The sequence below is a fragment of the Cornus florida genome, unplaced genomic scaffold (genome assembly GCF_030987335.1).
Source record: "Cornus florida cultivar Cherokee Brave unplaced genomic scaffold, ASM3098733v1 CherokeeBrave_3.0.0_Hap2_Chr08, whole genome shotgun sequence".
Taxonomy (NCBI): Eukaryota; Viridiplantae; Streptophyta; class Magnoliopsida; order Cornales; family Cornaceae; genus Cornus; species Cornus florida.
The window spans coordinates 83,214,245-83,286,333 of record NW_026775578.1 but is presented as its reverse complement, the minus strand read 5'-3'; the positions used below and the strand labels follow the sequence as shown (position 1 = coordinate 83,286,333).

The following is a 72,089-nucleotide window of genomic DNA, read 5'->3' as shown; positions in this document are numbered from 1 at the left end:
TTAGCTCCATTTTGGCCCCAGGCTAGTTGGTTTGCTTCTTCATCTTTGAGAACGTCATCAAAGGCCTGAGATTGACCGCTTTTGAAGAATAAACACACTATACGAGTAATGGGCTGCAGCCTCTTTTTGCCATTTTCTGAACTTATTCTGAATATCTTTGCTTAACTCCAAAAAGGCTTTAGTGAACCAAAATTAGTCCGTTTGAACCTCATTGACCTGAAATTGACAAAAATATAAATTAGAACTAAAACATGAAAATAAGATAGATGTAATGACTAAAATACCCTAGTTTAGGTGCTGAAATGTGCAACATTTAAGCACTTATCACGCCCCCAAACTTAGATATTACTAGTCCCTAGCAATGAACTACAGTATGAAAATGAAACAAACATATATACAACTATGAACTAATAAAGCAAATAAGATAACACCACTTTCGTAGGGATTACGGTTACATTTAGCATATGCAATAAGCCTTTTAAACCTCTAGGTTACCCCTAGTGGACGAGTGAAGTCTTACGAGGGTTTTCAGAAATGGTACCCACAAATATCAACAGCTCTTTCTTACTTGAGAAGCAACGGCACATATCAAACAAGTGTTGAAAGTAGACTATTTCAAGTATGCAAATTTCTGCCATTTCTAAACTATTCTCAACATTTCAATATCATGTAAGCAAAAATGGTCCTCCACACATCAAGCAAGTTAATTATGCAAATTGAATCAATTCTATCATCTTTTTTAAGTGAACCGGTATCAAAATGTGTTGCTAGCATAGCAAATCAAAGTAATGGCATAGCCTTACCCTCAAATTAGCATACAGATATAGTACCAGACATCAAGACATTGAATGAACCTTGTTATTCAATCAAACATTCTTTTTTTTATTGATTTTTTATTTTATTTTTTTATTTATTTTTTATGTATGACTGTGTAATGTTCAAGTTCCTTAAGCTCTCTAATCACCCCATGTAACAAACGTTGAGCCAAAGACTCCCAAACCAAATGGTCTTAAGGCGATAAGTGTAAAGACACTGCTAAGGGCGTAATGACTCGGAATGGCTAGGCTACGAACTCAAAGTAATCATACATCTTACATTCTTTTCTTGTCTTCCTTTTTAATCAGTTGACATGTTGAAAGAATGCAGTTTTTTTTTTTTTTTTTTTTTCCCCTCACCTTTGGTGATTGCTTTTATTTCCTTTCTTTACAAGGTTATTTTATCAAGAATGAAAGTTTTCAAAGCATACTAGCTGAATTGGGATAAACCAAGATAATAATCAATTAAGCATGTACCACACAAATTGAATGCTAGTGTGCGTAAGTGCAAGTGTAGAATTCTAGAATCAACTCTCAAAGCATTTTCAACCAACAAGATGATATGTACCACAAGAGCAAACATGATATCAAAAATAAAAAATTTACCCCTAAATGGCATCCTAGAGCATATAGGAAGTATTAAACTCTAACAACTTGCTTTTCAAAGGCACTATGCTTCAAAAGTTTGAAATCATTGCGAAATACATCTCAAATCTCATCATGCATTTGAAGGTCAACTTAAAATAGAATGAATCATGATGACCTTACCCCCAAACTTAAACTGTACATTGTCCTCAATGTGCAATGAGAACAATGAAAAATAATGGAAAGAGTATACCGTGATGGCAAAGACTATGAAGTCCGGCAATGATCCAGTAGGAAAGTTGTCTCCCCCAAACTTGGATGCAAAAACCTAGCTGTATAACCATACTAGCTGTTGAGGCTGAAATTCGCGCAGTCCGATACGATACCGTTTTCCTGCAAGGAAGAGAGGAGAAGATCGATGAACCTTAACGGCACCGGTGTGGTGCTTGCCAAGAGCTCTCCGACGATCAAATTAGTCACGGAGGTCTAAAAAGAAGGCAGGGATTAATAATAGTTTTTACGTCGTACCTTCTTTAATGGCTTGATGCCCTATTTATGGCTGTCGATTGGAATCAAAATCGTTCCGCTGATGTCGATGGTTGACCTTATCTTCCGTTTGTGCGAAATCATAGGAGATTTATTACTAGATTTGTCGGGATATGATTTAATCATTTTGACCTCCTCCAGTTATAGTAGGATTATTCTTACTTGTTGAATCACGTCAGATTTGATTTCATTATCATTGATAATGAAATCTAATCAATCTTATTGAGGGTAAGGTAGGTTTATATTTTCCACTATCACTAGCAAACTCAGATCAAATATCACATGGGATAAGCAATTCATATACTTCAAAATAATATATAACACAATGTAAAGAAATATGAGATGAAACCCGTTATAAAATATTAAAACATGCATAACCAAGATTAAGGGCATACCGGTAACATATATGTTTTTTTTTATTTTATTTTTGTTATTTTTTATTTATTTATCGGTTTATTTATTATTATTTTTTTTAAAAACAAAGAAAATAAAAATGTATATACAACCAAAAAAATAAAATAAAAAAAATGGGCTAAGTTTGACGTCTCTAGTAAAACAAAATGTTACTGGAAATTTTTTTTTTTGTTATAATTTTTTTTTTTTTATGTTTTTTTTATTAGTATTTAATTTTTTTTGTTATTATTTATTTATTATTATTATTATTATTATTATTATTTTCTTCTGTATTTTTTTATTAGTATATATTTTTTTTTGTTTAATTTATTATTTAATTTCTTTTATTACATTTTTTTTTGTTATGTATTTATTTATTTTTATTTAATTTATTTTTATTATATTTTTGTTATTTAATTTTTTTTATTATTATTTATTTTCTATCTTCTTCCTTTTTTTTTTTTTTTTATTTATATATATATATACAAGCAAAGGAGAACGGCGAAGCCAAAATCGCCGGAGAAGAATCCAGTTAAAAGCGCCGGAGAACGGCGAATCACGAAGCGCGACAGAGAAGAACCCAACCGGAATTGCCGGCGAGACACAGCCGCGATGCCGTAGAAGAAGCAGCCAAAATCGTTGGAGAAGCCCAGTCAAAATCGCCGGCGAACCCAGTCAAAATCACCAGCGAGATCCAGATGCGACGCCGGAATATGACCCAAGAAACGGCGCTTGAAAAGGAACAGCCGCGATCAGAGGATAACGAGCCGGAAGAAAACCCAGCCGGAATCGCTGAAGAAACCGGCGATTCAAAAGCTCGCCGGAAGAAAACGGCGATTCAGACATTCGCCGGAAGGAAACGGAACGACGCCACTTTTCCAATCGCACCACTTCGGCAACCAAACTCGGCGACCAAACTCGGCGACCCAAACTCGGCGGCGACCCTCAAACTCGGCAACCCAAAAACTCGCCGGAAGAAAATCGACCCAGAACCATGGCGCCGGAAATCACGAAGCGAAGAACCCAGATGCGACGCCGGAAAGACGAACAGCCGCGATCGCTGTTTTTCAGACCTGAAACCTACCAAATCTGCAACCCCACCCAGCTTGTAATCGCACCCAACTCAGCCAAAATCGCCGGAAAATAACCCAAAGAGGCGACGCAAAGGGCGAACCTCAAACTGCAATTACCGGCGAGAAAAGCGACCCAAGAAACGGCGCTTGAAAAGAAACAGCCGCCACGATTGCCGTTGAAGAGAACAAGAGAACAGCGGGAGATTGTGAGTTCGTGTTACACCGTGAACGCCAGGAAGAAATCTGGAGTGAACGCCAGGAAGAGATTCGTGGGGAGGAGAAGAGTGATGAAGAACGGATGAAAAGATTGTGAGGGAAGAAATTCAGAGGGAGAAGAAGAATGATTTAGTTGGGGTTGAAAGGTTGAGGGGCGCTTGATCCCTTTTACTGAGGGATCGATGATGTTAGACCAAAAAAATTGCTCCTTCTGTGTTACGATGAAGTGGAAACACAAGTTACTCTGCCAAATAATGGGATTGATCTTCTTTTTTTTTTTTTTTTTTTTTTTTTTTTTTTTTTTTTACACAAAGAAAAATATACTAAATTAGAAAGAAAAATATATACTAAATTAAAAATATATATATATACTAAAATTAAATTAAATATATACAATGAGAGATCAATTATTTTTATTTTTTATTTTTATTTTTTTTTACACAAAATTAGAAAGAAAAATATATTCTAAAATTATATATATATATATATATATATATATATATATATAAATAATAAATAAAAAAATTGAAATAAAATCAAATATCAACCTACACTACCAATTTAATTAATCAATTAATTTATTTATTTATTTGTTAATATATATATTTTTAATAAAGCAAAACTACAAAGAAATATATATACACTAAAATGAAATATATAATAATAATAATAATAATAATAATAATAATAAATTGAAATAAAATCAAACACCAACTTACACTACACATTACAAAAAATAATAATAATAATAATAATAATAATAATTTTTTTTTGTTAGTTATTTATTTTTTTCTTTTTGAATTTAAAAATGCATAAATGTACAAAAGGAAAAGAAAATAAAAGAAGAAAATAAAATAATAATAAAATACAAACAATTATTTATTATTTATTTATTTTATTATTATTATTTTTTTTTTTTTGAAAACTCTACGGAAAAACTAGTGTTTAATGTCTCTAGCAAGACGTTGGGGCGACTCACTAGTCGAAAGAATAAAAAAACCGAATATAAGACATCCCCATTGATCCGTTTATCTATTTTCCCTAATGGATCTTATCTAACAAAAATGAATACATCTCCCAAAAGAATGATTTAGAAAGAAATGATGGAAGATGCAATTTGTTTCCTTTCATCCACAGTCTTGAAAATGAAGTTCATAATAAGTGGCCTTGCACTTGGCAAGGTAATGCATTTCGACGACTCGATTGGATTATTAGGAAACTTAATCTCTTCATCCTTTTTGTCAACTTCTACATTGATCACTTTCTCCTCATTCACTAAGGTCGCCTCAATGACTTCATGCTCAATATTACAAGGAATGTCCTCATAAATTGGATTGGCCATTGGCGTACTTGCCACTTCTTCCTCTTCTTGATAAAAAAGAATACTTGCGATTAGAGGAAGAGGTTCTTTTGAGTTTTTCCATGGCGAGAAGTCTAAGATGGCCACAAAGTCCATTAGAGAATTCACTTCATGTATGGAGCTTTCAATGTCAAATGCGTCCATATTAAAGTGATATAGGCATGCCTCAAGAGGATCTTCAGAAGGAATGGAAGGAATGGCTTCTTCAACAATTTCATCTAAGACATTCACCATGAAACACTCGCCTTCATTGATAGGATGTTGGCTCGTGTTGAACACATCAAGCTTAACCATCATATTGCCAAAAGATATGTCCATAATGCCACACCTACAATTGATTGTCGTATTAGTAGTGGTAAGGAATGGTATTCCTAAGATTATTGGAATGTAAGTGGTAGGATTGGGAACCGGCTCAGTGTCAAGCACAACAAAATCAACCGGGAAATAGAATTTGTCAACTTTGATGAGGATGTCCTCAACAATTCCCCTTGGTTGTTTTGTAGACCTATTGGCGAGTTGAATAACTACCGAAGTTGGCTTAAGGTTTCCCAAACCTAATTGAAGATACATGGAGTAAGGAATAAAGTTAACACTAGCCCCTAAGTCAAGAAGAGCCCTTTTGACCTCATGGTTCCCTATGGTACAAGAGATGGTTGGCGTGCCAAGGTCTTTAAACTTAGGTGGGGTGTTAAGCTTAATGATAGAGCTCACTTGCTTTGTAAGAAGAACTTTCTTAGGGCTTGGTCCTTTGTTCTTCCTTTTTTGAGTACACAAGTCCTTTAAGAACTTGGCATATGGTGGAATTTGTCGAATAGCGTCAAGAAGAGGAAGGTTGATTTTAACTTGTTTAAAAACTTCCATCATGTCATGGATTTTTCCTTCTTGCCTCGAAAATGGAGTAGAGTTTAAAGCTTGAGGAAATGGAGCTTTTGGCTAATCAGGCTTCTCTGCATGGGAAGAAGATGATGATAATAGAATTGGCTCATTAATGTAACCATTTGTCCCTAATGAAGTAGGAATGGAATTGGGAATGGTAAATGGGCTAACACTTGGTTGCACCGGAACACTAACTTCACTAGGTCTCTTAACTTTGTTATCAACTTTTCTCCCACTCCTCAAGGTGGAAATGGAGTTTGCCTTTTGATTAAGCTTGGGTTGCATAGGCCTTTTCCCTTTTATTGATTGAACCATTCGCCCAATTTAGGTTTTGCAATTGATTGAGAATGTGAATGAAACACTTGATTTTCCTTTCGAAGATCACCCAAAGCTTCTAAAACCTTATCCTCAAAAGTGGGATTCCTAAGAGGCTCTTGAGGTGGATGAGAGTAAGATTGATGATTTGAAGATTGAGAATTTGAGAGCTGATTCACATTTAGAGGAGGATAAGATGCAGAGTGGAATGCTTAAGATTTGCAATTCAGAGGTGGGGAGGTACATACTTTTCTTGATAATTTTTATGAAGAGAAGGAATGATACCACCTCCTTGATTTCTCCAAGAGAAGTGAGGATCACTCCATCCGGAATTGTAGGAGTTAGAATTTGGATTACTTTCCGGATGAATGAAAATAGCATTGACTTGTTCTTGATACTTACCCGGAAAAACTTGTCCAAGAGGACAATTGAAAGTATTGTGAGTATAACTAGAGCAAGTCATGCACATCACACTTTGAGAATGGAAAGAGTTGGATAATTGAATTGCCGGGTTTTGGCTCGAAAGAAATTTATCAAACCTTTGAGTAAGATTTTTGACTTCGGCGGAAATTTCCATGGAACTCCCACTTAAGAAAGACTGGAGGTTTTCTTCACTCCTTCATTCAAATTTTGGCCAAATCGGGACGATGAAGAACAATGCATTGAATTTTCGCTCATTCAATCAAAAAGATGCCACACATCGTCTTCATTTTTGTCCAAATAGTCTCCTCCACATGAAGCATCAACCATACCTTTTTGGGTATCAGATAAGCTTTCATAGAAGCAGCGAACTAATTGCCACTTTGGAATGTCGTGATGTGGACACTTCCGTAGCAAATCGTTCAAAAGCTCCCATGCTTCATGCAAAAGTTCTCCCTCATTTTGGGAGAATTCACGAATAGAAGCTCTCATAGCATCGGTTCTACTTGCGGGGTAAAAGTTTTTTACGAATTCATATTGTAGTTGAGCCCAAGATGTGATTGAATTTGCCCTCAAGTTATTGAACCAATATTTAGCCTTTTCCAGAAGAGTGAAAGGGAAAAGCTTCATTTTTAAGACTTCTTTCGGAAGATCCATGATTTTTACGGTTGAACAAACTTCCAAAAACTCATCCACATGTTTATGTGGCTCTTCATTGCTCAACCCATAGAAAAGGGGGCACATTTGGATGGTTGTGGGCTTGATTTTATATTGTTGTGCCCGGAAGTTTGGTAACTGGATGCATGTTGATGCATTGTATCCATTAGGAATGTAGTGATCCCGAAGAGATAATTGAGGATTTGGGGGATACACTACATGATCTTGAGGATGGATTGGTATTATTGGAGGTTGTTGCATTTGATTGGGTTGTGGAAACACATTAGAATGGGGAATTCTCAAGGGTGGATGCATACCTTGAGGTGGATGCCCATTAAGAGGGTGATACTCACCTAGATTATCCATATGCCTTAGATCTTAGAATTGGTTTTCCATTAAGTGTGGGATAATCAAGAATGGGAATAATTCTCCTAGAACTACCTCCTAAATCTGAATGGATGATTCAAGATTAGACCACAACAACAATCAACAACAATTCACCACCTCCACATACGATGTTCCCATACTCCCATGTTATATCAATGCACAAAATTAAATTGCCTCCACACGGGCCGATACTTTCGATCAAAAAAGTAATAGCCTCCTTTTGGGCTTGTGCTTGGACAAGAATTTAAACAATGTGATAGCCTCGACAAAGGCTATCTTGCAAGCATGTAGAGAATTGAACAATTATAGTAAAAGAAATTTAAGGAAGCTCACGAAAGTCCGTAACAACAATGTCACAATGGTGCCAAGATCCAATGCTTGCTCCTCTTCTTTTCAAGTACCTAAATGAACAAGAGGGATTTGTAAGAAAATAGTAATTTAAAGAAAATAATCAAATTAACCCTAATGCCTAATTCAATTCCAACTAAACCGTCAATTCCCGTCAGCGGCGCCAAAATTATGATGCCACCTGAGCGTGTGCACAAAATAATGCACAACACTTTGGTTTTGGAAATGGTATCAAACGGGTATCTACTTTTAATTTATATAAAAGCCGCTTAACACTTATACCACCAAGTATGAAATGAGAAGGGATCGTTCCTAATGGATTGAACACGTGATATGATCAAACTTGATTTTAGTGCTAATGAGATTGCACAAGAGAGAGAGAGAGAGAGAGAGAGATTTTTGGTGAAGTGATTATACTAGAGTTCAATTAAAAGCATGGAAATAGAAATGACAATGCAAGTAAATTAAACTAAGAATTAAAGAGATAGTAAGAGAGTCTTAGGGTTAGGATTCACCACTAAGCTCATGCAATTAACTATATGCTTTCAATTAATGGGGAAACCATTAGTGTAATTTTAGATGTAGCCACATTATCATCACAAATCACAATTGTAAGCGTAGATTATCAACATCAAGAATAAATTGTCTACCTAATGACAATTAAACTAAAGTATAGAACCATTCAAAACTACGTCATAACCCACCATACTCATTCACAAATGTATCCAATAAGAGCACACATCAATCAAAAGAATAATACTAATTGTAATTAGAAGCATGGATTATCACCACATATCTTGTATTTTTATTAAATTAATTGATTATTTGTTTGTTTTGATTAATTAATTATTTACTTATTTTATTTATTTTATTTTTAATTCAATTAATTGTGTTTTTCTTTCATTAATCGTTTTAAATTGTGTTTTCTTTAATCAATTGCTTAAATTGTATTTTGGTTTGTTTCATTAATTTAAATGTATTTCTCAAGTTTAATTAATTACGTGCTTATGTGAATTCACTGTTTTGGTAATTAGGGTTTCATGTTTTACATCGTGTCTAGGATTGGAGCCGACATATAATTGGTTTAGGCTTTACTTTAGGGTTTGGTTTAGGATTTAAATTAAGGTTTCAATTAAAACCTATAAATACATAAGTATGGGTTGCCAAGGGTTTTGTTAACCCTATTCACGTAAAAAAGAGTTGTGAGAGACAGAAAACCAAGAGTGAGTCTGACTAATATATAGAGAGGCTCAAGGACGAAGGAGTGGAGTGCTTTTGGGTTGAACCAAGAGCACTGGAGGTGGTGAACGGCAGCCTAGGATGTTGACAGGAAATCCAGAGACGTTGGTTTACAGTTTCAAAATCTGAAACTGCAGGCAAGTTTTGTTCTTCTCTTTCCTCTGTAATTTGTGTTCTATGCATGCATAGGTAGTCTCCAGGGATTTAATAAGGTTTAAAATGGATTGAATAGATGTTGTAACACGTCTTTCATGCATGAGCATACAGTATTTAATTTCATTGTAATAATTGGGTTTGAGTTTGCTTAAAGCTACTAGTCGAATTTCTGCTGCCGTTATGTTTAAAAGATTCTATTAAATCCATGTTGTGGATGTATAACCATGGTTTAGGATTTTATTTGGGTCTAAGATTTAATCCTAGAACAAGTATTAAAATAGGGTTGGAGTTTACAGAATTAATCTATTTTGAAATTGGTTAAATTTTCTAACTGAAAATTCTGTTGTCGTAGTTTTCAAACGGTGTGTTCAATTCATGTCGTGGTTGTATACCATGGATTTAGGGTTAATCTAGAACATTTAATGGAACCCTAGAACATGTATTAAATTATTTACAGAGGCTTGGGTATCGCCGGATGCGAGGAAGATGAAGTGGAAAAATGCAGAACGCGCCGGAAAGAGAGAGAGCCAGCCCCCTCACACAAAGAGCCGGCTCCAAGGAGCATGGAGCTGGCTCCATGCTGAAAAGCGCAGGCTCCCTAAGTTAGGGAGCCGGCTCCAACATTTAAAAGAGCAGGCTCAAATTTTATGGAGCCTGCTCTCACCTAAATGCACACAAATTGGACTTTGGGCACTGTATGGACTGTTGAGATGATTACCATTTCGTATAAATTGATGTTTTGGGACTATAATAGGCTTAATATATTATGGGAAACATTAATCCATGATTAAGCATAAGAATGGAGCAAAATAAATCTAAGGAAAGCGGTAGATTGCAAACTGAATTTCTATTGTCATTGGTTTCAAATATTGTGTTCAATACATGTTATGGTTGGATGTTAGAGGTTTAAGATGTATCTAGGATTAAGATTGAACCTAGAACAAGGATTAAAAACATCACAGAGGGTGTAGGAAAACACCGGAGTTAAAGAAGATGAAGCCGGAACGGACAACGGCATGCAAGGGAGCAAGAGCAGGCTCCAAAAATGGAAAGAGCCAGCTCTAATATTCTTAGAGCAGGCTCTTGGCTGTTTAGAGCAGGCTCTTAGATCCATAGAGCCAGCTCAATCCATAAAAGAGCAGGCTCAATTTTTCTAGAGCCTGCTCTTGCCCAGAAATCTCAAACAGTATGATTTTTATGCGTTAATTGGACTGTACAGTGCATTAGGACTTCGTCTAACTTATTTTAAGTGTTGTATGGGCTATTATAAACCTATAATAACATGGGAAAATAATAACTCAAAAATGGATTAAAGGATGGACTGTATAAGTAAATAAGACTTACGGGTTGCACACTGTTGGACAAGTTTTATTGGCACTGAAACTTAACAAGGATTGTGTATATGATTTAATTATAAAAATATATCATATTTCCATAGTATTATAAGTATAGTGAATTAACTAAAAATTCCCTATGCTTACCTTGGGTTTAATTGATACTCAAATTTCTATTAACGGTATCAATTCGTGAACTATATTGGAAGATTTGCTAGGTTTATATACCTGAGCTTGGCAAGGTTGTTGTGTATGATTTAAAAATATATATAAATCATAATTCTATAGTATTTGAAGTATAGGGAATTAACTGAATTTTCCTATGCTTAGCTTGGGTGTAGTGGATACTTAAATTTCTATTAACTGTATCAATTCTTGGACTATGATGGAGAATGTGAATGCTTAAATTTACTATAGCACTTTACATAATTGGAATTGGATTTTAGGCCCGTACTGAATGCCATTATTTATGTCTATGCATTAAATTTATCTTGTGCATATTGTGGAATGTGGTTGATAACTATTTAATAATGGTATGGTCAACTGTGTTAACTGGAGAATTGTATGTACCAGTATGGGACGGTGACATACTAGGTATGGATTAGTTAAAACACTAATCCTACCTAATTAGGAATGAGTTGGATTAACCATAAAAAGGTTAAGTCTTACTTATATGGATATATATATATATGCACCGGTATAGGACGGTGTCATATTAGGGATGGCTTAGTTCAAAATACTAAGACCTACCTATATTGGGAATGGATTAGTTCAAAACACTAAGTCTTACCCAAATTGGATTAAGGTATGGATTAACCATAAAGGTTAAGTCCATCACCTACATGTGTCATAGCAATTGTGAATTGAAAGACTTACTACGGTTTCAGGATGGAGTGTTTACATATATCAGACCACTACATAGATGACTGATATTTTGTATAGGGAGTACGGACTTTATATATTTATTTTATGTGCCATGGTATGAGCTTGAGTCTCAGGACCACGGTTAGGGTGCGTATATTGCCTAGGATGGATAACTAGACATAGGTGTTGTTCCCTGGTAGGTCTAGGTACTCATGCTTACCTTAGGGTGCGTATTTACATGTTGCCTTCTATTCAGGCTGAGACAGACCTACTGGACTAGCGAACGTCCTATAGTGTGTACTATATACATATATGGACTACTCTAGATATTATTGAGTCTTCCTAGGATATATCTGCGTATCGGATTACTGTTTGGATTGTAGTAGATCAGGACTTGCATGTGCGCCTGACCCACTCCTTTATTTTTCTGGTGTTCGTTAGTTCCAAGGTTAGAGCTTGGACGTGCAGAGCAGATACAGATATTCATTCCTCCGACTACGTAGGAATCTTCTCTATATTAGCTTTAGACTTTATTTCAGTCATTTCAGTTTTGGATTGAGAATATTAATAAGGGGTCCACTGGATGGATTCTCGAGTTGTAAACTTATGGAGTTTTGGATTATCAGATTTGAATAATTTTATTTCAAGGTTTATTAATTTAGTTTCTTCTAGCTATTTAATTTTATTTCTTATTTCACTTTGTATTCCGTGTTCGATTTAAAATACTTTAATTGTTTGATATCCCTCGGGTTTAGGCTCGGACCTGATCAACCCGCGTCTCGGATCCGAGGGGTATCACAGAACCTGACTCTGAAAAACCAGATGACATCGAGAAAGCTCCACCAACACTAGAAGACGCGGGCAGGCTACTGTTGATTTACTCAAAGAAATTAACTTAAAGACTGATGATCAACCCAAACCAGTTTTCATTAGTGCATTCTTAAACCCCTCAGAAGAAAATGATTACTTTCAATTATTGTCTGAGTACAAAGATGTTTTTGCTTGGACATACAAAGAGATGCCCGGTCTTGGCCCTAAAATTACAGTACACAATCTTGCTGTCAAACATGGGACATGTCCGATTATGCAATCTCAACGTTTCTTCCGTCTAGAGCTAATTCCGAGGATAGAGGAAGAACTTAACAAATTAATTGAAGTAAGGTTCATCCGTGAGTCAAATATCTGACATGGATTTCGAGCATTGTTCTAGTAAAGAGTAAAAATGGACAGATTCGAATCTATATGGACTTTTGGGATTTGAATGAGGCATGCCCGAAAGATGATTTTCCTCTTCCCATCCCCAAGCTCACTGTAGATGCAAACGCGAGGCATGAAGCTCTCTTGTTCATGGATTGTTAATCCAGGTACAATTAGATAAGAATGACTCCGAAAGATGAGGAACTAGCTATCTTTCGCACTCTTAAAGGCATATATTGCTACAAAGTTATGCACTTCGGACTCAAAAATGCGGGAGCAACATACCAGCACGCCATTTAAAGGATCTTCAACGACATACTCCACAAGATTATTGAATGTTATGCTGATGACTTGGTGGTTAAGACGAAAGAACGAAGAAATCATTTACAAGATCTACGTATAGTTTTTAATTGTCTCTGAAAATATTAGCTCAACATGAATCCCCTTAAATGTGCATTTGGTGTGACTTCAAGGAAATTCCTGGGATATGTCATACGTCATCGTGGTATTGAGATTGATCCTAATAAAGTGAGGCCATTCAAAAGATGCCTCCACCAAAGAATTTACGTGAGCTTCGAAGTTTACAAGGTCAACTTGCGTTCATTCATCGGTTCATTTCAAATTTAGCTAGTCGTTGTCAGCCTTTTAACCAACTCATGAAGAAAGATGCCCCATTCAATTGGGACCAATCTTGCCAAAATGCTTTTGATAGCATCAAAAAGTACCTTCTTAATTCTCCGGCATTAGGAGCACCTGTACCTGGAAAACCACTCATACTTTACATTGCTGCTCAAGAAGAATCGCTGGGTACCCTGCTTGCTCAGAATAATGAAGAACATAAAGAGAAAGCCTTGTATTACTTAAGTCATAGGCTTACCCTAACGGAGCAAAATTATCCTCTAATTGAAAAAACATGCCTCGTGCTTGTCTTCGCCTCTAAGAAATTGAGACATTATTTCTTGGCTCATACAATACATCTTATTGCAAGAGTTGATCCTCTCAAATATGTCATGTCTAAACCGGTCCTCTCCGGACGCTTGGCGAGGTGGTCAATTTTATTCAATGATTTTGAAATTGTTTATGTACCACGAAAAGTAGTAAAAGGACAAGTCCTAGCAGATTTCTTAGCTGACCATCCTATTCCAGCCGATTGGGAAATTTCTGAAGATTTTTCTGATGAAGAAGTCTTCCTTGTGGACATCCTCCTTCTATGGATGATGTTTTTAGATGGGGCAGCATGATCAGACGGGGTTGGAGCAGGTGTTGTTTTTGTCTTTCCAAAAAGACATGTTATTCCATACTCTTTTACACTCGCTGAAAACTACTTAAATAATGTAGCTGAATATCAAGCCTTGATTATCGGCCTTCAAATGGCGAATGAGATAAAGATTACGGATCTCGAAATATATGGAGACTTTAAGTTGGTGATCAACCAACTTCTTAAAGAATTTGAGGTTAAAAAAGATGATCTAATGCCATACCATCGTTATATCTCTCATTTGTTGGAACAGTTTGATAGTGTCATGTTAGAGCACATTCTAAGGAAAGAAAATTGGATAGCTGATGCTTTGACAAATTTAGCTACAACATTGGCTTTAACTGATGAGGACCTAGTTGATGTTCATGTATGTCAACAATGGGTCTTGCCACAAGTCCTAGAAGATAAGTTTGAAGAAAGTAATTTGGTTTCTTGTTGGACACAAGAGGAAAAAGACTGGAGACTCCCTATCATTGATTATCTGGAACATGGAAAACTTCCCGAAGACCTACGCTACAAGACTGAAATACGAAGACGAGCACCTCATTTCATCTATTACAATGATACGTTGTATAGGCGTTCATATGAAGGCCTTTTCCTTCGCTGCCTTGGAAATGACGAAGCAACCCACGCAATGAAGGAGGCACATTCTCAGATTTATAAAGCCCATCAATCTGGTCCAAAACTTCACTTTCGCGTCAAAAGAATGGGTTATTATTGGCCCACCATGGTCAAAGATTGCTTAGAGTATGCGAAAAGGTGTCAAGCCTGTCAATTCTATGCTAACTTCATACATCAACCACCGGAGCCGTTACACCCTACTATGACGTCATGGCCATTCGATGCATGGGGATTAGATGTAGTTGGTCCTCTAGAAAAGTCTTCAAAAGGCCACTTGTATATCTTGGCTGCTACTGATTATTTTTCTAAATGGGCAGAAGCTGTACCCTATAAACATGTGAAAAAGGAAACAGTTGTTGATTTCATCAAGTCTAACCTTATTTATCGATATAGTGTCCCTCGATACATCATCACTGATAATGGGACAAATTTCAAAAATAGTTGGGTAACTGACCTTTGTGAGATGTTTGGGTTCAAACAACGTAAATCCTCCATGTATAATGCCCCTGTAAATGGTCTCGCCGAAGCATTCAATAAAACTCTTTGTGAGCTATTGAAGAAAGTAGTCAACGAGACAAAGAGAGATTGGCATGAGCGAATGAAAGAAGCATTGTGGGCATACCGCACTACGCATCATACACCTACTTAAGCAACTCCGTATTCTCTTGTCTATAGCGTAGAAGCGGTTATTCCATTGGAACAATAGATCTTTTTGTTAAGGATTGCCATACAAGAAGGCCTTACAAGTAAAGAAAATGTCATCTTACGTCTTCAAGAACTGGAAGCATTGGATGGGAAGAGATTAGAAGCTCAACAACAGTTAGAGTGTTATCAAGCTCGACTTTCTAAAGCGTTCAATAAGAAAGTTCGACCTCGGTCATTTCAAGTTCGAGACTTAGTATTAGCTATTCGTAGACCAATTATCATGAATCATCGTAAGGGAAATAAATTTGTATCTAAATGGGATGGACCATATGTTGTTCGCGAAGTTTATACTAACGGCGCATATCTCATTATGGATGAAGACAGAGTAAGAATAGGGCCCATTCATGGCAAGTTCCCGAAGCACTACTACCCATGAAGGCTATGCTCTTGATCATATGAGGTTAAACTACACTATGCTCCTGGCCCATATAAGTTAAAACTGTGATCGTAAATAAATAAATAAATAAAGAGTCTCTATTGAACTACGTGATAACTTAATCCCTCTTTTAAGGGTACATAGGCAGCTTAGAATTTTATTATAAGTTCAGTACGATGAAAAAATATGCTCATCTCCTGGCCTGCAAGAGTATAAACTGTAAACGGCTAAACAGATAAACAATGATAACATCTTTGTTAAAAAAAATGGAGATAATAAATCATTTATTTTATTGTTGGGATTCAGAGTTACAACTTTTGGGGTTGCATAAAAAAGAAAAGAAGGATGATGATCAATATTAAAATTCCATAACTATGATTTCGTCACGTTTTTGCCGTAATATCTCTTCTAGTTGCTTCACTACTTTAAGATCATGATTAAAGATGATGTTAGCTTCTTCTACTGATTTTTTATCTTCCTAAAGTTTGGTGACGGCTTCTTTCTTCTGAGATAACTGTGCATCCGTCATTGTTATGAGGACTTTAAGTCCCTGAGTCTCTTTCTTGGCTTGGTGCAACTCTTTCACTAACATGGCTTCTTTAACTTCGGCTTCACTCAAACTAGACCGAAGTGATTATATACGCCTAGCACCATCATCCTCTATAGCCCTAGCATTAGTGAGCTGTGTATCAATACTGGCCAGTCGTTGGGATTAAGAGTCTGAAGTCATCATACAAGCATAGGAAGAAAATGTAGCAACATAATTGGCCGCATTATTCGTATACGAGTCAATTCGCCTCTTCAAAACCGAATGATCTCCAGGGAGTTTTTCAAGTCCCTCATAAAGTGTTTGATGCTTAGGTGCTTGAGACGACATTTTATCTGTAGGAGTATCACGTATGATACCCTTTATGAAATCAATAAAGAATAAAGCAGCACGAAGATGAACATCAAGAATGATCTCTTCCGCATTGAAAATTGACATTTTAGAGGGGGCAACATGATGCAAGGGTGGACCCTGTTCTCTTATAGGCAAGTCAGGGATAGCCATACGATCTATACCAACATTTTCAACCGGCTCCATAGTTTAACTAGTCACTTCAGCAATTCCCAAAACATCCGAGTGTTAAATAGCTCTGCTTCTTTATAAGGAAATCTCTGTACCTTTCCCCATCGTAGTTGTCAACGCTAAGGCAGACGGTTCATAAATAGATTCTTCACTACATGTCGGGTTAACAACAAAGATGACATCTTCCCCGAGAAATCCCTTATTGCCTTTTTTCTATTAAAAAAAAAAAAAAAAAATTGATGGTAACTCGCGAAAATAAATAAATAAATAAATAAAGATACCTGTATAAGTTGTGAACTGCTAGGTACTCTATAAAAAAATTAATCAAGAGAAGTGGCAACACATTCTTGTACTGGATCAAGTCTCACTTTATCAGTAACGTGCTTCCAGTTATGGTCCACATCGTAAGCTCTCGCATCCTCATCTGAATCCATTGCTAACTGACAACGGCAACGGTTATTGATTAGTGATAGGACATCTTTTGCTATCTCGGGATGACTACTAGACCCCCCAACAACATCACAATTATTATAAGATTTTGGGGATGACCCTGGCACTGGCTTAGATGGGAGGCTTGACTTTAGCCCCTTAATTAAAACCTTCCTGATTTTAGTTGGTTTCTTTGGTAGGGAAATCGTGCATTTAGGTTGCTTTGAGGTAGTTTCTTCCTATGTAAATAGGTCAACATAGACTTTGGCCCACCATTCAGCATATGCTTTCGTGACCCCGAAATTCTGAAGATTGGAGCTTGAGGGAAGCGATACCTTACACCCAGTGTGGAAACAGGTGACCAATCTCCACAGTTTCATAACTTCTTCTAATTTGCCAGTACGAATGTCCTTCTTCAACCTCCCTAGGACAACTTGAGGAAAATGAAATTATCTGCTAAACATGTGCGAACTGTAAGGCTCAATGATGAAATGGTTACCTTGGCACAATGTTAAATAACTCGACCGAAGGTTAGCAAAATATTCAAAGTTTGAAAAATTTTGCTGGCCATCATCCACAAATAGTCGCTCTGGCTTGAATATTTTAGACAAATGAGATAATTCGACACCTTCACAAAATCTGAATAAATTTTGGGCTTTTGATTCATCGAAGTGCTTCGCTGACCCTTCCCCTTCGAACTGTATCATTTGAGGAACATAGTTGTGCTCTGGAGAAATAAAGTGTGTGTTGAAATATTCGGCTAACCATCCATACACATAGCGTATGGGAAATGTCACTACAGAATTCCCTAGGGTAGAGGAAGAAACAATATCGTTTAAACCCTTGTAAATGCTGGCCAGGACTAGAATGGAAAGACAAAACCCGTCACCATCTGCAATCATGCTAGCAACTTTGAAAACTCCAGGGCGAATTATATTTTCAAGGCTAGAAGGCAGAACAAATTTGCATAGCCAACAAGCTACAAAGGCAGCTAAATAAGTTTCCCTTTTTGTCCCCTGTTCTATTCCAAGGCCGGTGAATACCTCATCTGCTTGCAAAGTCCAATTATGAATGGTGGTGATCACTCCAGAAAGATACTTATGAGTCTGTTTGGGGCATTAGGTTTTGTTCTTTGACGGTTTTCTTTTAGATTTTTCATACTTTATTGGGCCTCTAAACCAAAACTTTACCCAATCAAAAATTTTCACAGTCTGCTCCTTTGTGTGCAGTTTACAAAGATGGTGGAAGGCAGAAAATAAGTACTGACAGCAAGGAGGAAGGAAAAGTTTACCGTCTTTGTCTGAATCTAATAACTCTTTCATGAAAAGGATAACTTCTTCATATTGTTTACCAAAAAAAGGAAGGCATCCTATCACATACAAGTCACGAAGAGAAATTGACAGTTCGCCTATTGAACAATGGAGGGTGTTGGTAGAGGAGCACCAAGATTCAAGGAAAGCTCTAAGAACAGGCCTAAGGCAATCATATGTGAATAAAGAAGCAAATATTGCACCATATAGCTTTTTGTCTTTAAGGAATTTATCATGGCAACCCATGACGTCCTCTGACCATTCCCAATATCCATCGGTATAGGATAAATTAGGGATCTTGAAGGAAATGCCCCATTTAGCTTCTTTAGCACGTATCCTATGACCCAAAAGTGAAAAATGTTCTGGCGCCTTTATTGGTTCATAAAGTGCAGAGCGTAAAATCAAAACATCTAAAATCGAGCTTATCTCCTTCTTCTAATTACAACCAAGGTTGGAGAGTTCACAGGAAGATATGTGGGACTACTCTAGCAAATAATGGTATGGAGGATCAGAGTGAAGCAGTTTCAGTGCAAAGCGGCCAACAAGAGAAGTTCTAATATCTAGAGTAGTTTTTTTCTCTATGGTGTCGTTCTCTCGCTCCAAAATAGTGATAGTATGGGGTTTGAAACTTTTGAAAAACACAATGGTTAACTAGCACCCCTTAAAAAAAAAAACAAAAAAACAAAAAACAAAAAAAAAAAAGATTTTTGTTCTAACGGAACAATGGGTCCTGAATGAACTAGTAAAGATGTGTTCTAACGGAACAATAGGTCCTGAACAGACTAGTAAAGATGTGTTCCAACGGAACAATGAGTCTTAATAGGACAAATAAAGATGTGTTCTAACAGAATAATGAGTCCTTACGAACTAAATACGTTCCAAAGGAACAATGGATCCTTATGGACTAGATGTGTTCCAATAGAACAATGGGTCCTGACGGACTAGATGCATTCCAAAGGAACAATGGGTCCTTACAGACTAGATGCATTCCAAAGGAATAATGGGTCTTTACGGACTAGATACGTTCCAAAGGAACAATGGGTCCTGACGGACTAGTAAAGATGTGTTCCAACGGAACAATGGGTCCTAACGGACTAGATGCGTTCCAACAGAACAATAGGTCCTAACGAACTAGATGTGTTCCAAAGGAACAATGGGTCCTTACGGTCTAGATGTGTTCCAATAGAACAATGGGCCCTGACAGACAAGATGCATTCCAAAAGAATAATGGGTCCTTACGGATTAGATGCGTTCCAAAGGAACAATGGGTCCTTATAAACTAAATGCATTCCAAATGAACAATAGGTCCTTAAGGACTAAATGCGTTCCAACAGAACAATGGGTCCTGACGTACAAGTAAAGATGTGTTTCAACGGAACAATGGGTCCTAACGAACTAGATGCTTTCCAATGAAATAATGGGTCCTGACGGACTAGTAAAGATGTGTTTCAACGAAACAATGGATCCTGACAGACTAGATGCATTCCAAAGGAACAATGGATCCTTACAGACTAAATGTGTTCCAACTGAACAATGGGTCCTAACGAACTAGATGCGTTTCAAAGGAACAATGGGTCCCAAAGGGACTAGTAAAAATGCATTCCAGTGGATCCGAGGAAAAAAAAAAAAAAAGCAAAAAATAAAAGGGAAAAAAAATGAGGGAAAAAAAAGAGAGAAAAAAAAAAAAAAAAGAAAAAGAAAAAAGAGAGAGAAAAAAAAAATCGTAAAAGAAAAAAGTGTGAAAAAGAAGAAGAAGAAGAAGAAGAAAATAAAATATAGGAACGGTGGAGTTATTCGTTTGTTGGTGGATGTCTGTTCATTATATATGGCATATAAAGTGAATGGAGACCATATAAGACCATATATTATGAGAGCAATAAAGTGAATGGAGACAATATAAGGGAAATAACAGTTATCAATTTCAAGAAGGAAAGTTGCTAAACTTTTGTTTTCTCCTTTTGCATGCATAGTGATATGCATTATACATGGTGTATATGTATATATGAATCTGGAAGTGGCCATGTGATTGAAGTGAATAAATAAAAATAAAAATAAAAAGTTGTTTTCTTGTTTTGCGTGCATAGTGATTATGCATTATACATGGTGTGTATATATATATGAATTTGGAAGTGGCCATGTGATTGAAGTGAATAAAAAACAAAAAGAAGGCAAAAGGCTATAAGAAAAACAAAAGTTGGTGGAAATTTCTTCGTTTTGCAAGATACATGTTAATTGAATGAAAAATAGTGCCGGGACGAAACAAGAATTGGAGAAGAATGCATGGCAGTAAAGAAACAAAAGGAAGGAGCTTACTGACAAGTATTGCTGAAAACCAGTTCGCCCTGTAGATTAAAGTCCGGAGGAATTGATGTTAAACCCTATAACATTGGTAGCATATATAGGCAATAAAATACCTCCTATTTGTACTGAGATTTGTATAATTCAATTCAAATTGGAAAGAAAAATCTTACAATCCAAAGTTGGATAGAAAAGTGAAAAAGGAAACTTTACAAATTCAAAGACCAAGTTGGATACTTCAAGTCCTACTTGAAAAATGAGACAAGTCATGTCAAACCTAGGACTCGAAGTGGGGCAATTTGTAGACACTAAAATTTAGCGGGCTTTCGTTTTGACAAATTGACCTATCAAATATGGGTTTAATGTTTAAGTAAGTTATTAACTGGCACAATCTTAGTCCACTTAAATTATTTAATTAGCCTAGCCCAAATGATTAAATGAAAAGATAATTATTCCTAATAAGATATATTTGGAATAATTATTTTTAAGGATAATTATCATAATATAACCGGTCCGGCCCAGTTATGATTTTATCCTTTTCAGGAGAGGATATGTGTCATCATCATATTAATCGAAGAAGGAAGCCTGGATGTCTGGATGAAGGAGGAAGGGACAAAAATTCAGAATTCAAAAATCCAGAATTCCAAAGAGAAATACAAAAACTCTGCCCAAAAGTGAAGAACACCAAGCACATCAAATCGTGCCGTTATTCATCAAATTTCACGGTGATCAACAACAAGCACATCAAATCATGTCGTTCTTCATCCAAATTTCATAGTGATTCAAGATCAAGCTCGTGCAGCCCTTGGATTCAACCAACAAAATGAAGATCGAATAAGATGACCTTATTCTTTGTAAAAAATACTACAGAGGATTGTACTCTAAATTTTTCTAATTTAATAAAATATTATTTTTGCTTCATATTTTGTTCTTATTTGCAGACTACAAAATTTGTGTGTACACCCCCTGACATCATCAGCAAGTACGACACTAGGCCTGATCACGGTTCGGATCGATTTGGTTTGGGGATAAAGATCAAGCCGAACCGGTCCCCATGGATTGGCAAAAATTGAAACCGAACCGATCCGTGGGGGCCTTCAATCTGAACCAAATCGATCCATGAAGTAACGGATCGGATCGAATCAGTTTCTGCGGATTGGGCTTTGTCAATCTTGTTTATTTTTTTTATTAAAAAAATATGAAAACAAAATAAATGATATTTACAGAGAGAAAGAAGGGTCCATGGCAGCAAGGAATCCCTAAAAGAAAAAAAAAACACATGGAAACAAAATTTCAGAAAAAACAAAACACCTCCTCAATCCGAGACAGAGTTTCATATGGGTCTTTTTTCCAATGAATAACTTTAACTTTACATCTTGGGAAGGGTTAGGGCAATGGATTCCCTGTCTTGACAAAGGAAAATAAACTAAAAGTCTACTAGCACTAGGCTGAATCGCACTCCAGCGACCTGAGAGATCGGCGGCGTTCACCGAAAAGATACGAGAACCCTCTGTGATGGCGAACACAGTGGAGCCCGAAGCCACACAGTTACAGTTCAGCCACGAGATGGCCGTCGGCGGCTTCGTCTTCCAGAATAAGAAGATCCATCACTGTGTTATGGTGATTAACAAAAAATATTGATTTTATTTACAAAAAATGTTCAGAGAAGAGGAGAATAAGAAGATCCATACAAAAATTTTGTAAACTCTCCGGAAAAGAGGTAGATCCACTCGAAGAGGTCGCCGTTACTTCGAATCTGGTGAACGATGGATTGAGAGGTGATTGATTGAGAGGCGAGAGATTGGGAGGCAAAGAGTGAAGAAAAACAGAGATAAAGAGTGAAGAGATTGGGTGAAGAAAGAAGAGGCGAGGAAGGCGCGGCTGAACTAATGAAATGAGATGCCAGATGAGATTAATGATATTTGGGAGCTAGGATATATATATATATATATATATATATATATATAAAATATTATTCAATAACGGTTCGGTTCGGATTCACTAATAGTTCGGATTGGCAACGGTTCGATTCGGATCAATTAACGGTTCGAATCGGTTTTTCCAGGGTCCAATCTGTTAACCGAACTGCGAATATTAGATTAAAAAATTTTCAAACCATCACCGAGCCATGATATCTAAAAATCGAACCGAACAACACAAATCGAATTGGTTCGAATTAAATTGACGAATTATTTGCTCATCCCTGTACGGCACCACTCACCTCCTTGACACGAGTCACACCACTAACAAGACAACAATACCTCCTCTCTAATGCCCAAGTGCCAAGTCCAGATAGTAAACAAGTCCTACCCACATCATAGTCATTAATCAAAGCATAATTTGTTCACAGAGGAGAAGAGAGGAAAGCGTAAAGGGAGGAAGATTTGACCATGGACGATTCTTCGAAATTTGACCAAATCGAGCAGTTTGAACATATGAACATATGCTACTAATGCAAATTTGGGCAATTCGATATCCGGAAGAGAAGTTTGCAGAACTTCCAACTGTCTTACAACAAATTGACGGGTCTGGCAACATTCGGGTCATGGAGATGTTTTAGAGAGATAATGTACTCCTTTGAGATCCTTGTGCCCAAGATTCAATGGAATCGGAGAAAGCTCTTGCGGCGAAGAAATTTTCTGATGATCGTTTGAACGGGAAGTTAAAGGTGCGAACGGAGCTGGAGACCGAACCAGATAGTATTGGATCGCAGGAAGAGAGCGAGTCTGGTCATCATCAAGTGGCTATATGGATCTCTTGCTTTTCTCAAGGCCTATCTTGCCTTCACCGCCTCCCAATGGCAAGACGATTCCCCATGAAGCTTGATATCTGTGTCCGTAAAAGAAATCAAAACGGTGTAGTTTTGAGCTTGTCCTTTTTGGTAATTTTGTCTTTTAGGTTTATTTTATTATTTTTGTTGTGCAGAGTGGAGGACATTTTGATCTTTTTGCCTATCCATAATCACTTACTTGATAAATGGTGAAATTTGAACAGGACGAATGTTAAACTGTTTTGCACATTTTTTACACTAAGAAGGGGTTTTTTTTTTTTTGGCACTTGACCCCTTGTAAATAGTTCATACATATTTATATATCACTAGAATCACCAGAATTTTCAGAGGAAATAATAATAATAATAATAAAGAAAAAACAGCTAGCAGAAACCGAACAAGAGGAGTTGAGAAAGCTTAGATATATCACCAGAAACTCCGCCAACTTTGAAGCATCTATGCAGGCGATAATATTTGGGTGATGCAAAGAACCAGAGCTCTCTGCAACAAACTCTTGTCAGCCAACAGTTCAACTAACGCTCCAAAACCAAAAGACCACCTGGTTTCTTACTACTTCTCTCTCCTACACTCTTCCCTAAACCCTTCACATCTCCGTCACCTCCACGCTCGCCTTCTTCGTATCTCTCTCTACGACAATGTAATTCTCAGTTCTAAGCTTGTTCTGATGTATTCCCAACACAGCAAACTCACTCCAGACTCTCTGTCTGTCTTCTCTCACATGCCCCAAAAGAACATTTACTCATGGAACATAATCATTGGAGAGTTCTCACGATCTCATTCCCCTGAAAAAGCAATTGATTTGTTCCGCCAAATGCAAAAAAGCTCCCATTGTCATCCCGATGCCTTCACGCTTCCTCTTGTTCTGAGGGCGTGTGCCGATTCAGGGGCGATAAAGTGTGGCGTTTCGGTTCATGGGTCCTGTGTGAAGATGGGTGTGGAAAGGAATTTGTTTGTTGCTTCTGCTCTGGTCTTCGTGTATGTAACTTTTGGGAAGGTTTTTGATGCCCGAATGGTGTTTGATGGAATGCCTCAGAGGGATGCAGTGTTGTGGACTGCAATGTTGGCTGGGTATGCTCAGCATGAGGAACCTATGCTGGGATTATCTGTTTTTCGAGAGATGGTTGTTACCGGGGTTGAGCTTGATGGGGTGGTTATGGTGAGCTTGCTTTTGTTATGTGGGCAGTCAGGGTGGTTGAAGCATGGAAAGAGTGTTCATGGGTGGTGCTTCAGAAGGTGTTTATGGTTAGGGTTGAGTTTGGGAAATGCTCTCGTCGACATGTATGTAAAATGTGCTGCTTTGGGTTATGCACATAAAGTCTTTGATAGAATGCCTGACAAAGATGTCATTTCGTGGAGTACTTTGATCTCAGGATACGGATTGGGTGGCCGTGTCAACGTTGCTTTCGGGCTTTTTGATGAGATGCATAAGCAGGGAGTAAAACCGAATGATGTAACGTTTCTGGGTGTCTTGTCTGCCTGTGTTCATGGTGGAACGGTGGAAAAGGCGCGTTCTTGCTTCAAAATGATGAGGGATTATGGTGTGATCGCGGAGTTGAAACATTATGCTTGTATGGTCGATTGTTTGGGGCGAGCAGGGCTTCTCGAAGAGGCAGAAAGGTTTATTGAAGAAATGCCTGTGGAACCTGATGGGGCTGTACTGGGTGCTCTATTAGGGGGATGCCGGGTTCATGGTAATGTTGAGGTGGGAGAACGGATTGCAAAGAGACTAATTGTGTTGGAACCAGAGAGGGCGGGGTATTATGTACTTTTAGCCAACATGTATGCAGATGCAGGTAGGTTTGATGATGCAGAGAGAGTGAGGGATTTCATGAAACAAAGGAATGTGGCTAAAGTAACTGGATGTAGTTTGATAGAGTCCAAGAACTGTCCATCAGCTTTGGCGTCATCAGAATAAGGTAAATTTGGTTATGAAATTTGATTGAAATGGGGGAGGCATATTCACGGTTGCTCCATCACTTTGTTGGGAAATGAAATTAAGGAGAAAATTCAATTCCATTAGACGAGGTGTGTAAGATTTTGATTGATTATTGAATTTTTGCATAACGAAAGACGAATGTGAGCTGTTACACATTGTGCTGAGATATTGAAAAGCTGCATACCAAAATTTATAAGACGAATTGTTGGAGAACAATTGAAATTGATCTAGAGGGTGTAATTTTAGTTTACAAAAACGACCGATTAGAAAAAAAGAAGGATCATTGTCGTTTTAAATACTTCTTTGGTATGTGAATTATCAAAGGGATAATTGTTTTTTTGTTGCGTATATTCACATTTTCCATACATCTTTTACCCCGTTTTCTTCTTTCTTGTTTTCTTTTTCCAGAAATGATATTTAGTTTTACAAGTCATTTTATCCCTTTGTCTGCTAAGGCTAATTGAAGATCATTTCAAAGAGCATTTAGTAGCCTGAAGAATTCTTGTAATGCCTTGTATATTTTCTAATCCCAGGATGCAAGCTTGAAGAAGAAATAGAATGTTGGGGGTAACAATAGGTCCATCGTGAATACTGTAACATGGGTCATTTGTCTAATATCGGATCCAGATGAAAAAATAATTGGGTATAAATGGGTGGATATGCAGCACTACCCAACAACTTGAGCTTTTGGGTAAATGGGCAAGCGTCCACCCGTTACAGATGCCTACCTTAACTTCGCAAACGAATGAACTGTTCCATTTGATTTTGGGCTTGAAGTTAGCAACATTGTTCCTTTGGAATTACCTATAGAGGGCCATTGGTAGAAAATTTGCTAGTGGATCAAAATCCATAATAATAATAATGGGGCTAAGAAGAATCATTAAGTGTTGTAACCAAAGCGAACAACGTCATAATAAGAAGCGTCGTAATCGAGTGTTGATACAACATTCTAACCAAAGTAAAGAACATCATGCTTGAAGTGTTCTAACCAAAGTGAAATGTAGTTGGAGGCCACAGTGATGGAAGAATTTTAATCAAAGTGACAAGTGTACATAGCTGGGAACATCATGTGAAGTGTACAAGTGTTCCAACCAGAGTGAAGAACATCATGTGAAATGGTCTAATCCGATACAATGTACAACCTGAAGTGTTCTAACCAGAGTAAAGAACATCATTATATGAAGTGGTATAGATCAGAGTGAAGAACATCATGTTCAAGTGTTTTAACCATAGTGAAGAACATCATGTGAAGTGGTCTAAATCAGAGCGAAGAACATCATGTTCTAACCCAGAAATACAAAGTTACAAGTGTCCGGAGCTAGAGACCCCGGCCATTACTGATACAACATGTAAGTGTTGTTTTTAACCGTAGTGAAGTGTAAACCACGTCTGGACAACGCACTGTGATAAATTGCAACCATAGCTTTAGTCCCAAAATACTCCCTCCGTCCCAAAATAATTGGACACTTTATAATCATCTGTACTTTATTTTTACCCTTTACCGGCCCTGAGAAAAACCAGCAGTTTCTATTAGCGCGTGTAATTTTACTTGCTCCGTTTTTTTTTTTCTCCCGTGAATACCTTCCTCATTTTCTTTTCATTCCCTTATTATACTTGCCTTTTTAAGATGAATCAAAATTAACTAATTTAATCCAGCCAAAAACGTACAGTATTTGGAAAAAACCCATCAAATTTCTCAAACACCCAACAATTCTTCAAGCTAATACCATGTATATTGAGCACACCTATAGCAATAAAATTCAATGTCAAACCATGCAAATGCACATTGAATCTGCGTATCCAAAACCATTGAATACTTATCTACTCATGACACATTTTTCCTTAATTCAAATTGAAGAACTGGTCCTACAGTGAATACCTAGACTAACTACTAGGTCACTAGCAAAGGAAACAAAACAAAAACGATGCATTTCAGTTGAGGTAAGATGTCATGAATAAGCCTTCCCGCCATAATCTTGTAAGCCTCGTGTATGTAAGCATTTTCTTTTCTCGTTCTCTCTCTAGTCAACCGTTGCTAACCAACCATGGAAACCTCTTGCCATTGTGTAAGCCTTTTCATACAGTTGGTTGATAAACCAAAAATCTCTGGCTGAGACAAGGTTGGAAAAAAATAGCCAGCAAAGAAGCTGGAAAAGTTATGCATATGGAATTCCATCAGCCTTAACAGCTCTGCAGATTTGAGACTTTATTCCGATTGCTCTTTATTCTGGCTCAACCGCATCTACATGGTCCACATCATTTCCAAACTCCGAGGGGAAGAATCTCTTAATAATATAAAGCATTTTAATTACAAGCCATAGTATTCTTAAAGTCAGCTAGTAATTGTATCCACTCAGTGAACCAAATAAAGCATAAACTTCAACATAGCTGGGGCTGTCATAATAATAGTACAAGAGAATCTTTTAGTTATAAACAATATTAGTACAGGGAATTGAATTTTAACCATTCAACAAAGAAGAAGAAGAAGAAGAAGAAGAAGAAGAAGAAAAAATCTAAAATCTTGCGAAATCTCGGAACGCTTCAGTTTGTTTATAAGCTATTGAACTGGCCACATTTATGGCACCATGTTGAATACTTAGGAAAAGGAGATAGCAGCAAGAATCATCAGTAAAAGTCTGAGCACAAAGTAGAACAACCAACTTTGAGAAAGGAAAGGTTCCTTATCAAACAGTTTAACTTTCTTTACTAGTAGATTGGCAAAAGCTTCTCAGAAGTTCTATTCTTAAAGTTGGTCATCCCCATCAGGCATGAAACTTAACATGCATAGCCATTCTGATGATTCTTAGGGTTGATGAATTGCCTTGAGTAGAACAAGTTTGCCAAGAGTTGTTGGGAACACTAGAAGAATCAGCAACCTGTAATGAAAAAAAGAGTACAAATTGACATTAGTGTCGTATAAAGATCAAAATGCATAAAATATGTCCACCCAAAATCTTAATGAACCTAAATATTAGTAATAAACTGATCAAATGTGATAACAGCTGAAGCTTCAATTGCAAAAAATTAGATTCCCAAAATTGCAGGATATTGTATCATAGGCTAACTACCTTCAAAGATAACCCTTGCAAATTTAAATCAGTAAACCACCTCCGCAAAGATGTCACAAATGCTCAAGCCCTCTACCATAACATGATCAATCTCACCATTCTATACCTAATTATTGAAAAATACACCCATCAGGAGTCTATAAAATAAATGAAATTCAAAACAGGGCTAGGATTGTCAGTTTACACTTAATGCAGGCCAAAATTGTTACTGTCACAAAAAATTGTTCATGTGATTTTTTCAGTAAAGTTACAATAGAAGTAGGCATGATTTGTGGTAAGGTTACAATTGAAGTAGGCATGATTTGTGGCTATATTTTATGAATCCACACAAGCTTTATTCTTGGATGGATTTGTATGATAGCAGTATTCACACATGATGGAAGAACCAATCAATAATTCTTACTAAATATGATATGGCCAAATCATCATTAATTCCGGTACATTAAGACCTAAATCTCAATCAGTCCAATGCACCATAGTAAAATTGTAAAAATTAAATGCATGAATTGCATAGAATTTTAAAATATGCACATTATATAAGTCTTTACTGCCGACAGAAAAGGAAAACTTTTATATCGTGTTAAAATTAAGAAAAGATGACTTTATAATTATCCAGAATAACCCAGGAGCTTCCACAACAATACTTCCAGTTTTTGTTACTGTCCCACATTATCACAGATTCAATGGTTTGGCCCACTGAAACTACTCCACACTACCTGATTTGCCTTCACCTATCATACCAATTTGTTCTTTTCATTCCCTGTTAACACCTAATTCGTATGTGTGTATATATATCGAAAGAGATCGAATGGCCAGAATTCATCTAACATCAATTAAGCCAATGTAACTCAATTGAGATCCAGAATCAGCATTATGGAAACAAAAATAGAAAGCAAATAAATAAATAAATAAGAGCATGATCACTCTTCAGCAGAATTTAAGCACAGATTGGAAACATTTGATAATAGAGATTTTTTTATTGTTCCAACCAACACAATCTGATTACAAGTTGAAATCCATAAATGAAGATCAAATAAAGCAATAATTACCACCGAAAGACCAAGTTATGATAAGTTAGGAGCTGAAAAGTTTCAATGTAATCAGACTAGATGGTGAACTCCAAGCAACTTCAAAGTACCTTAAAATGTTATGTTCTTGAGCATATTTTTTTTGTAGCATCATAGATTCATAGGTGGAAATATGTCTTTATATATCATAGAAATAATATTGCCACAAAATATATATATATATAATAAATAACCAATTAGCAATTGCCATCTTAGTCGCTTCAAAGATATGATAAATATTTGCTAATCTTCTCCTTTAATTTCAAATTTCAAATTTCAACCACATAGTTTAAGAGACGCAGTTTGTGCAAATCTACACCATACATCTTACAACATTGGCAGTCATATTCTCCCTATGCATGCATATAGGAAAATTGATTTAAAGGCAGAAGCTTCAAGATATCAGTAAAAGAGAGGGATGGCTGAGAAATGGAACCTGTGAAACTCAATGTAGCGTGTGAAACAGTGTCTGGTTTGGTTTGTTGTGGGAAAATGAAAATCAGTTGCTCCTCAGTTCAATATGAAAGGCAAAATCAGCAAAAAAGCATAAAAAATGTTGATAATAAAATTAATCAATTAAAATTGTCAAGGAACAAGTTAATAGTATATCTTAGGCAAACATGAAGTATACATTAAAGCACAAAAAAAGAAATTAATACAAAAAAATAATCAATTAAAAAACAAGTTCACTCCCTGTTCAGAGAAAAAGCAAACACAATTTAAACCTAATCTATACAAATAAACGAAGAATAGTCCTAAATCTATTGAAATATACTATAATAGAGAGAGAGAGAGTCCTAATGATTCGAACAGAGGAAATGCACGTGATTGATGAGAATTTCTCGTCAATGGTAAAACTAAAATCAGTCCAAAGACGTCATGATTTCTAGAAGATTTCACAGATTTCTAAATATTAGCAGAGATATGACAGCCACAAATTATGGAATGACTTGCCATATTAGGAGAGATTTGATAGCCACGAATCATGAAGTTTGACTTTATTATTTACACATATGTCTAGCGATAGAATATATTGTAATTTGATTTAATTTCCTTTCTTGTGATATAAGCATGAGCTCTTTTTTATCTATAAGTACTAGAGCTATGAATGAGTGATTTATCTCATTCAAGCTTTTACACATTTGTCATCTCTTTCTTCTATATTGTATTTCTTCCATCTTGTATTTCTTCTTGGTCCGATTGCAATGAAAGCATTGCGAATTCAACACCACTCATTCGGAAATAGTCTAAGGAGACATTGTTGATCATTTGTGGTCTGAGGAGACATTGGTGATTCTTCCATCTAAATATTTTAAACATGTGTAAGAAGGAGAATGGTCTGAAGAGACATTATTTGTAACAACCCTCACCCTAGCCAGACACAATATTGTCCGTTTTTGCCTCCCCCGAACCAGAGACTTACCAGGGAGTCACCCATCCTGGTAGTACTCCAGGTAAAGCACGTTTAACACTGGCGTTCTAGTGAGTTCACGGCCATCACGGCTTTAAAAATGCATTGTGTCATAGAAGGGTGTTAAATCTACATATAGCACTTACCCCTTCCATATCCAGGCGATGTAGGATTGTCACCTGTAGCTCGCCCAATGTGGTAGCCTACTAGTGCCACCTGCACATGCTCACACACACCTGCCCACAAGGTCGCCACAATCTCCCCCCCTTCCCTTTTTGGAGCCCAACGTCCTCATTGGCTACATTTCCGGCTAGGTCAAGCTCTGATACCGTTTGCAACAACCCTTACCCTAACCAGACAAAATATTATCCGCTTTTGGCTCCCCTAAACCAAAGATTTCCCAGGGGGTCACCCATCCTGATACTACTCTAGGTTAAGCACACTTAATTCTGGAATTTTAGTGGGTTCACGGCCATCACGGCTTTAAAATGCGTTGTGTTATAGAAGAGTATTGAATCTACATATAGCACTTGCCCATTCCACACCCAGGCGATGTGGGATTGTGCACCTGTAACTAGCCCAGTGTGGCAGCTTACTGGTGCCACCTGCACACGCTCACACACACCCGCCCACAAGGTCGCCACATTGTTGATTCTTCCATCTACATATTTTATATATGTGTACAAAAGAAAATGGTCTGAGAAGATATTCTTGTTTTTTTATGGTCTGAGGAGACATGGTTGGTTGTTTATGGTCTAAGGAGACACTTTGATTAGTTGATCGACACTTAAATTGTGTTTGAGGATGCATTGTCCAAGTTGGGCGTCTCAAATTTCCACGCACTAACTTGAGGGGGAGTGTTAACAGAGATTTTTTTTTTTTTTATAAGTAAAATAATTTAATTAAATAGTTATTTACTAATACTGACTGATGGAGTGGGGATAAAATAAACAATTTTATTTAAAATAGTTATTTTACTAATACATATTGATGGAGTGGGGATTCGAACCTGGGCTTTGGCCACAAGTAACACATGCCCTACCACTGGGCCATCACACCACATCCGAGTGTTAGCAGAGATATAATAGCCACAAATTATGGAATGACTTGCCATATTAGCAAAAATTTGACAGCCACGAATTATGGCGTTTGACTTTATTTACACATATGTCTAGCCATAGAATATGTTGTGATTTAATTTAATTTCTTTTCTTGTGATATGAGTATGTGCTCTTTTTTATCTATAAATACTAGAAATGTGCTCTTTTTTATCTATAAATACTAGAGTTGTGAGTAATTGATTTATCTCATTCAAACTTTTTACACATATCTCTTCTCTTTCTTCTATCTTGTATTTCTTCTATCTTGTATTTCTTCTCTAAATGATTTCAAAGATTTCCATAGGTAATATATGTATGTGTATATAAATATTAAGAGAGAGGGAGGAGAAACATAATCCAAGGAAATGCATGCAATTGAAGACGAATTTGTTGAAGCTACAACTAAAATTATTCCAAAATACCTAATTGAACCAAGAATGAATAAGTTGTGGTTGATTGAAGTGACAATGAGCTAGAGATCTCCGTTGCGAACTAGAGCGAGAGAGATGTATACCTCTGGTAATTGATCGAATAGAAAGATGTAGTTGATCGAAGAGAGAGGGTGTGGATTCTGTATTAACACAGAAATTGGGAAAAACTGGAATATATTTCATGACTTTCTAATACAAAGCAGCCCGACCTTTATAGGCTGAATACAATCAGATCAGAATCCAGAAAATTAAGGAATATACAACCAAATCCCTAAGATCAGGAAATAAAATAAGTCCACCTAAACTTTAATACACCAGCTATATTAGCCTATAATTAATACAAAATCAGACAATTAATACTTTCCAAATTTATCTAACAATTACATAAATTACATAATTCTCCAACACTCCCCCTCAAGCTGGGGGAATAAATATCTTCCATCCCCAGCTTGCAGACAATTCTTTGAAACGCAGGACTGGCTAACCCTTTGGTTAGTACATCAGCTAGTTGTCCTCTTGTTGAGACATACGGAGTGCAAATTAGTCCATTATCGAGCTTTTCCTTTATGAAGTGGCGATCAACTTCCACATGCTTGGTGCGGTCATGTTGCACTGGATTATGTGCAATATTGATGGCTAACTTGTTATCACAATATAACTTCATCGACCTCTCAACTGAAACACCAAGATCCTTTAGGACTATTTTCAACCATAATAATTCACATATTCCTAAAGCCATGGCACGAAATTCAGCTTCTGCACTTGACCTTGCAACTACTGGCTGCTTTTTGCTCCTCCATGTAACAAGATTCCCACCTAGGAAGGCACAATAACCCGAAGTTGATCTTCTATCTGACACTGAACTTGCATAGTCCGAGTCTGTGTAAACTTCTAAGTTCAAGCACAATCCTCTCTTGAACAATAAGCCTCGACCTGGACTAGATTTTAGATATTGCAGGATTCTGTATACTGCTTGGAGATGTACTTCCTTTAGGTTGTGCATAAATTGGCTCACTACACTAACTGCATAGGCGATGTCAAGCCTGGTGTGAGACAAGTAGATTAATCTTCCAACAAGTCTTTGATACATTCCTTTGTCAACTGGCTCATCATCAACAGCTTCTCCAAGCTTATGATTCGGTTCAATGGGAGTCTTCACGGGCTTACAGCCTACCTTTCCTGTTTCTTTCAGTAAATCAATCACATACTTTTGTTGTGAGACGAAAATTCCTTCTTTGGAGCGAGCAACTTCAATTCCCAGGAAGTATTTCAGCTTGCCTAGGTCTTTTATTTCAAATTTCGTGGCCAGCTTAGCTTTAAGAGTTTCCCTTTCAGCTTGATCATTGCCAGTGACAATAATATCATCTACGTATACAATGAGGACTGTAACTGCCCCTGAAGAAGAGTGTTTTATGAACAGAGTATGATCACCTTGACTTTGTTTGTAACCCATTGCTGACATTGCTCTTGCAAACCTGCCAAACCAAGCCCTGGGGGATTGCTTCAGTCCGTACAGTGCCTTCCTTAGTCTGCATACCCTATTCTTCTCCGGAAAACTGAATCCTGGAGGAGCTTCCATATATATTTCTTCTTCAAGATCTCCATGCAGAAATGCATTTTTTACATCAAACTACTGCAAAGTCCAATCAAAGTTAGCAGCCAGAGACAATAAAATTCTTACTGTGTTCATTTTTGCCACTGGGGCAAAAGTTTCTTGATAATCAACACCAAAGGTCTGGGTATATCCTTTTGCTACTAGCCTCGCCTTGTACCTCTCAAGAGATCCATCTGCATTGAATTTTACTGAAAACACCCATTTGCATCCCACAGTTTTTTTTCCCTTTGGTAATTCGACCATCTCCCAAGTCTTGTTCTTTTCCAGTGCGTCCATCTCAACTTTCATGGCCTGCTTCCATACCCTGCTGTTTAATGCCTCAGACAATGTTTTAGGAACGACTATTGAGTTTAGATGAGTAAAGAAGGCTCTATGTGAGGGAGATAATTTTTCAAAGGAAACAAAATGAGAGAGTGGATGTTGTGTACACCTTCGGGTACCTTTTCGAACTGCAATGGGTAGTTCTAAATCAGTCTCATCAAACACAAGAGTGGAATTGTTTACTTGAGTAGTGTTTTTCTCCTGAGTGGTTTCTTTCCCAAGCATAGGTTCTGACTTTTGGGCTTGCTTCGGATTAGTCTTGCCTCCCTTCCTTCTCGAAAAAACTTGAAGTGGTTTAGTAACTCCTGGATTGATTGATGGAGTTGGATTTTTAGGAGGAGATTGTGGTTGAGATTCAAGAGATGTCACACTTGGATTTTGAAGCGGAGGAATATCAGAACTGGGATCGGAAGTAGGTAGTGAAACTTGGGAATGAATGTGATATGGACTTGGAGAAGCCGCGGTAAGAGGGGAACCAAAGGAAACCGAGGCAGGAGCAGTTACAGAACTTGGACTCAAAGATGGTGGTGACAATTTGCGCATAAGATCGAAATCGAGAACATCTACATCATCATCCTTTTCATCACTTGTTACCTCCCCCTGAGGAGAAGGATGATGAAAGAAACTCTCATGTTCAACAAATGTGACATCAATTGAAATGTAGGTTTTCCGAGTAGGCGGATGGTAACATTTGTAACCTTTTTGAGTTGAAGAGTAACCTATAAAAATACATTTAAGTGCTCGGGGATCAAGTTTGCTTCGATTGTGAGCATGAACATGAGTAAAGACAACACACCCAAATACCCGAGGAGACAACCTGTTTGGAGTAAGGAAGTTTGGAAAATGATGTGAAAGTGTTTCCCAAGGACTTCTAAAATCTAAGACTTTGGTAGGTAATTGGTTGATGAGATGAGTGGCTGCGAGAACGGCTTCCCCCCAAAAATATTTTGGAACTTGTCTTTGAAAAAGAAGAGCATAGGTAGTTTCAAGAAGATGTCCATTCTTTCTTTCGGCCACCCCATTTTGTTAGGGTGTGTCAATGCATGAGGACTCATGAACTATTCCCTCCTGATACAAATATGGTGAAAGAATTTGGTTAAAATATTCTCTCCCGTTGTCTGTCCACACCCTTTTATTTTCACCCCAAACTGTGTTTTTATCATGTTATGAAATATTGGAAAGATATTGGCTACATCAGATTTTTGCTTCATGAGAAAAGTCCAAGTTACCCGCGTACAATCATTTATAAAAATGACAAACCAACGTGCCCCAGAATAAGTAGCAACCCGTGAAGGACCCCAAACATCACTGTGCATCAAATAAAAAGGAACTGATGATTTATTATTGCTCTAAGGAAAGAAAACACGTTTGTGTTTGGCAATTTCACAAATATCACAATGAAGTTGTTTCTAATCAACATTTTTAAACAAAGAAGGAAACATAAGACTGAGAGTTCTAAAGGAAGGATGACCAAGCTGAAAATGATGAAGGAGAATTTTGTCTTTATTTGTGGAGGAATCAGATAGAAGCACAGATGAACAACCAATTCCAGTACTCACTTTTCCACTCATGGGCTCAAGACAGTAGAGACCATCCTTTTCTTTAGCATGCCCAATCGTCTTCCCCGAAGCTCGGTTCATATCCTTGGTGATTTGTTTGACAGATAAAAGATTGGTTGTCAATTTGGGCACATGTAAAACATTTTTAAGACACAAGGAAGGTCCGAAGGATATGTCCCCATGTCCTGCAACAGTGACTAAATTCCCATCAGCTATGGTGATCTTTTTATTACTAGGGCATGGTTTATAAGAAGAAAAAGATTGGGATGAGTTGGTCATATGGTCGGTTGCCCCTGAGTCGACAATCCAAGAGTGTGGGTGGATTAAAACATTATCTGAGACACTAAGAGCATGAAAACCAGAATACATACCAGAAAGTGCTAATGAACAGGCACCTGTAGGTTCTTCGAGTGAATCAAGAAGGGATCGGAAGCGATCAATGTCTTCCTTACAAAATTCTCTGCTGCTGGAATTCGGTTGATCACTGGTATTATTAGTGCTATTTTGTGCAACGTGGGCTTTTCCTTTTTGCTGCCAGCTTCTTCCCCCGGAATTCCGATTTGACTGATTCATGTTTTGTGGCCTTCCATGTAGCTTATAGCAGGTGTCCTTCGTATGACCAGTTTTCTTGCAATAGTTACATACCAGATTCTCTTTGAATGTCCTCTTCGGGTCAGATTTCTTATAATCAGTATTAGCTGAAGATTTCTTCTCCAAAGTTTGCTCACTAGTAATGGTTGTAAGGAGTGCCGATCCTTCCAATGGCTGCGAATCCAACATAACTCCTCTACTGCTCTCTTTAGCACGAATAGTTGCAATTGCTTCATTTAGGGAGGATAATCCTTTCCCCAAAGTCTGAACTCTTACAATATCGAATTCCGGATTAAGGCCTGCTAAGAAATCATAGATTCGGTCTTTTTCTATGAAAGCCTTCAACAACGCAGCATCCTCGCTGTTCTTCATCTCGAGAACCTGGTAATAGTCCAACTCGTACCACAAATTTTTGAAAGTGTTGGCATACTCTGTTACAGTCTTGTTCCCTTGTTTTGTAGCAGCTAGCTTCACCTTGATCTCGTACACCTGGGCTGCATCATTTTTCTTCGAATAAGTTTGTCTGATCGCCTCTCATATCTCTTGAGCAGTTGTCAAAAACATTACAGTATCACTTATCTCGGGTACCATAGCATTCCATAGCCATGACATGACCATTGAGTCTTCTTCGTCCCAAGCAGCAAACTTTGGATCTTCATTCTTAGGCCCTTTTCCAAGAAGATGGTTGAGCTTGCCCTTCCCTTTCAGAAAGGTTTGAACAAGTTGAGACCACTTTAAATAGTTTGTTCCATTCAGCCTATACGCAGCTTGAATGTTCTGTAGATCTCCAGGAACCTGTTGTTGGATTGTAGGCTCCTCCGATTGAGAGCTGGTCTGTGTAACCTCTGACATCTCGTTTTTTTCTTCTGTAAAAAACTGAACTCCAAGCTGCTATGAAATCTGTAAATGATGAAATATTATATCCCAGAAAGAACACCTAGGGCTCTAATACCATAACACAGAAATTGGGAAAAACTGAAGTATATTTCATGACTTTCTAATAAAAAGCAGCCCGACCTTTATAGGCTGATTACAATCAGATCAGAATCCAGTAAATTAAGGAATATACAACCAAATCCCTAAGATCAGAAAATAAAATAAGTCAACCTAAACTTTAATACACCAGCTATATTAGCCTATAATTAGTACAAAATCAAACAATTAATACTTTCCAAATATATCTAACAATTACATAAATCACGTAATTCTCCAACATGTATACCTCTTGTTTAACTTTTTATAGGCACTAAAATACCACGAAAAGAGAAAAAGTGTGCTAAAAAATTAGACATTTCCGGCGTTGCAAACTGCCGGACAAATTATAAAAATTATTTTGGTGAGTGCGGCTAGTTATTTCGGGCACTTTTAAAATAATAATTAATAAAAATAAAAATTGCCAGTTTTGGTAAGCAATACCGGCGATTTTAGAAAACCACCAATAATTCTAAAGGTCACTTGCCTAGGATTCATGTCCCAATTAATGCATTGTAGCCACCACACTGTCACGGGCTTAGAGTTTTAGCACCACTCTAGCTAGTCCTGTACAGCACCAAGACGTTGTTTCTACTCGCGCAAGTACTTAGTCAACCTAACTCCCGTGCCCACCTTAGCCAACGCACTCCCCCCGTGCGCTTACTAGTGTTGTAGTGGCCCTCCCCCTCTCCTCTCTTGGCTTGCATACTCACACACACTAAAGCACTTAAGTTGGCAAAGAAAGAACACTTCTATTACTTCAAAGAATGCTTTGTAGAAGGCTAGTTACAAACTCTCTACAAGGCTCTCAAGACTCACTCTAGAACTTGATGGTTACAAAATGAAATCCTACTCCTATTTATAGGCATCCCCATCCCTAATGGACGGCTAAGATGCATTCTAACCGACAGTGGAGATCGATTCTCCAGAATCTTCTCCCACCTTCTTCACACTTCCTTATATATCTACAAGTATCTACAACATTCTAGAACTCTCCATGCTATTCCACACAACTCTGGAGAACTCTAGAACCTTCCAAACACTTCTATAATATTCTACACATTTCTACACATATCTAGAATCTTCCACACATCTCCGAACAATTCCAGAAGATTCTAGAAACTCCTCTCGCCATGCAGCGTCCTACTCAGCGCATGCGTGTCGCATGCGTGACGTAACCTCCATAGGCAGGGCGTGACAACATGCCCAAAATCCCAAGACTTTGTTGCTAAAGCTTGTCTAATCATGGCGCCCCATCTCATTTCGTTTCAAACTATTTAAGAAGGTTTGTAAATTGTCAAGTTATAGCATGCTTAGGTTACATATAAATAACATTGTTGTGCAATTCAAGTTCCAAACCCAAATTTACCAGCAAACATAACCCTTCATGTTGGTAAAAGCATAACCGTTCATGTTCGGGAAGCGAAAGCACAGGAACATGGAGATCCAACAGAAGACAAATAAAGTAATTACACACAAAACATAAGATTTAATTGGTTCGGCCAAACCCAGGTTACATCCACAGATGACAAGAGATTACATTCAGATTATGTAGAGATTACAATAGTAGAAAATTCCCAAAACGAGACCGTGTACACAAACTTTTACCCCAAAGTTCTTCTTTGTGTACCCCACGAGACTCCCTCTCCCCGGTGTAAACTCTACTCTATGAACCTGTAAACTACCTCTACCCATCAACACCCTCATGAGGCTACCACCTTCCCCTATCCAATTAAATTAGGGCTGTCAACCTCCACTACTACATGTCTCTCTTTCTTCAAAGTCTCAACCCATAACCTATGTTAGAATGTTATATATATATATATATATATATATATATATATATGTTGAGCCATTATGTAATCGCATTATGTTAATAGGGCCCTTGTGTTATTAAGGTGACTTGTATCCCTTATATAAGCCTATATAGGCTTATTAGGTTCGTAAGTGTGTACGAGTGAAATATAGTACAAGTTCTCTCTCTCCTTCTCCCTGTCTCTCATGATAGGCAACATGGTATCAGAGCTCTACGAATTCATGGGTGTGAGGGTCTGTAATTGTGTGGTTTAAGATCGGAATCACGATTGTGGTGTTGGTGTTTCGTTCGTCGCCGACAGCTCCTCGTTCACTATCATCAGATCTGCATCGTCATTCGTCGTCGTCAGATCTGCATCGTTCGTCATCGTCGTTGCCGGCAGCTTCTTTTTTGGTTGTCAGCGAGCTCGTCATCAGATCTGCCGTCTTGATTTACAAAGGAGAGGTTCGTCGAATTGTTTTTTTTGCAGAGGTAGCTGTCTCTTGATTCGGCCGTTGCTTATGACTGGGTCGCCATTGTCTCCGCTGCTTTGTTCATCAGCGCTTGTGAAGGTGTGAAGAAGAAGACCCTTGTTTGGCTACACGGTTATGCTATTCCAATCCTGGTTTACTAAACCTGGAATAGCTATTCCCTGGATAGCCCAGATCCGGCCCAATAGCCCAGATCAAGACAGTTTGACCAAATCCGGCCCATTTGACCAGATCCAGCCCGATCAAGCCCGTTTGCCCAGATCCGGCCCGTTTGCCAGGTTCGACCAGAATACCAATTCTGCTTCTTTTTCTTCTCTGTTTTGCTAGGTACAACATGGCATCCAGTTCAGATTTGTTTTCTCCCATATCTGGTCTTCATTCTCCCATGACTTCTGTTAAACACAATGGGAAGAATTACATACTGTGGGCTAAATCTGTTAAAATTTTTCTCAAAGGTAGAGGCCTTGGTACTCATCTGACTAAAGAGAAACTCAAGGAAAATGATGTTTCTTTTGATGTATGGGAAAAGGAAGATGCTCAGATCATCTCTGTGATGATAAATAGTATTGACCCCCCAAATCAGTACAACTTTACTTTATTTGGATACTGCCAAGGAGATATGGGACAGATTGCTGCAACTGTATTCTGGGACAGGTAATATCACTCGTGTTTATGAGCTTTGTAAGCAGTATTTCAATCTTGAACAAGGTAATCACAGTATAGAAGAGTATTATTCCAAAGTTATGGGAGTTTGTGAGGAGCTGAATATGTATCAGCCCATTACTGCTGATGTTCGAAGTATGCAACAACAACGTGAGGACTTTAATGTTGTCTGTTTTCTTACTGGTTTGTCATCAGCTTATGAGTCTTTTTGTTCACAGATTATGGGCAGTCCCACAGTTCCATCTCTTGCTGATGTATTTTCTAGACTTCAGCGCGCTACACTTGTCAGTGATACCTCAACTTTGAATACTGGGCAGAGTGGTGAGCGTTCAGCATTAATCGTTTCAAAGGGTGAAAATACTGCTTTCCGTGGAGGTCGTGGGGGACGCTCCACACGTGGCGATCGTGATTCACGAGGACGTGGCCGTGGCAGGGAATCACGAAAATGTACTCATTGTGGCCTTTCTAATCATACTGTGAATTTTTGTTGGGACCTTCATGGCAAACCATCTAGTTATGCAAATCAAGTTTCCTCCTCTCCGAATGATGTTGCTTCTGGATCTCATAATGTAGCTGAATCAGATACGGTCCCTGTCCCACGTGACGAGTACTCATTTTTTGTCTTATAAGCAAGCATCTAATTCATCTTCCACAGCTACCTTTGCCCAGTCAGGTCCTGCACACACATGTCTATTGTCTTCCACTCGCAGTCCTTGGATCATAGACACTAGAGCATCCGATCATATGACTGGATGTTCTTCTCTTCTATCTGATTTTAATTCTGTACCTCCTTCTCAAAGAGTTACCCTTGCTAACGGTTCCTCCACTAAGGTTTCAGGTTTGGGGACAACTCAACTTAGTGATTCCTTGTCTCTCTCGTCTGTTTTATATGTTCCTCAGTTTCCCTTTAATTTAATGTCTGTTAGTAAGCTTACTAAATCTCTTCAGTGCTCTGTTACATTTTATCCTACTTTTTGTGTGTTTCAGGATCTCAAGACGAAGAAGACGATTGGTACGGGGTATGAATCTGGTGGCTTATAATACTTTGATGTGTCACCTTATCCTGTGGCTCTTCAGTCTTCTCTGTCTCCATTCTAGTGGCACTGTCGTCTTGGTCACCCGTCACTTCAAGTTTTACAGCGTCAAGTTCCTAGTCTTAGTAATTTGAAATTCTTGTCATGTGAAGTTTGTCAACTTAGTAAGTACCATCGTGTGTCTTTCAAGTCTAGGGTTAATAATCGTGTCTCTAGTCCTTTTCATCTGGTTCATTCAGATGTATGGGTCCAATCAAGCATTCTTCAATCAATAAATTTCATTATTTTGTAACATTTGTGGATGATTATTCTCGCCTGACTTGGTTGTTTCTGATGAAAGATCGTTCTGAGTTATTTTTAATTTTTTTAAAATTTCGAAAAGAAATCAAAACTCAGTTTGGCTGTCCAATTCGTATTTTACGTTATGATAATGCTAAGGAATATTCTTCAACCCCCTTTGATACATATCTTAGTGATAAAGGAATCATTCATCAAAATTCATGTGTTTATACTCCTTAACAAAATGGAGTTGCAGAACGTAAGAATCGACACCTCTTAGAAGTAACCCGTGCTCTTTTGTTTCATATGCGCATGCCTAAACGGTTTTGGGGTGATGCTATTCTTACTGCCTGTCATCTAATTAACCGTATGTCGTCATCTGTATTAGATGGCAAATCTCCACATTTTATTTTATTTCCTGATTCTCCTTTGTTTTCTCTTACTCCTAGAGTTTTTGGATGTGTATGCTATGTCCACAATCTTGGTCCTGGTTTTGATAAACTTGATCCACGTGCCACAAAGTGTGTATTTCTTGGATACTCTCGTTCTCATAAAGGTTATCGCTGCTATAGTCCTATTTCTCAACGGTACTTTATTAGCGCAGATGTGACCTTTTGTGAGTCCGTCCCATATTTTTCAAAGAGTTATTCAATTCTTGATATTACTCCTGAGTCGCCTCTTCCTGCAGTTCCACTTCCCTCACTTTCTCTTCAACCTAGATCTCCTTTGCCTGCCCCGTTACAGGTGTACACTCGAAGACCAAAGCCATTTGCTATCGTGCCTCATCCATCGTCTTCAGTCTTTGGATCCAACACAGTCCACTGTGTCTGATTCATTGCCTATTGCACTTCGTAAAGGTACTTGCTCGTGTGTCACGAATCATCCCATTGCTCATTATGTCTCTTATAATTCCTTATCGCCATCCTTCTCATGTTTTTCCTCTCAATTGTCGACTACATTTGTTCCTAAGACTGTGCAGGATGCTTTGTCTAATTCGGGCTAAAAGAAAGCAATGCAAGATGAAATGGATGTTCTGCATCAGAATGGCACGTGGAATCTTGTTCCATTACCTCCAAGTATCAAACCGGTTGGTTGTCACTGGGTATACACCGTGAAGTATCTTCCAGATGGGTCCGTTGAGCGTTTAAAAGCTCGTCTTATTGCCAAAGGTTACACCCAGACTCATGGTATTGACTATGATGAGACGTTTGCCCCTATTGCTAAGATTTCTTCTATTCGTGTTTTGATTTCTCTTGCTGCTAATAGACATTGGCCTCTATTTCAGTTAGACGTTAAAAATGCTTTTTTGCATGGTGACTTAGTAGAAGAGGTTTATATGGAGCAACCACCTGGGTTTGTTGCTCAGGGGGAGTATCTTCACACTGTTTGTCGCCTTAAAAAGGCCCTATATGGATTGAAACAATCTCCACGGGCTTGGTTTGGAAAATTCTCTGAGGCGGCATTAAAATTTGGTCTTAACAGATGTCAGACCGACCATTCTGTATTTCACCAGCGCACTAAAGCTGGCTTCATCTTTCTTATGGTATATGTAGATGATATTGTGATCACAGGTGATGATTCTAAAGGCATTGCTAAGTTAAAGTTGTTTCTGCAATATTGATTCCACACTAAAGACTTGGTAAACTTAGGTATTTCTTGGGTATTGAAGTTGCTAGATCCAAGAAGGGTATAAGTTTATCCCAACGAAAATATGTGTTGGATTTATTAGAAGAAATAGGTATGTTGGGTGGTCGCCCGGTTGATGCTCTTATGGATTCGAATACAAAACTTGTATCTAATGAGGGTGATCTATTTAATGATCCGGGCAGATTTCGTCGTCTTGTTGGGAAATTAATTTATCTCACTATCACTCGACCTGATATTTCATATGCAGTTAGTGTTGTAAGTCAGTTCATGGGAGCTCCTGGAATGCCACATTGGATTATTGTTCTTCGGATTATCCGATATCTCAAGCAAGCTCCAGGTGTTGGGTTACTATATAAATCACATGGTCATCTCAGGGTGGAAGGTTTTACAGATGCCGACTGGGCTGGTTCTCCTTCGGATAGGAGATCTACTACAGGCTATTGCACATTTGTAGGAGGAAATATTGTTACATGGCGAAGTAAAAAACAAACGGTGGTAGCTCGATCTAGTGCTGAAGCTGAGTATAGTACTACTAGTGAGTTGACCTGGATACAACATTTTCTAAAAGAACTTGGGTTGACAGTTGAAGCTCCTACTCCATTGTTCTGTGATAATCAAGCAGCAGTTCACATTGCCTCAAATCCTGTGTTTCATGAGAGGACCAAACACATTGAAGTTGATTGTCACTTCATTCGAGAAAAGATATTGCGTGGGAGCATCTCTACTCCATTCGTGAAGTCTGAAAATTAATTAGCTGATATGTTTACCAAAGCATTGGGTTATAACCGGTTAAGAACTATCTGTTCCAAGCTGGGATTATTTGATATATATTCTCCAGCTTGAGGGGGAGTGTTAGAATGTTATATATATATATATATATGTTGGGCCATTATGTAATTACATTATGTTAGTAGGACCCTTATGTTATTAAGGTGACTTGTATCCCTTATATAAGCCTATATAGGCTTATTAGGTTCATAAGTGTGTATGAGTGAGAGATAGTACAAGTTCTCTCTCTCCTTCTCTCTGTCTCTCATGATAGGCAACAACCTAGATAACAATTCATAGAGTCCCACACCCAATTCCTTGGAGCCCAAGACTTGTCCAACAAGAAATTACCTAATAAAATACAACTTTAAAATAGAAACCTAATTAAACTAAAATTTGAGACATAATACATAACAATGTTTACCTCGGCTCAAATTCCATTAAGCCAATCATCGCTTCTTATAGCAATTCAATCGGACAATGCACGCGGCTTCAATCTTACACAACTCTGATTGTGCCTATTGTATGTTGCTCGATCAGTCAAACCTCCAATGCACCACCTTGACTACTCCAGCTCCATGTCATGTAATCCTTCATATTTTTTAACCATTGTGACCAAACAAGTTGATTGATTGACTCCACCTGCAATTGAAACCCATTGCAACACATATTGAGAGTCCTTGTGTTTTTCAGATCTCCTTCAAATAACAACCAAACTTCCCAACACGAACCTTTGGCTTTGATACCACTTGTTGGGGTAACGGTAGCACTAGAAACATGGAGATCCAACGAATATGAATAAATTAATCATGTATAAGATTTGCATGGCTCAGCCACACCCGGCCTACATCCACGAATGAGAAGAAATTCCACTATATTTATGTAAAGGTATTACAACAATAGAGAATTCCCAACACTAGACCATGTACATAAACTCTTACCTCAGGGTTCTCTGTATACTCCACGAGACTCCCTCTCGCCGCCAGTGTTAAATCCACTACGCCAACCCATAAACTACATCTACCCATCAACTCCCTCACAAGGCTACCACCCTCCCCTATAGAATTAGGGCTACCACCTTCCACTATTGAATTAAGGCTACATGTCTTTCATTCTCATAAGCCTCAACCAACCTAGATAACTATTTATAAAGTCCCAAACCCAATTCCTTGTTGGGTAAGGATTACGATTCCTTGAAGCCCAAAACTTGTCTAACAAGAAATTACCTAATAAAATACAACTCTATAATCAAAACCTAATTAGACAAGAATTTAAGACAATATATAATAATTCACTTTCAAAATTCACACTTCAAATTCAAACACACCCATGCACTACCCATAAACAACCACAAACGCATCATTTCATAAGTTCATCAAACGATGGTCAATGCGAATGAAACTGCCTTTGACGAAATATATCGACTCTAATACTTTCAAGTCAACGTCAAATCATGCCAACTAACCTCTACTCATGATAACATAATCCTTTTATCTAACAAACAACTTCATGCATTCTAGCCTAACATTGTTTGAATTGTCACAAACCAAACCATATAGGCCAGAACTCCACAAAACATCAATCAACTCAAAATCAAAAAGGGATGTTTGGGAATCCGAAGGCTGGATTTGTTTAACAAGGCTTTGGAGATTTGGCGGCGAGAGGACAAAGTTATGGATGCGAGTCATCTCCTTTGGGGAGGGAGATAGAGGGGTGCTTTCTAGGGATAGGAGAGCTCCAGAGAGTATAGTTTCTTGGAAACTCATTCGGAAAGGGTGGGATGAGTTCTCCAAACGCATCCGGTTCAGAGTTCGGAGCGGAAGGCACGTCAGATTTTGGGAGGACCGATGGTGTGGGGACCTTATTTTGGCTCGTAGATTTCCTAGCCTTTTCATGATTTCTGTGAACAAACGTGCTATAGTTTACTGACTGTTATCAGCTTGATAATCGAAGGGTGACTTGGGATGTGCAGTTTCGTAGAGAGTTCCATGATTGGGAGCTTATGGAAGTTACAGATTTCCTTGCTTTGATTTACAACCAGGTGGTGGAGGGTGCGGGTATGGATGAGATGGTGTGGGAGGGTTCCTTGAGAGGGGTGTTCGAGGTTAGATCATTTTACAAAATTCTTATGGAGATCCCTCAATCCTCTTTCCCCTAGAGAGTTGTTTGGAAGACGAAAGTCCCTTTGAAGCTGGCTTTCTTTGCTTGGTTTGCTGCCTTGGAAGTATCCTAACTCTCGACAACCTCAGAAGGAGACGTCAGGTCGTGGTGAACTGGTGTTGTGTGTGTGAGGAGTTGGGGGAGTCTGTGAACCACCTTTTGATTCACTGCCAAGTGGCAAGGGATGTTTGGGCTATGTTCTTGGTTGTTTTTGGTCTGACTTAGGTGTTTCCTGAGTCCACGGTTGATTTGTTAGAGGCTGGGAAAGGGTGCATAGTGGAGAGCCGAGTTAGAGATGCTTGGAGGGCCACTCCCCTTTGTTTACGGTGGGGTTTGTTGCGCGAGAGAAATAAAAGATCCTTTGATGGGGAGGAGTCTCCTATTTGGCTTCTCAAATACAATATACTGTTTTCTTTATTCTTTTGGGTTAATGGGCAAAGTTGTATATCTTTGGACATTCTTTGGGATTTTGTGGATAGCTTAAAGATGTAGGGTCACTGTAGGCGACCTTTGTTCCCTTGGGAGCGCTTCCCTCTTGAGCGCCTTTAATGAATTATTAATTATCAAAAAAAAGAAAAACTCATGGACATTTGGCCTTTCGGTCATGCCCCAACCCTTATCTACCGCACACCACCATATACAGCTGCCTTTGCCACTGAACCCCAATCATGTTCAGTGGCAGTATGGAAATTTAAATGTTTGCTTTTTATGAAACTAAAAATAATTGGGTAGTGGACGAGGTGGTGCAGCTTCCTAGCATCAGTAGTACGAAGGGAGGGGGATCGAAAGGATGAGATGCATTGGAAGGCCTTGAAGTTTTGCATGTCCAAGGTGAAGTCGTATTGTGGCACTTTGCTGAGACCCGTAAGGTGTTCCTTTCCTTTCCAACAGTTTATATTTTAATTGCTAGGTGTAATCTTATTCCAAAATGGTGCTGCATGTGTAAGAAAGATAAAAGGTTGGTTGACCACCTCCTTATCCACTACGAAGGGCTTGCAAAATTGTGGTCTTTAGTTTTGGTTCTGTTTGGGGTCCCTTGGGTAAATCAGCAATCGCCATGAAGTTGTTTCATAGCTGGAGAGGACCTCACTATGTCAAAGGCAGAGCTGCAAAGGAAGAAGGCCTAGGATGTGGCTCCATTTAGTGTCACCTAACATCTTTGGAAAGAGCAGAGCCAGTGATCATTTAAAGAGTTGTTTTGGAGTTCAGAGTTGGCTGATAATGGGGTGAATCCCTTGATAGATCTTTTTTTTTTGTGTTTTATAACTAATATGAAGTCTTTGTGTACGCCATGTGTCCATAAGTTATGCCCCATTTTTTACAACTATAAATGAACCATTACTATCAAAACATTGTAACATGTGTAACAACAAAACATTGTACATTCATTACTTTTTTTTTTTTGGATAAGTAACAACATTGTACATTCATTTTTTTTTTTTTTTTTGTTGTATAAGTAACAACATTGTATATTCATCACATGTATTGATACAGTATCTCATCATAAAGGAAATGACTTGATGGGATATCTAATAGTACATTAAAAAATAAGAAAATTTTTTAAACAAAGAAATAAGAAAAGAAAACCTTTTTGATTAATAGGTGATTTTGTCATTATGTACTGTCTTTCCATCCTCAAAATTCAAAGCTCACTCATTCTTCAGCAACCTCGCTATCTTAAGCCTGAAACAGGTGCACACGAAACAAAATCTCTGAAAGAAGGGGGAAAAACTGTTCTGTCAGATAAAAGTATAAATAAGATTCAACAAGAGATGTACCATAATTATGTAACAAAGATATTTGTTAATAATACTAAAAATTAATACCTCAAGTTGACCACAAAATGCAGCCTTTTGGTATATAATCCTGAACTGCACATGGATCAAAATGGCTACAAGGCTGCCACAATTGTAGTATATAAAGTTCACCAATGTCACTCAACTCCAAAATTCCCTGTAGCACAAAAGTAAATCTGTAAACTTCATTATTTCTAAGCCTTGTCTAAACTGAAAAGGTAAAGCTAATATAGAATGAAAGTTGCACCATAATATGTATAAAAAGAACAAGTCATATACATAACAACAACAACCTTTTGTTTGGCATCTGATATTCTCAGAATTGACAAAAGTGTAAATTAAATCCGTATATGAAGCTAAGCTACTTACTACAAGGTATTTGAACAGAGGACATCACGATTACAGGTCCCACATTCAGTGTCTGTGTCTGTGTCAAGCAGCTTGATGGATCAGGTAGGTCATGAACATAATGGCCTCAATAATGGAAAAATTAAAATTTATCAGCTGTAACAACTTGGTATGTCGTGGCTTGTAATGCCTAGTGGCTACAACAGCAAAGCAATCAAAATTTATCATCCGGCACAAAACCCCTTTGCAGCATTTCATCGTGGAACCGAAACGCCTCCTTCAAGTTGTTCTGTGTGACATGTCCATTTATCAATGATATATAAGTTGATCTGTCAGGATTTACTCCCCTCTCAACCATCTTCCGATGTATTAGATTGCCTTCTTGCATTCTACCTTTTCTACAAAACCCATCCAAAATAACATTGTATGTAATGACATCTGGTAATAGCCCTTGATTTTCCATTTTAATAACTATGTCAAATGCTTTGTCCATGTTCTCTTCTTTCACAAATCCATGTATAAGAGTGTTATAACTGATGCTATCCGAAACAACTCCTCTGGAACTCATCATGTTCAGGAACTCGTCTGCCTTTGTTGCATTCCCAGACCGGCAAAAGCCTTTTATAACAGTGTTACATGTTATAACAGTAGGCTCAATACCTTTACCGACCATTTCATCCCACAATCTCAATGCCTGAGATACACAACCCTGACTACAAAATCCATTTATCAAAATGCTGTATGTAATGTGATTAGGAAATATATTTCTAGAAATCATATCACCCCATAACTCATTAGCTTTTTCCATTTCACCTTCTTTGCAGAACCCGTCAATCAAAGTATTATAAGTTACAATGTCTGGTTTCAGACTTCCCTGAATCATTGACCCAAAAAGAGTTAGGGCTTTGTTCATATTCCCATTCTTACAATATCCATGTATAAGGGTAGTGTAAGTGTAAAAATCAGGATATACACCCCTCTCCATCATCTCGTTGAAAATCGCATCTGCTTCAGGGAGCATCTTTCCTTTGCACAAGCCATTTAAAATAGTATTGTAAGTAACCACATCCATAAGGCAACCCTGCTCCAGCATTTCATCTCTCATCTTTAAAGCATCCGACATAATGCCATTTCTGCAAAACCCATCGATAAGAATCGTATAAATAACAGTGTCTGGTACCAAGCCAACACCCTTCATAACTTCAAAATACTTTAATGCCCGATCAAGATATCCGTTCCTTGAAAACAACCCGATAAGTGAACTATAACTAACAAAATCAGGAACAACACCTTGACGCAACATTTCATCAAAAATTTCTTCAGCATCTGACATATTATCTTTTCTACAACGCTCAACAAGCAGAGCATTATAAGTGGTCACATCAGGGCTCAGCCCACTCTGCAACATTTCATTCAATACTTGTTTTGCTCTCACATATCTCCCATTCTTACATAATCCATTCATGATTGCATTGTATGTGAAACGACACGGCTTCAGCCCCTTGCCTGACATTGAGTTCATCAACTCAAAAGCTTCTTCTAGAAGCCCTCCGCGACAATACCCATTAATTAGAGTATTATACGTCACGACATCCGGAATAATCCCCTTCCATTCCAATTCAGATAAAAACAATTTTGCTTGGTTGATTTTTCGATCTTTACACAACGCATTAACCATGATGTTTAGCGTATAAACATTCACTTGAATCTGACTCCTAACAATTTCCCCATATATTTCCCATGCCAAATCCACCCACTCAACCTTCACAAGTCCTCCAAGTAGACCATTACAAGCATTTATGGAAACACAAAAACCCCTAGTTTTCAGTACCCGAAATGCCTCGGCCGCTTCCCTCAACTTCCTAGCTTGTACATAGGTTCTAACCAGTAAATCAAAAACAAGTGGATTCGATCCACAACCCCTATAAGTCGAAATCAAAGAATCGACAATCTCAACCCGCGAAACCCCACTCTTCCTCACCATCCTAAGAATCAAAGCCTGGGCATCCGACAGCCTCCGACTCCTAACGAGCATATGAATCGCCGCACTAAGCGAATGCGACGAATGCTTAAAATTCGGATGATCTCTGGCAATTAAGTCGATAAATTTTTGACCCAGTTGCAGATTTTCACGACATCGACAAAGAACATCAACAAAGATTGATGGGTTTAACTGAAATAGATAATTACAAAGAGATCTGGACTCACCTTGTTTCAGCCTCAACAAGAACTTTTCAACCAAGAATGTATCTTGTACAACTGTGGAAGGATTTGGTGATTCATTTGATGAAAGATTTAGTTTAGAGGGAGTTTGAAGGGTTCTAATGAGAAGCTTAGGGTTAGGATTTGGAAGAGAGGGTGAAGTGGCTGTTTCAAGAAGTAGGCTTTTGCTTTGGCGGGCTGTGACCATCATCTCACCTGTGAACTGACCACCGACGACAGGATTGCTGTTAAAAGCTGAGAGCTTTAGCGCTTCTTTCACAAAAATTGCAACAAATGGTGGCGCAAATTTGAATTGTGTGTTAGAAATGAATAAATATTAAAAACAATAACCTTCCGATAATTATCTTTACTATGGATTCATTTTCTAATATTTATATCCATTTTAAAACACTTAATTTATTTTAAAAATTCATTACTTGACACCTTTTATTCTTAAACATTGCACCTTTTAGGATTTCAAACATTTTTTAATATTTTCATGCCACACTTTTACACTTTTACACTTTAGATAGATTTTTAATATGAAAAATAATTTTCTTTATTTTATTTTTTATTTTTTTCTTATCAAGTTGTCTTCTTTTAGAAAAGAATTTCTTTTAAATTCACACACATTTCCATATTAAACACCTTTTCTTTAATAGAGAGTTTCTGTCAGTTAAAATATATCACCCCTCTATTAATTATTATTTTTTTAAAATTAAAAAAAAAAGTATGTGGGATATTTACACTCTCTCTCTCTCTCTCTATCTTTCTATGCAAAAATTTAGTAGAGGTTTTATTTACAGTCATCTTGAACCCCTACACATTTTTGATTAGCATGCATCAAATTAGTTTTTAACAAAATAAAGTTTTTAAAAATCTATTGATGAATGGTGTGAAAGAAATATGAACGGTTATGAAAAAAGTTAACGGTAAAAATTTCTTATAGTTGAACAGGCATTTCCTTTCTTGAATAGGTGTGTAGTAGCCTATAAATAGAATAATAGTCCAATAAAAACAATATATGTTTTACATCTTCCACTTTGTTTCTTTTCTAAACTTTCTTCCTTCGTTCATCCAATGTAAGACTGATCAATGTTTCTTTTTTGAACCACATGGCAATGTAGGACTTGATTAATGTTTTTCTTGACAATTTTGGAGCCTTTCATAGTCCTGACTCTCCAAAAGGTTAGAAGTAAGTTTCTTACTCTCTCTTATTTTAATATACTTTTATTGATATTTTACTGAACTATTATTATTTTGTGCTATTTATATTATGTTATAACAAATTATTTTTGTCTAACTACATTGTGATCCCAACAATCTAAAGCATCTATATATCTTCTTTTCGTGTATAATGTGTTTATTGTTCCGTGTTGATTTTGTCTAATTCTATATTTTTTCCGTTTAATTCTCTAGGAAATATTGTTCTTTTGTAGGTTCTCTACATTGCCTAATTCTCTTCAAAGTATTTATGATTCCCATATGCAATATCTTTATATTTGGAATAGATTTTTGGAAGTATGTCCCATGAAGATTTAAGATAAGAATAGTGAGAAATTAAGAAACTCTTTAGACTTGCATTTAGAATAAAAATGGTATTTAATTCAATCACTTTACTATATATTATCCGTAATATGTGTATCAAATATATCTATATCTATATTTATATCCCGTATAAAAGGGGATTTATTTCGTATTATTTATATACACCAAAATTAGATTTTTTTTTTTTTTAATTTATAAAGAAAACATGACTTTAAATTTTTGTTTTCTCAAGAAACATGACTTCTCAAATAATAATAATAAAATAATTAAACTCTTGTAACAAACACCTTTTAACCGCAAACACCTCCTCTATTCTAAAATAATATATATTTTTGTATTATAAATATATATATATATATATACACACACACACATATTTTCCATTTTACATTATACACCTTTTGAATTCCTAAACGTTACACCTTTTAGCATTTCAATATTTTTAATATTCCTTGCCAATACAATTTCAAATATAAAAATAAAACACTTCAAAAGTTATCTTCTTAACTACTAACACTTCGGAGTGAAAAAAAATCCAACACCTATCCTATTATAAAATAAATAATTTATATATTTTGCTCACCAAGTAGCCTACTTTTATGAAGATTTTAATTCAAGTACCTACAAAGAACACCTCTTCTTTTTCATATTAAACACCTTTTTCTCTATATAATATCGGATTAAAATGCATCGGTTCTATATTTAAATTATTTTGTATATATTATATTTTTTAATAATTTTTTTTAATGTTCTTTCCTTCTTCAAACCGCATGACTCTTGAAAGTATATATCAATAAAGTATATGTCGATTCGATCCTATAAAAAGGTAAATGGACATTCCAACAGCCTAAATTACCTTCAAACCCTTTTCGTCGGAGACAAATCTTTTATTAGTGTGCAACAAATTACAAATCAAAACCCAATTTTTTCAAAGGTATGAAATCCAACATTATTATTTTTTATTTTTTTATTTTTTAATTCAATTCACTTGCCCAAAGTTGGCTTGAATTGGAGAGTACATATGCATTAAAAATAAAATAAAATAAAATAAAATAATGGTTTTTCTTGAAAGCACATGTGTTGGTTAAATTAAAATAAAGAAAATCCATCCAATTATTTCATGCTGACCCCGAATCTGTACTCTCTTCTACGTCACAGTTCTTGAATTTCTGTGATGTTAATCTTAATATAATATCTTATTACTTTATTGCCTTATTTTACTAAATTTAAAATGTTCTTTTATTCTATTTTCAAGTTTGTTCAATTCTATCGAGTCATAGACATATTATGTTATGTCATGGATTAAGGACACTACACTGGTAAATTGGTTCTCAACTTCATGGTGAGGTACACCAATAATTATACATTGTCTCCTATACTCATACTATTCATTTTTAAAATAAAATTTTGTTATGTTGAGTTCTGTAAGTATTAATTAATTATGTACCAAAATGTTAAATAGTGTTTTTATTTTTATATTTTTATTACTAAGTGATTTCAGGAGACCTAAACTCATACTTTTTTCTTTTTTTTTTTAAGTTATATTGAATTTTGTAGATACTAATAATGTATCAAAATGTCAAATAGTGTTTTTATTTATTTTGAAAATAAATAGCATTTTTATTTTTATACTCCCGTATTTTAGATTTTTGGATTTTTATTATTGATTTATTCCAGAAACCTTGCATCATTGTGTTTGCGGAAGTGATATGTTTTCTCAATATATATATATATATATATATATATATATATATATATATATATATATCTTTAATTTTATATTCTTTTATAGTCACATCTTTTTATATTGAATTTTTATATTTTATTTTTTTATTGATTAATTCCAAAAGACTCAGCTCACCCAATTTTCACATCATCTCTCTTTATATATATAGGGAAAAAAGAAAAAGAAAAAGAATTCAACACAATAAATGTTTTAATTTGAAGATAACCCTTTAGAAATAGATTTTTTTTTAATTAAATTATATATTATAGATGAAATTTTTAAATCATAAAGATCATTGAAACAAAAAAGAATAATTCAAAAAATAAAAAAATAAATTTACAAACATTTTTCATCATGTGCAACGCACGTTAATTCTAGTGTGTGTGTGTGTGTATATATATATATATAAAACAAAAACAAAACCATCTCTCAAGATAAAATAAAAAAAAAATCCTCAATTTTTTGATTTATTATTATAAAGATTTTATAAATTATTATCATTATTTAATATTGTAATCAGTCTATGAAAATTAGTATATAAATATAACCATATATATAAATCTTAACTTTTTAATATTATATTAACGTAGGTGGAAAGATGGAAAAGTGAAGGATAAATAATATTTACAATTCCTGCATTTTAAAGAAATAAATTTGAATTACAATTTGAGGATACAATATACATAAACGTCAGCTTTTTAATTCATATTAACTTTCATAGAAAGACCCAAAAGTAAAAGAAAAAAAGTAAAATATCTATAATTTTTGCCTTTTAAAAAAATTATTATTATTGGAGGATACGAGTAATTTATTCAATTGCTTTGTTGAACATTATTCATTTCTCATAGTGCTACGATAATTTTTTTTTTTTTTTTTTTTCTATTTGCTTATGTTTTTTTATTATGTACTTCGTGTAGTCTTGAAACTTTTTATTTTTTACATTTTTTTATATCTCACTATCTCTGTTAATTCTATATGTTTTTTTTGCTTAATTTAATCTAAAATTATTAATATAAGGATTTTAGTTGAAATATAAAGTTAATATATAAAATTATTTATACATTAACTTTATATTAATAATAAAGTTAATGCATAGATATTAACTCCACTTCTCACCAATATATATATATATATAGTCCTGATTTCTTGCTCCCCACGGAGTAAGAAAAATAATCTACACTTTTTATATAGACCGTTAGATTAAATCTAACGGTCATTTTACAAACCACCTATGGTCTTTCCTTTTAACACAAAACTACTTTCACGCTATTTTTAGTTTCTATAATTAATTTTATCATTACCACCTACTATAACAATAAAAGGTAATTATCAAAATAAAAATAGAAACATTTGAAAAAAGATTAATTCCCGTAGCTTTACTTTTATTTGTCGTGGAAGAGTTTACTTTAAGGCTTTGAGGATTAAATGTTTTTAAATTTTGTTAAGTTTCATCCCTTTATGAAGAGATTAAAATTTTTGTTTTCGTTTTATTTAGTTTAAGCTTTAACAATTTTGAATAAAGTCAATGTCATATGATTCCATTATTCAGTTGTATAATATTATTATCCACACGTACACGCACAAATAACTATAACAATAATATTGTTTTCCATTAGAGCTTTGGTACAGCTGCATCTTTCCCAATGTATTTTCAGTCCTCTCCTTGAAAACTCACATATACATATTCTCCATATCATGCTGAACCATGAAAACATCAAGCTTCAAGTCTAATTTATCATACCCACCAACCTCATTACTCTCCCAATTAAGTGATCTTACTCTTTGATTTCTCATTCAAAGTTGGTTTAAAAAAAAACCCTGAAGAAAAACTAGGCACCCCAGACACTATCAAGCCTCTTAGCAAGATGCGGGTATTGTTTTTCTTTCAAAGAAATATTTAAATAAAAACAAATTTATTAGTAAAATATACGGGAATTAATTTTTTTCAAAGGTTTCTATTTTTATTTTGATAATTACCTTTTATTGTTACATAGGTGGTAATAGTAAAATTAATTATAGAAACTAAAAATAGGGTGAGAATGGTTTTGTGTTAAAAGGAAAGGCTATAGGTGGGTTTGTAAAATGGCCGTTAGATTTAATCTAACGGTTTATATAGAAAGTGTGGATTATTTTTCTTATTCCATGGGGAGCAAAAGATATATATATATATATATATATAAATGTCTTGGACCAATTGTATTATTTGGGTTAGGCTTTTTGTTTTTTTGGACAGCTCCCGGTTTTTGGGGCTCTTGTCGTTTTACATTTATACATACTAGTAAAATGGTATGTGCGTTGAATGTAAGTAAAATTTAATTTAAAGTTAATATTTAATAAAGAAATTAAATAATTATTTTCTCAAATTATAATTAAAATTGATTTCTTAAAATAATTACGCTTATATATTAATTAATGATCAATGAACACAAAATTGATACAAGGTAAAAGAGATAAAAGGAACAATTTTAAATTGAACTTTTCGATAGGAATTCAATTATTGATAGGTGTATTTTAAAACTCCTAAAACAATATCAAAATTAAGATTAATTAATTAGTTTTTTATATTAATAAATAAATATTAAAATACTGAAAAAATTGTGAAGAGTTGTATAACTTTATTAACTTTATTACTTTATTATTTATTTATTTAATGATTAACTTATGTTTGCATTGTTTGAATTTTATTTGATAACTGATGTTTTAATAATGGTGAGGAGTTGTATAACTTTTATTATTTATTTATTTATAATGGTAACTTATGTTTTAAAAATCCTGAGGGATTTTGAGGAGTTGTATAACTTTATTAAATTTATTATTCTATTTATTTATTTAATGATTAAGTTATTTTTGTATTTTAATTGGTAACTTATGTTTGTATTTTAATTGGTAATTTATGATTAACTTATTTTATTATTTTTAGGCGAAAGTGCGAAATACCCCCTGGATTAAAAAAGTGAGCAAGTCACTTATAGTACTCTTACCCCCTTGGTAGAGACCGCCGATGGCTTTCCGATGACCGTTGATGTACAATTACTAATTTATCCTTACTTATTATATATATAACAAAAAGGAAAAAGTGCACATACCCCCTTGAGGTTTACACAATCGAGCAAAATACCCCCCTAAACTGAAAAAGTGAGAAACTTAGTCATAATAGTTCTGAAATTGAGCATAGTGCCCCCCTGCAGATGCCGAATTACTCTTTCTGGTGATATATATAAGTGCAATTACATATATGCCCTGTATAATTATCATTTTAGAAAAAATAAAAAATATATATATGAAAATGCAAAATGTCGTATATACCCCCTAGTAGTTGTAAAGGCATGTTTGATGAGATTTGGTTAAGTGTTCCTCATTCCCCATTTGAGTACGTGGTTAGAAAGCGAAGACGGGCGATTAGGGTTTCAGTGTTCAAGGTTTCTGGTTTGCGTCATTGATCTTCAATTTCTAGGGTTTATTCGGTGGTTTGTGTTGAACATTGAAGGAATATTGGGCTATGATCGAAAACATCTCCCATTGTTATTGATGGCACACTGAAAGCTGGTTCATCTTCATCTTCAGAATCATCTTTTATTGGTGGCTGATCTATGGTCGCTAGTGGTTGGTAATATTTTGCCCAATTGTCTTGCTGATTGGCCACCGGCAGCCTCCAAAGTGCCAAAGATTGTGATACAGGGGTGACATGCTGATTTACCACCTGCCGATAATCGGCTGCTAATGACTAGTTTGCCATTTGCTGATAATTGGCTGCTGGTTGGTGATAACTTTTAGGCCAACCATATGACTGATTGGCCATCGACTGCCCCCATGTACCGGAGGGTACTGTGGTGCAGGAGCAAAATGTTGATAGTCCATATGCCGAGAATTTTCTATTGGCATCTATTGATAATCAGCGACTAGTTGTTGATAATTGTCTGGCCAACCATATGGCTGATCAAAATACTGGTACATCAGATGAGAAGCCGATCATACATTATTAAAATCAGCATTCATCTTGTTGAATCATTACAATTCATCTCGACCTGAGGTCTACCGGGTGTGCCAAGAGTGTTGACCCTAAAATCGACGGGTTTTGCCGATTCAGAAATTTGTGTATGCGGGCGTGCCAGAACCAACAACATGGTTCGAGTGTGAAGAGATTGGGTCAAACCGAGTTTCTTTTGCAAGAAAGTTATGGATCAGACGATTGTATGAGAGAGAGAACATTAAAATCTCAACTAGGTTCAATCTGCCTTTATAAACCGGACTTTAAATGGGAAACTAAATTGCAATGATTATGAAAACAGAATAAGAAAAGAAGGAGAGAGAGAAAGAAGAAGAGAGAGAGAGACTAAGAATAAAAAGATTGCTAAAGAGAGAGAGTTGAATTATAGAATGAGAGCTTGAGAAAGCATAATTACATTAAAATAAGGATTCTGATGGTGTTGGCCCCCTTACAAAGAATGCTTCTACAATTATTTATAGAAATCATAAAGAGTCCTAAAATAAACAACTTCCGAAACATAAGCTATTGGATTGCAATTGATTACTAAATTTATTCCTTCCATTATTCACCATAGTTGAAAAAAATGATGATATATCTCCTCCTTTATCTCCTATAAGATAAGGATAATTAAGGATAATAACACTTCTACTTGATCCAAAACTCTTATCCCTCCACATAATAAATCCTTAATTATCCCCTTTAACAATTCCAAATATCCCTTCATAACCCAAATCACGTATGGTTTGAGCACAATACAATTACCTTATCATATCATCACTTATGTAGCCGCTACACCATCATTCAAATACATGCCACCTCACTGCCACATAATTTACTAAAATAGGTGTCGACACATGGTTGAGGCAAGTGTAACTTAACATTATACATTTGCAGAAAGTATGTTTGCGACCATCTTTTAGCTGTATTTGATTTTGATGGCTCAGACCTGTGTATTAGCTTATTTTTCTGGTTTAACTTGTTGATATGAACTTAATATCATTATATCTTGCTATGAGTTGCATTTTTATCATCTGAGTGAGTTTTATAGTTGAATCAAGGCTATTGAAGTTGAGGTTTGCGTAGAATTAAGGTCAATATAGTTTTTGACCTTGTGAAACCCTAGTTTTGAAGGTTCTGCATAACTAAGCCTGTAATTAATTTGTAATTGTGTATACATGCTATATTCATCATAATTATCTTTTGAGCTTGTCTATAATGAATATACAAGGTTGTGGATTTCATCTCTGAGTTCATGGGACACAAAATTCCTATTTACCCCTTAAACCCTAGTTTCAGCAGAATGAAGACATGGTGCTTATGTTGATACTTTAAGCTGATTATTCACTCTTATATTGTGTAATAGCTTGAGTATTATTGTAATACATAGCTTAGGACAGGGGGAGTGTAGAGTGCACTTAGTGGGTCAAGTTATGGGTTACTTGTATTTGTTTTTACTTGTATTTCTAGTGTATCAATGGTGAGCTATGAGAGCTTACAGGGTCCGAGCAGGGTTGCTTTGAACAGAGGGAGTGTAGAGTGCACTTAATGGTGCCAGTGTGTGTGTAGAGGTTGTGAAAGCTAGTGTTTCATCTTGTATAAGAGTGTGTGCAGAGAGTGAGACAGCTAAATATGTAACTACTTGCATATAACTAATGGAGATTTTATTGGTTGATGCCAAGAACCAAGGTTTTTCCCTCAGAGGGTTTTCCTTATAAATGCACTGAGTACTTGTGAGTGTGTATGAGATTGTTGTTTCAGCCTTTAGTCTCATCACATGGTATTGATCATACAAAGAAGAATATTTTATACAAAAACTAAATCACCCCCCCCCCCTCTTGGTTCACCACCTATAGATTTCCTAAAATGAGAAAAGTTAAAAGCATTTAAAGGCTTTGTGAGAATGTCAACCAAATTCTAATCAGTATACACTATTTCCAAAGACATGACATTTTGTTCAACAAGCTCCCTAAGAAAATGATGTCGACTGTCAATGTGCTTAGTCCTAGAATACAAAATTGGATTCTTTGAAATATTATTATTTTTTTCTTAAATGAATTGTTGTCATTGCACAAAATAAAAAATCCAGTACAATGTGGGAAATGAGAGCATACCCTATAGAGATATCTAGCCAAAATAGGCCAATTAAAAACACCACTTCCAATACACATGAAATGAGGTGAAGAAAAGAAAAATTACAAGCCTGAGACTAAACATGAAGATCATCAATAGAGATTGCAACCACATCCATCACCTCAAAAACTATTGATCTAGCCATATTAGTATCACCTCCCTGACAATTCTGATGTAGTCTTGAGTTCCTTTCCTTCTAAATGGACCAGAAAGAAGTGGACAATAACATAGACATGATCTTTTAGGTCTCAACCTTTTGCACACACCATACCAATAGATCTCAAAAGGACTGGCAGTGCATATTCCATTCAAAACAATAGTTGAAGCAATTCCAAAACTCAAAGGCAAAAATGTAACAACTCGAACTTGGAGTTTTGAATCGTTAACCGGGTCCTTACCCGAACCCGAAGTCACCCAAGGGTAAAATGGTCACCTCAAGGTATAGAAACAAATGAAATGACTCCAAGTGAGTCATACAAGGTCAAAGTAAGTCACAATGGTCATTTGGAATCAAGCCACATGGTTTTAAACCCAAGAATGATGATTTCACACAATTACCCCTTTTGGTTTCAGAGGTTCTCGAAGCTGTCCTAACTCAACATAACTCTTTCTAAAATTGGAATCTATGGCTGTAATTGGTACCATTGGAACGCTAATCAAAATCCTTGAAATTAGACTCAAATTTGATCCAATTTAGAGTTAAAATAAAGGAGATATGGTCATTTGAAGTAGGGGGTTCAAAGTTGTCCTTGCCTTGTATCGGCAGACCCAAATTGTTATACCGGTTAACCGAAATGACCTATTGGTCGACCGAAATGACCTACCAGATGACCGAATGTGGCTTTAAAGTTTCCAAAGCTACTGGTTTTGGTCCCGAAAGATACCGTCGACCGAAATGACTTGTCGGTCGACCGAAATGGCCCAGAAATGCATGTTTTACCTTATCTAAGTGTTCTAAACACATGGCCCCATCTCTTTCAACCCAAACCATCTACTCACTATACACCATATCCAACAAACTCCAAATGGCACGAGCCAACCGCTTGTCCACCATTTGGTCCACTGGCTAGCTATCCCTGGCATAAGGCTACCGCTTATCGCCATTTGGGGCCTAGCTACCGAAAACTCGGAAACAGGGCAACCACTTGTCTTCTGTCCATTATAAACCTTCTCGACACACATCTTATCCTTCTCACATCACCCTTTCCTTCGCTACTTTCTCTACCTAATGCATGAGCTAAAATGCCTCCAAGAATGCATCTAACTAGCCTCATGAAATGAATATGTCAATATACATCATTAAAAACCATAACACACTAGCATGCTCCTACAACACAAGATCTAACATTCAACTCACATAATCCATTTAACAACCAACAAGCATGCTTAAGACAACAATTATCCATTATAAACATGAACACACAACTTTATCATTTGAATCACTTTTATCATAAAATTTCCAATCAAACACACAATTTGAAATAATTCATCTTATTGAAGCATGCTTGCAATTCATCCATGTTAAGCTTGTTATTATCATAAACATATCATATAAAGCTTAAATATCACATTCTCATATGGATAACATGCAATTTACACAATTAAGCTTCATCTAAGGCATGGTAGTGACATAAATCTTCCATATAAATGATGAATCATTATAATAAGGAAACTATGACATGCTATACCAACAAAACAACACACAAGGACTCACAAAACACCAAGGACTTCATAAATTAAACACCCTGCCCCTTAAGCTTGAGTATTCTAGGACCTTATCCTATCTTATTTTCCCGTTTTAGTCTAATTTCATGTTATTTCCCTTTTCAGACACTTATCCCCAAAATAAGTTGATCCAGCTGAATTAGAGCATAAAAGATGCAATTTCAAGCTTAGTGGAAGAAAGGAGTAAAGTGGTGGAAAACAGGAATCTTCGATCGATCAGACCAAGCTTAGATCGATCTCACAGTGATCGTTCCAACCATTTCAAGATGGATCGAGCCTCTTGTCCTTATCCTCAGGAAATTTTCATCTTTGATCGATTCAACATTTCTTCGACCGATCGGACTTTTTTGATCTTATCCCCACCTACCACTTTTATCTTTTTTCCCAAAATATCCCAAAAATATCTCAGATTTGTCTTATTCCAAAAAGGCGCCGCCATGGTTCAATCGAATGGACCATCCTTGTGATCAATCGAACCTCCTCAAGTGCGAGAAAAACAAAGTTCTAGCCAATTAAAAGGTGTGCTCGTGGTGCAATCATTTGGAGGTCCTAGTGCACGAGGTCTGACCATTGGGTGTGACACTTGAGCTACCTATATAAGGATTTTGAGCCATTTTACACACATATAATCTTAGAGAAAGGAACCAAAAACACAAGAGAGGTTGGAGGAGTCTAGAGATTAGAGAAACACACACCATTTGGGAGTTTTTCCACTCATCTAGGGTTTCCATCAAGGCGAAGAAGATCATTCCTACTATGGAGATGGCCCTTGAGGGTTGGATGACTACATCAATGAGTGGCTAAACCATTTTCTTGGGGCTAGAGCTAGCCCTAAGCATGCCTCTTAGACTTTGATGTTTTGTATTTTGAGAGGATTTGTGTTGTAATTCTAGTCATGACATTTGATTTATATATAAATCTTGTTTATACAATGATTTGTATGGTTTAATGCTTCCAATTAATCATTTCATTCTATTCATATGTCTATGTATGCTAAAATAAATGTTCATGTATTTATCTCTAGATTTTGTGATATTGATGCATGTATGTGATACCTCTCGACTCCGAGACATGGGTTAATCAGGCCAAGCCTAAACTCGGGGGAATATCAAACAATTAATATTTAAAATGAACACGGAATACAAAAAAACCGAAATAAGAATAAAATAATAAAACGAAATGAATTACTAATAAAAAAAATTCTCAAATGTTTAATGATTAATATAATCCAAACTTCCTAAAACCTCAAAGAGTATAACTCGGGAATCCATCCAGTGGACCCGTAACCAAAATCCCAACTGAAACTGAATAACTGAAAATAAAATCCCAAATTAAAACATAAAGAGAAGTCCTACGTAAACAGATGAATGAGTGACTGTCTCCGCTCAGCACGATCAAACTCTAAAGCTGGAACCATCAAACACCTGAAAATAATAGTGGGTCAGGCCTCCGAACAAGTTCTATTCTAACTACAATCCAAACGGAGACCCGATACGCAGATACATCCTAGATATCTCAACAATATCTATCTAGTCCATATATAAATATATATCCACACTAAGGGACTCTCATTGGAATACAAAGGGATCTCAACTTGAATAGAAGGCAACATGCAAAACGCACCAGTGATGGGCACGAGTACCTAGACCTAACAGGGTACACCACAACCGTTATAGCCAATTATACATCCCAATGCATATACGCTCCCCAACCAATGAGCCTGAGACTTAAGCCCATCTCATGGTACCATAATCATATATTTAAAGTCTGTCTACAACCAGAGTATGTCATTCAATTGTTCATTGATCTAACATACAATTTAAAATCCAGTTAGCCACTCAACTTATTCAGTTGATCTGACTTAACCACAAGTAACAATTAATCCATGTAGTCACTCAACTTACTCAGTTGATCTGACCAAAATATAAGTAGGATTCAATTTTTACAATTCATTCCCTTATTCCAATAGGGTAGGTCTTAGCGTTTTGAGCTAAACCATTCCTAATATGCCACCGTCCCATACCGGTGCATACAATCCATAACATCCATGTAAATTACAAAACATAACTAATAGTTCAGCAATTAAAGTCCAAAACCATAATCCAGGTAATTGCAGAATAGTGTTTCATATTTCAGCAATTAAAATCCAAGGCTTAATCCATGTAATTGTAGAAAATAGTTTAATATTTCAACAATTAAAATCCAGAGTATGCACAGATCGAATCTGATAAATAAATGACCCTATTGTGCATCTGAAACAAGATTTATAATCTTGCTATAACCCGTTAAATCGTCAAATTCAAATTAAACAATTAATTCCCCTCCATCCGTTAACAGCATGCAAAGTTGTTTAATTTCATACTGTACATTCCATTAGCATAATGATGTAAACTATGCAATATGAGGTTATAGAATTTCATGAAATTTCATTTACAACCCTCAATCCATTCCCCAAAACAATTTAGAATGCCAAACTCGTCCAAACAGTGCCCAATACACCTCCAAAATATGTCAAAATAAGGGAGCCTGCTCTCAAAACTTAAGAGCGGGCTCAATTGCTCATGGAGCCAGTTCCCTAGCCCTTGGAGCCGGCTCTATGAAGAGGGGAGCCGGCTCCCAATCACCTAGAGCCGGCTCTACACAAGAGGGAGCCGGCTTCCACTTCCCTGGAGCCGGTTATCTCCCTCTTTGAGAGCTCTGAACCATTCTTCGGCCTTCTGCTTCGTCTCCGGCTAATTCCAACTCTTCTATTCCTCTTTAATACTGAACCTAAGAGTTTAATTTACACCCAGAAGCCTCCCAATCATTTGTTTACAATAGTTGGAATTATTAACAATGATTAAAACCCCTACCGATTCATTATGCTTTAAATCAGACCTTGAACTCTAAACTTGCAAGACCAATTCTAAATTAAATTAAATACATACAGACTATTAATTTAACACATACAAAACATGCAAGACTCAGTTAATAACCAATTAAAATCCTAGAGATCATGTAGGTATGCACAGAACACAGGCTAAGGGGAGAGAGTCAGAAAAGAACTTGCCTGTGTGGTTTTGGAATCAAAACCTTGTCGTCGTCTTCCTAAGCTTTCCGACGACATCCACTTACTGTCAACCTCCTACTGCTCAACCTTCCTTTCTCCTAGGTCCGACCTTTAATCCACAGCCGAAACCCTCACCGAAATTGTTCTGTTTTCTCACAAGTCTCTGTTATGTCGCTCTGCTTTCACTGTGCCGTGAATAGGGTTCTAAAACCCTAGGCAGACGTATGACGTATATATTTATAGACAATTACAAATCCTAAGTCCGATTAAAACCCTAGACTGAAAACCTAATTAAATCCTAGCCGGCCAATAATTGATTTCTAAAAGAATAAAACCTAATTTAACATTATAACTAATACACTAATTTAATCCAATTAACTAAACTAATAAACCATTTAACCAATTAAAACAAGTAATTCCAATAAAGAAAAATAAAAATACAATTAATCAAGTAATTCAATTAAACAACCAGTTAACCAAATAATGTAATTAAACACACCATTAAACAATTAAATCAAACAAATAATAAAACCATTAAACAATTAGGAAAATAAGCAATTAATCAAACAAAAATGCAACAAACCAAAATTAAAATGCCAAGACTATCCTTTTAAAATTAGGGGTATTACATTTTTCCCCCCTAGCAAAAGGAATTCCGTCCTCGGAATTCGCTCTTACCTTCTTCTAATATTTCAGGAAACTGCGAGCGATTGACATCCTCCCATTCCCAAGTAGACTCAACCTCATTGTGGTGACTCCACTGAACACGCACCAGAGGGATAACCTTATTACGAAGAATTTGATCCCAACGATCGACAATACGACTCGGTGGCTCCAAATATGTTGCATTCGGCTGTAACTCAATCTCCCCAACATCGATATGCTGATACCGATCCTTATCTCGCAGAAATATCCGCAACATGGAAACATGGAACACATAATGCATACAATCCAAATTATCCGGAAGTGCCAACCGATAAGCGACAGCTCTAATGCGATCCGTAATCATGAATGGACCGACAAACCGTGGTGACAATGGTCGGTCGATCCGATTACAATTATAATCAACCCTTTGCAATAGCACAAATCATTGTAAAATAGGGCTATTGTACGGGTAAGTTGAACCACAGAGATTGCTAGTTTATGGCAACCAAGGTCTTTAAAATCACTTAGTTTGATGAAGGAGGTGTAGAGTTTTGTTTGGTTTGTCACTTGGTACTTGGAATTAAAAATGTGCATAAACAATAAATGCAAAGAATTTAAAGGAGAAAGATTTATGTAAAGAGGGCTACGGAAGTGAATCCACTACCAACCCTATAAACATGCTAGCTTGTGATTAACATGGAGAACAACATATAGATATGTCCATGATATGTAACAACATAAAATTGCTACATTATCTTCAAGAAATTCATGAAATCAATAGGCAAGAATAATCTATCAAAGTTTTATATGCTTGAATTACCTAAACTAGGGTGTAACCTTAGACATGCTCACTAAGCTAGAAATTATCAAACCCTCAATCAAATGATATAGCACATGAAGCTAAAATCCAAGAATAGTCCATCAAAAGAAGGCCCTAAGCTATGGACTATCAAACTTCTTAAACAATATTCCATTAAAACCATTTCACAATCTAATTTTCATTGTCACTATGAAAATGCAAGCCATATGATCATGAGAGAAAACAATCTAAGACAAGATAATAAACTCAAAATGATCATTTATAGACATTAATAGCCATTACATCATGTGTATACTTGGCCCATACATATATTTCATTCTCTAAAATAAACCAAAACTAAGGCATGCTTACAAGGAAGGGCTTCATCACCTCCCTAGGAAGGGAGTTAGTTACCTATAGAAGCAAAGGAGGAAGGAGAAGAGGTGATTTTACCCTCTATTTTTGCACCTAGAAGCCACAATACACATACCCCCTCAAAAACTCAATATTTCTCTCTAGAACCCCTTACAATATGAGATATGATTAATACATTGTATCAAGACTCTAATAATCCACCAAAGCCTTCCAACAACTCCATTTTCGTGGTCCAAAACTCCTAGAGAAGTGCAGAGCAATCCCCCCAATTAAGGGGATAACATTAGGTGAAATAAAGAGGGTCATGCTCTCTTGTCTGCAGAATGGCTGGCGCCTACAGCGCAGGGTGGGCGCCCACGCGGTGTCAAAGGAGGTCAATGGTGGCACATAGTGGGGGCCCGTAACACTTGGCTGGGCCCCGCATTTTTGCAAAGTTTTTGGGCGTTTTGGTAGGCGCCCACAATGCAGCAGCTTTGGTCACCACTTTACTTTATGAACTAATCTTTGCTCGGCTCGATGACGCGATCATCTTCCTTAGCAATTTTTGCTGGGATAACCACGAGTTCTGTAATGACCCGGTCATTTACTTTCCTTTCCTTTTTCTGAAATTTTATAGATAAATTTTTTCCATTTAATTTTCTTTTCTGAATTCAGTTTCTCGTCTCATAATGTCATCTTGAGTGCTCGGAAATGGATTCTGAGACTCTTTCGTGTGAATTGACAACTTCCTTTGAGGACCGAGTCATTTCCACATTTTCACTTTTCGAACACTATTCACTTTTGTTCTTTTCCCTGTTTCGTACTTTTCCCTATTTTGTCTTTTCTTCGTTTGTCAGTTTTTGGCACAACCTCACTTTTCATGCTCGGAGTTTGTTTTTGACTTCACGTGTCTTCATCTTCAGTGGTTTCCTCAAAATACGTATCTTTACTTTTGTAAAAAAGTACTCTGGTTGCTACTGGTATCCATAGGGGTATGGATGCATAGTTCTATGGAATTATTTTCTTTTCTTGGGGTGTTTTCGTAAATATCTTTTGAAGATATTTTATTTCAGGGGCATCTAAGAAAATATCTTTTGGAAGATATTTTCATTCTGGAGCAGTTTCGCAGTCAATCCTTTTTGTAGGGGCCATTGTGCGATTAACGAACGTTATTGCAAAATACCTCATCTGGAGTCTGGATCCTCGTACGGGATTCATTTTCACATTTTATCGAGTCGTGTACTCTTAGAATTCCGTTCTGGTCATTTTTCTCCAGTTTCAGAGTTTCTGACCTCGGTTGCTGCCGAACTTGTTCGGGACATATCTCTCTGCTCGGGACTCGGTTTTTGATGTCGTTTTTTTCGTTGTTCATATTTTCTCATTTTGAATCTTTTTTGTTCACAGAGTTTTTCCTTTTGAGGGTGTTTGCTCAAATTCCACTTTTTCGGACCCGGCGGGGCTCTTTCGGGGCACTTTTTGAGATTTTCTATAAATAGGGGACTTAAAGAAGAAAAATCAGATTTTTCTCTTCTTCTTCCTCTCTTGGCCGGCAGCCATGGATGCCCATGGAGCTGCCACTTTCTCTCTCCTCCTTTGATCCACTTTTCTTAAGTGAAAAGTTTTCGGCCTTAACGTTTATTGTTTCCCTCGTTGTGCCCTACCTTTCCTCCTTATTAGAATCAATTTCTGGCCATTTCTTGAGTTCAGGTTTGAAGTCAAGTTGTGATTTTCATGGGGCTTTCTTCGGATTCTTATTCATTGTGTTGTCCCTGACAAAACCCTTCGGTATCGTCGGATTCGGAGCACTTTTATTTCGGTGGGCTTTTGAGATTTTCATCTCAAATTGAGGTAGGGGGTGTTATAATTTACTTTCTTGTTATATTGCATGCTTGTGATGCATATACATATTGTTTACTTGCTAGGATATTAAATCTAGAACTTTTGATTATTTATTTTCTAGTATGAGATTTGATTTTCCCGGTTGCTCATAACTTTGTTTAAACAAGTGGCATGATAGAATATTACCCCTTAATATGTTGATTGACATATATTAAATCTAGATCATTTGGACAAGTAATGAAGATTTTATTTAATATTTATCTTGAATAAAATATTAAATCATGTGGCCTTAACTACCTTGAAATCAATGTGTGTTAGCATATTATATTAGGCTCTAGCATGCTCTTCAACATAGGTGAATTTGAGAGCAATCTGAGGCATTTTAAAATCTAGAGAATATTTAATTAATTGATTAATTAATTTATTCCATGCGTACTATTCACTCTAATTGAATTCCAACTTGATATTCTTGATATGTATGTCATATAGTTTCACATATATTAAATCTAGAATATTTGATTAAGTTTTGAAACTTCTCATTTATTATTTTTCTAGTATTAAAGTTTAATGCTCATGGCCGTGTCTTGCTTAGAATTCACCTGTATCATGTTTTTGAATCAAGTCTTAACATGTTGTATAACATATATAAATTTGAGATCATTTAGATGAATTTCAAAACCTAGAGATTTTAATTAAATGAAATAATTAAAATCCATTCAATAGCTCCTTTGTCTTGATTAAGTTTCTAACTTGGTAATCATGCTTTCCTTGACAAGTTCTCTCATGTGTATCAATTTGAGAATAACCGGATAAGTTTTGAAACTTATATTTAATTATTTCCTTTGTATGGAATTCAATTCACATGGTCGTGTCTTGTATGAAATGAACTTGTAACTTGACATTGAACTTGCCTTTGACATGACCCTTGATTTGCCATGTAATCTTGACAATTTAATCCCTTAAGTAGATTAAATTACCTTATATGCTTCCGTCGCGTTAATCATGCTTTGATATTGAACTCGAGTTAAACTCATGAATTGGACTTGTATTTCATGTACTTTCACCTTTTTATCAAGCATCGTGACTCCTTGTATCTAGGTTTCATTAATGTACTTAATGAACATGCATCTTTGTCTTGGAATGGTTTGATTACACATGTGTTGTTTAGTGAGTAATTGAATCATGTATCTTATACTTGTGGTATATTCACTTCAATAGATTTCGTGTGCTATATATCTTGGTTATAGTCTATATAGATGTACACTATGATTTAATGACATTTCACATGCCATTATAGTCGAGAACTTAGGGCATGACTTGTGTGTTCCAAAATCTTGGTTATGCATGAAACGTGGTTAATGCATTTATTATATTTGATACAATATTGACTTGTACAACTTGTTGATTTTGGGACTTGGGATATCAATCAAGAATTGATATGGCTAGGACTTGGTTTTATTACGGGGGAATGTCCTCCTATACTATAGAGCACATTAGGGGAAATGTACCCATAGGTTAGTAGCCCTAAAGTGATCTCAAGAGTACGGTTTTAATCCGGGCGATATCCAAGTTTCCACATTGGTTGATTTCACTCTTTAAATTTCAAGTTGCTATTCCTTGAAGATTTAAACTTGCCATGTATGTGAAATGCTCCAATCTTGTTTACTTGCATAGATATTATGCCTTGTTCTTGATTTCGTGTATTGCTTCTATCGCGTTAATTGGAATGCTTCAATCATGTTAATTGCATTGATAATGTAATTCGTGTTAACTTGTATTCGAGTATACTTCTTGTCATGTTAATTGGTATGTTCCAAACCTTATTCAATTCCATTAATAATGTGATACTTGTATTCTAGTTTCTCGTTGTGTTGTACGGATTATTCCAAACCTTGTTTAATTGTATTAAAAATGCAATTCATGTTGATCTGTACTCAAACATCCTTCTTATCGTGTTCTTTAGATTATCCCAATCTTGACTTGATTCATATATGTAGATATATCATGATTCTTATTGCTTTTACTCTATGGTAGCTTAGGATGCTCCCTGAGTCTCATCTTGACGTAGAGTTAGGTGGCATGACCTTTTTGAACTATATCATGTAAGTCTAAAAATCTGAAAGAAATCGAGTCGATACATGCTCATTCTCTACGAGTAAACTTGTTTACTCACCCCGAAGTTACTGGGGGGCTATTTCAGGTACGAAGACTTGGTTCGTGATGCTTGTCATTCCTTGGATGACTTATAGCTTCAAGTTTCCATTTCATGCAAGTGTTAGCATGAAATGCCATTTTTGTAGCCTTATGTATCAAACATGTATTCCTTAATTTCATTTATGTAATAAGTACATAAGTACACTATTTTCATTGTATTCAACATGTGTGAAATGAGGCCGAAGGCCAATGACATGTATCATGTATTCTATACACTTTCGTTTTCAAGGTTTAATATGAAAATAGTGAAAAATCTTGAATCATTGCTTCATAACTTTCGCATCGGGTGTGGGAATTTCATTCTTTTTGTTCCATAGGGTTTCTATGATCATGTTTGAGGTGTGGCCAAGGGCCAAGCACCATTTTATTCTAGGTTTTGCATTTGGTTTCATTTATAGTGTTTTTAGGCATTTTTTGGCTGTTGAGAGGGCATATTTTGCATTCTTGACATTTTGAGGTCGCGGACCATTGGGACGCTTCTTAAATGTCTTTTTACGCGTGCGTGCATGCCCACATTTCACAACACCCTTGAGTTTCAACTTTTGACCTATTTTTGGGCGATTTTATGAATTTTTAAGAAAAATTCATCTATGGGGTGTCATTTTTAGTTTCACCTCGCTTTGGCTTGTTTTAGATGTTTAAACGGGCCTAGAAAGTGTTTTGAAACATGTTCGGATCACGTAGAAAGCATGTAGAACCTTAGGATTGGCCCAAGCACCATTTTCACACATTGTAGCAACTTTTCATAGCTGCAGCAGATGTGTCGGTCGGCTGATGAGGATCCATCAGCCGGCTGACGTTTCCCTCGAGACCATTCTAGCAAGCTTTTCTTGAAAAACCTTGTTTCGGCCGGTTGATGATTGGGGTTCAACCGACCAACGGTTGAGTTTCGGCTGGTTGGTGGTTGTATTTCGGTTGACCGATCCTCCCTGGAACTTCCCATTTCAGTTTTTCCTTGGCCAGCTTTGTTGCATTAACTTCAGAAGGTCATAACTCTTTCATTTCAGATCCAAATTTGGTCATTCTTGATTATAAGTTCAAGAGCTCGAAGTCAGCTGTCCAATGGTGCCAACCATTCATCAAAACTCCACCTATAGTGGGAGTTATTCCAGTTCTAGTGAGATAGGGTCGTAGTAATCATTGAACGGAGAAAGTCATTTTGTTTTCATTCATATTTTTT

General features: G+C 36.5%; 2 protein-coding genes across 9 annotated transcripts; one reads left to right on the top strand and one right to left on the bottom strand.

Moving 5' to 3' along the window:
- The first annotated feature begins 23,149 nt into the window (after positions 1–23,149).
- On the top strand, positions 23,150–25,922 carry LOC132268223 (pentatricopeptide repeat-containing protein At4g14170). Its single transcript, XM_059769033.1, has one exon. The coding sequence runs from the start codon at positions 24,099–24,101 to the stop codon at positions 25,551–25,553; it is 1,455 nt and encodes a 484-aa protein (XP_059625016.1). The 5' UTR covers positions 23,150–24,098; the 3' UTR covers positions 25,554–25,922.
- A 2,009-nt stretch (positions 25,923–27,931) lies between these two features.
- LOC132268221 (pentatricopeptide repeat-containing protein At5g01110) lies at positions 27,932–51,216 on the bottom strand. Of its 8 annotated transcripts, none has more exons than XM_059769028.1 (6): positions 48,712–51,216; positions 48,373–48,499; positions 48,134–48,258; positions 36,518–37,637; positions 28,643–28,748; positions 27,932–28,450 (listed from the first exon to the last, which is right to left on the bottom strand). In XM_059769028.1, exon 1 carries the CDS (start codon positions 51,101–51,103, stop codon positions 48,905–48,907), a length of 2,199 nt encoding a protein of 732 aa, XP_059625011.1. In that variant the 5' UTR covers positions 51,104–51,216; the 3' UTR covers positions 27,932–28,450; positions 28,643–28,748; positions 36,518–37,637; positions 48,134–48,258; positions 48,373–48,499; positions 48,712–48,904. The 8 variants fall into 8 exon arrangements, with proteins under 8 accessions (XP_059625011.1, XP_059625008.1, XP_059625010.1 ...); XM_059769025.1 differs by lacking the exon at positions 36,518–37,637 and adding an exon at positions 30,146–30,215; XM_059769027.1 differs by lacking the exon at positions 36,518–37,637 and adding an exon at positions 30,146–30,178.
- Between the last annotated feature and the right edge of the window lie 20,873 nt (positions 51,217–72,089).

Bases quoted from the DNA above. Each gene is read 5' to 3' on its own strand.
- LOC132268221 (XM_059769028.1), bottom strand. From the start codon at position 51,103: ATGATGGTCACAGCCCGCCAAAGCAAAAGCCTACTTCTTGAAACAGCC.
- LOC132268223 (XM_059769033.1), top strand. From the start codon at position 24,099: ATGCAAAGAACCAGAGCTCTCTGCAACAAACTCTTGTCAGCCAACAGT.